The 72,089-nt window shown below is 39.4% G+C and overlaps 3 protein-coding genes, 1 long non-coding RNA gene and 1 pseudogene across 4 annotated transcripts; 3 read left to right on the top strand and 2 right to left on the bottom strand.

Moving 5' to 3' along the window:
* The first annotated feature begins 26,942 nt into the window (after positions 1 to 26,942).
* LOC145819281 (putative serine/threonine-protein kinase At1g01540) lies at positions 26,943 to 32,126 on the top strand. The gene is made up of 7 exons (XM_082913254.1): positions 26,943 to 27,034; positions 29,556 to 29,978; positions 30,925 to 31,026; positions 31,153 to 31,275; positions 31,396 to 31,569; positions 31,660 to 31,792; positions 31,878 to 32,126. Exons 1-7 carry the CDS (start codon positions 26,943 to 26,945, stop codon positions 32,124 to 32,126), a joined length of 1,296 nt encoding a protein of 431 aa, XP_082769380.1.
* A 788-nt stretch (positions 32,127 to 32,914) lies between these two features.
* Positions 32,915 to 39,576, bottom strand: LOC145796912 (uncharacterized). Its single transcript, XR_014337635.1, has 2 exons — positions 39,306 to 39,576; positions 32,915 to 33,730 (listed from the first exon to the last, which is right to left on the bottom strand). It is a non-coding gene; the product is annotated as an uncharacterized LOC145796912 (long non-coding RNA).
* A 35-nt stretch (positions 39,577 to 39,611) lies between these two features.
* Positions 39,612 to 46,080, bottom strand: LOC114274643 (putative polygalacturonase). The gene is made up of 6 exons (XM_028216613.2): positions 45,988 to 46,080; positions 41,707 to 42,039; positions 40,833 to 40,953; positions 40,557 to 40,731; positions 40,391 to 40,461; positions 39,612 to 40,312 (listed from the first exon to the last, which is right to left on the bottom strand). The coding sequence occupies exons 1-6, from the start codon at positions 46,078 to 46,080 to the stop codon at positions 39,612 to 39,614; spliced, it is 1,494 nt and encodes a 497-aa protein (XP_028072414.2).
* A 19,917-nt stretch (positions 46,081 to 65,997) lies between these two features.
* Positions 65,998 to 67,587, top strand: LOC114261506 (uncharacterized). Its single transcript, XM_082913245.1, has 3 exons — positions 65,998 to 66,377; positions 66,519 to 66,727; positions 67,022 to 67,587. Exons 1-3 carry the CDS (start codon positions 65,998 to 66,000, stop codon positions 67,585 to 67,587), a joined length of 1,155 nt encoding a protein of 384 aa, XP_082769371.1.
* Positions 67,588 to 67,726: 139 nt separating this feature from the next.
* LOC145819270 (putative mitochondrial protein AtMg00860 pseudogene) lies at positions 67,727 to 68,305 on the top strand (annotated as a pseudogene).
* The last annotated feature ends 3,784 nt before the right edge of the window (positions 68,306 to 72,089 follow it).

The raw sequence follows: 72,089 nt of genomic DNA, 5'->3' as shown, positions 1-72,089 counted from the left end.
CTCCTTCCCCAACATTAAATATAAGGGCATAAGAGTCTAAGAAAATAATGTAACTCAAGAAAAAGGACTTCATGGAATAAAAGTATAAATACAAGGGACTAAGTGGGATAAAAAATTCCTTCATGGACTTTTTGGGTTAGAACATTTCTAAATAAGATTTATCAACAAAAAGCCCTTTAAAATCATAGGCCATTACGACTTTAAGACATTTTACAAAATTAGAAAGTATTTATATTGACTAACAATTAAATATGTTGATAGTTAAATTTAAAAGAAAAACAAATTTAAAAGCACATATTAGCTAGCAGTTCATTTTTTTTTTTTTTTAAGAGGGGTGAGAGAAAACTAACTAATTTTATTACTTTTATAAAACAAAAAAAAAAAAATCATGTCACACTAAAATCATAATTTTTCATAATATATACAACTCACAAATTTACAATTGATTTTTTATTTTACTGTATTTTATTTTTTTTGAATGGAAAAAGTAAGTGATTACTATTAAATTAACATGTGGGAGAATTAAACTCACATTCTTTCCATACAATTAGTCCACAAGGAGTTGGGCAATTGATTTTTGAAAAAAATTTTGCTCTTAAGATTACTATTGAATCCTATCAAGTTTAATATGGATAACAAAATCCTATTTATCATAAGATATTCTTAAAAAGTTCATTACTCCAAAATGGATATCTTATTCTAATTTTATTTTTTCTCATTTAATATGAACAGCAATTTTAACTTAATTAAAATTTAAAATTTTAATTGTAAAAATTATTAATATTATATTAAAAATCATAAATAATATATTCAAAACAAAATAAAACTTATTCATAATTTTTTCATTGTGGTTTATGATTTTTTGTAATACAATATAATAAATTTTATAATTAAAAAATATAATTTTACATAGATTAAAAATATTTATGAAATTGTAGTACATATTAAATGATGAGTAAAATTAGGATAACTTACACCATTATAGGGAATTGGGGTTCATATTGTGAGGTCCATTGAGGGCCTATCCTGAGTTTTTTTCGATGATCCGAATCGTTCATATTGTAAAATTCGCCGAGTAAATCATCTATGTATAAAATCAAGTTAATTGAATATTTGTAATCCTATAACAAAAGCACATTAAAAAAATAATAATAAGCGATTAACATGATTTTAATATATTTTTAAAAAAAATAATTAAGACTTGATCATAGGGTTACGTATGTTTGTTTAACTTGATTTTTTTTATATGAATGATATATTCGACAAATCTTACAATTTAAACAGTTTGGATCGTTAAAATAGGTCTGGGAAAAACCCCAAAAGCGCATCATAGCAGGGCTGTTGTGCCTTGTGGCACAACAATAGCCCTTAGTCCCTATTATAGAGTAATGAATTTTTTTAAAAAATATTTTATGAAAAATAGAGTATAGTTGCTGAAATATACACATTTAAGCCCCCATTAAAGTATACTTGTTAGGTCCTTTAATCATTGTTACTTGATGATTTTAATACGTCTGTGTATGTGCAGGTCATTCAAACTTATGAGTAGAAATTGGACTTAATTTCATATTTGAAACCGAGACCAAGCTCCAATTCAACTCTGAAGGCCTAGAATAATATAAATAATTTTAATCAAGAAAAGCCTAACCCATGAAATTTGAAGAAATAAAAGTTAGACTTGATGCAATCTCGCTAGGAGAGTCACTTTGCACAACATTCGGTATTTTGGGCATATCTTTCTCATTTGATATCGGATTAAGGTGAATCAAGTAGCGTTGGAAAGCTGACTTAAAGGGCTACATTTTTATGTGAAATAAGAATTCTCCAATTATGATATTTACTATATCAAAATGGGTCTATAAGATGAGTCAAAAAAAGTTGGGAATAATTCTATCCGAATTTCTTTTTATTTTGAAGAATTCTACCCTCTTGGGTGTTATTTAGATTTGTCATATGTCTATAAATACATAAGCCTATTGATCATTAGGGTTATTGAGAATTCTAGGAAAAAGTGGAGAGAGACAAAGAGAAGAGATTTTTCACCTTAACCATTAGCGGCTAATCTTCTTCTTTGGGATTAAGATCAAACCTTAATAAAGTAACTTGTATAATTGTATTGTGATTTTAGTTTTGATTTTGTTTGGATAATCATTGTATAACTTTCAAAAACTATTTATTCAAGTAAAGTTTCCATCTAATAAATTGAGAATATATTGTTATACAATATTATTTTATTCGTTTGTATATACACACCGTGAGACTAGTCATGCTTAGGGAAGACGAGTTGTGCCGCAACCCCAGTTTAGTGGGGATGATTCATGCTAACCGAAGATGATTTGTGCCTGCAATGTGAATATATACTTCATCTTGACGATGATATTGGGGCTTGTAGCCAATATACATCACTATTATCCGAATCATTGATTTACTGGAAGTCAACATATGGATTACTTGTTATGAGATTAGAGGTGGATTTGAAACCGCAAACTATTTTTTACTTAAATTCCATCTCAATCTTTCTTTTTGTTTAATAACTATTTTTAGTTAATTTTCAATCAAAATCAAAATATTCATCTGATTCCAAATAATCAAGAATTTATTTATTTTTAATATTTAAACAACTTAGCCTTTTAGTCCATGTGGATCGATATCCAAACTAAACCACTTCTATTGAATTAAGGTTTTAGTAAGGATTTATTTTTAGCGTGCAAAATGACCCACCAGTAGAATTTAGTTATCCATATTGAAACTTGATAAAATTTAATAGTAATCTTAAAGATAAAGTAGGACTTATTGATAATTTTTTCCTTGATTTTTTATTTACGAGAGTCAATGTAACAAAAAAACTTAGTGTAAATATTATAATTTTTTATTTAAAAATGTGGGGATGTGGTTTGGAAATACTCTTCAGATCCTGGGGGATGCTCGTGATCTTCAGCTATTCACCTGAAAAGGAATAAACACTCCGGTCGGGGGTGCCAGAATTAGCACTCCAACGGATAAGTCAGTATATACTCTCATGATTACTTGTATCTTAAGTTAAGTTTTCTAGTTCTCACATACCTTTCTTTGACTGAAGATCCTGTATTTATAGTATTATCTTTGGGCCTTAGGGCTTGGCCCATCCCTGATCCTTTACATTTACTTCTACTCAGCCTTTGTTCTACTGGTTGGAATGCTGGCCATTTTATTCGGCTCTTCAATTGACTAGGATCAATGCCGAATAGAGGTTATGTTCTGGACCAGACTGGTCCATTCGTCTCTATTGATCCAAGTAAATTCGGCTCCCACAATTGCCCCCCAAACACCCCACTAGCATCAGTTAGTCGGCGTGTTTGGCTTCTAGCTAGGGAAGTCAAAAATTTGGCGGTTAATACTCTTCCCAATGCGTGTCAGAACGCGTACACGCTTTTTGGTCATCGTAACGATTTTCTGCCCCTTCGTACACTGCCTCTATTTAAGGTGATTTGAAATTGTCTCTTCGAATGTATGTTCTGAATACCCAAAGATATCTGGCTTGCCTTCTAGTGCAACTCCTTCACTTCGCGGCCTCTGTAACTCCTTGTTTCTCGTTTTTCCCCTTGTCTCCTGTAAGTTTTCTTCTCCTTCATTTTTGATCCCGTTTCCTTGTTTGCTTTTAGTTTTCCATAATCCTTGGGTTGGCCAAAATGGCAAAACATCTGAAGGAGCTCCTTTCAGCGGATCGAATCTTCAACTTTCGATGCCATTTTTCCATCCCCGATGACGATCATTTGTCACTTTTGGCAGACAGCACCACTGATATGGAGAGGGATGATGAGAGCACAATTGTCTTTCCTCTCCTATCAATTGCTGAGGGCGGAGTCCGCTTTCCTCTTCACCCATTTTTGAGGGTCGTTCTTTGATACTGGGGTCTAATCCCTTTCCAGCCCAACATGAATTTCTTTCGCATCATAATGGGAATTGTAGAGCTAAATCGGTGTCTTAGGATTAATTTAGGTATACCCGCCATTCGGCATTGTTATGTCCTAGCCAAATCTGCTGGCCAGCTAGGACGCTACTTTCTTAGAGCCAAGGATACTGATCATCACTTAGTGACTATGCTTGCCAGCTCTGGCAAGCGTGTCGATGATGTGATGGTCGTTGTCCGCGGCAATTGGGAATTTGGCGAAGGTGAAGATCGCCTAGACCCTGTGCCAAGGCGAAAAGGCGAACCAAGTGGCCGATTATATCACTTTTGTTTCTTTTATTTCCATATAGGTATTCGGAACTATATACATCTAATCATTTTGTTTATGCAGGAAGCGACTTGAAGAGAATGTTAGTTTCAGACGATGACGTTGTGCTTGCAGAAATTAAAATCGCGTTACAGTTCGTCGGCCGTCCAAACCTTCAAAAACAAGGGAGGGCGGCCCACATTCTCTTGCGGTACGAGCCGACTTACACGACATTCTTGGCGGCAGACAACATTCCGATCCTACGAGGCGACAACCATTTTACAGCCCTCATCTCCCCAGCTTCAAAAACTTGAGACAGATTGGTTTAGCGACATCCGATTTTGAACACGTAGAAGAACAAGCGGCCGAACCAATCGCCGAGGACTGAGACCAGTTGGCAGTGAAAGTTGACGAAGCTATTAACTAGGCCTTTGAGGAAGCCGGACTGAACTCGTCTGACCCTCCGTCCACATCAGGCCGAGGGGACGCCTTCGAAGATATTTTTACAAATTTGGGAGACCTTCCCGATGCTTATTCTGAGGGTATGGCTGGGGAAAGTCTTACGTAGTTGGTGCGAAAGAAAAATGCCGAACGCATGGCCGCTCGACGAAAAGCAGAGGTCACCCGTTCTGGACCTACCCCGAGTGAATCTTCCGAACCCATTATTGTAGAAGAAACGGCTCAAGTTCATGTGGCCGAGACGGAGAAGCATGTCGAGCGTCCGATTACAGAAGAACGACCGATTTCAGAAGATCAGGGAGAAAAATGTACCGCCGAGAGCGAGGCCGGCTCCGAGGAGGGCCCCATTGATAAACGGCCACGCTTAGAGGAGTCGGGTGTGGTTGCTCCTTTTGTTGTTGAACCAAAGATAAAAAAAACATGTCGATCTCCTCTAAAGTGTCGGCTTTGAAAGACCCAGCTGTGGCGCTGAGCTTGGCTGCCTCGGTCTCCTTGCCGGCTGACAAGGCAACCTTTCTTGCCGAGCCGAATTTGGTAGCAATAGCATTAGCTGCCCAGTCGGCCCTTCTGGTATGTGACTTGATCTTAACTCCTTATTTGGTTTGGTTTGCATACGGTATTTCCTGGTATGTCACGATCCCAACTTGTTTTGCGGACGGTTGGAAGGATAGCCGAACTAGGCCGCCGCTAGCATGATGCCATTGAAAGAATTGGTCGTTTGAAGTCGGAAGTCGGAAGTCGAAGGTGAGAGAAATAGGGCCGAGCTCGAGGTGGTGAGAACTACAATGGAAAATGCACGAGCCGAAGCTGACAAGGAGAGGGCTCGGATTGCCGATCAGCTCAGATCCGACGCCGATGAGAGGGCAAATGTGAGCGAGGAATCGCTCAAGTTAGCCAAGGAGGCGCTTGCCAAGCTAAAGGCCGAATTGGAAAAGTTGAAGAAGGCTAAGGAAAAAATTGACTCCGAGGCTTCCGCGACGTTCGAGGCTAGGAAGAGCGCTGCCCTTGAAGACTATGTAGAAGAAGTCCTCAAATTCAAGAATCGGGGATTCAAACACTGCTGGCTCAAAGCCCTTGCTGCCGCTGGAGTTACATTGGCCATGCCAATTCTATACGAGCAAGTGGACGTTGAGCCGCTTGAGTCTGATCCCGAGGCTTGATTTGGGAGACATTTTAGTTTGGTTAGGTATTTTCTATTTCAATGTATGTTTTTGTAAACATGTTTTGTTTTCTTAGTAGATTACTATTTGCTTGGGGTAATCTTCATGTATAAAATGATGACAATGTTGTATTCAATTTATGAATGAATATTTCCCTTACCTTGCATTATTTCCTGTATTGGTTATCAATGAAGATTACTGTCTTGTTTTTGGTATTTTGGGTAAAACTATTGCTGTCTGTCGCGCGGTAGACAAACGTTCGTGTTCACTTGCTGATTAGATAACTAAAGGTTAATAAATGTGATCAGATTAATAATTGTGATCTTGTCGAATATCATTAGTTTGTGGGGCATAGGTATTCGGCCGATCAAATTAATAAATCTGCCCTTGCCCCAGCCAATGTATGAACTCCAAAAGTCGAATATCATTAGTTCATGGAGTGGCTGCGGCACAAATCGGTTGGCATTAGGCTTAGACATTTGGCCGATCAGATTAATAGATCTGCCCTTACCCCAGCCAATGTATGGACTCTAAAAGCCGAATATCATTAGTTCATGGAGTGGTTGCGGCACAAATCGGTCGGCATTAGGCTTAAGTATTTGGCCGATCAGATTAATAAATCTACCCTTGCCCCAGCCAATGTATGATCTCCGAAAGCCGAATATCATTAGTTCATGGAGTGGCTACGGCACAAATCGGTTGGCATTAGGCTTAAGTATTTGGCCGATCAGATTAATAAATCTGCCCTTGCCCCAGCCAATGTATGAACTCCGAAAGCCAAATATCATTAGTTCATGGAGTGGCTACGGCACAAATCGATCGGCATTAGGCTTAAGTATTTGGCCGATCAGATTAATAAATCTGCCCTTGCCCCAGCCAATGTATGAACTCCAAAAGTCGAATAGCATTTCTAGATCAGAATGAATCAATAATGTTGAATATTGGTGGTTACTGGAGTGCGCGCATTGATGATGTCGCCACGGGAGTGGGGTGTACTCCTGAGTGATTAAAAAGGGGTTGAGAGATTCCATCTGGGTTTCATAAAGCGACTCGATTCTGCTCGTCTTTTGTGGCCAGAAAAGTGTGAATGTCAACCAAAATTTTCTTTAATAGTAAGGGAGAAGGCAGGACTTTGGCGGAGCTAGATTCATCAATGGATCGAGGTGGCGAGCCTCCCCGTATGGGAGGTAGGGCATCTGCAGAGCACGAGAGGCGCCACTCTCCGTGTCGACGAAGCAGGTCACCAAGGAAGGAGAAGCGCCAGCGGGGGAGCTCCCCTCGTTCGTGAAGTGAGGCCAGCGGACCACCACGCCCATTGAGCTTTTATGTTTTTGTTGGGAATAGACCGATGATAGAGGCGGATTCCATCATCCGGGACTTGAACGTGGCGGTCGAATTTGCATGACAAATTTTTCCGCCAGAAGTATAGCAGTCGATGGTTAGTCGACCTGACTTCGAGGTGTTTTGAGAGGGCGTTCATGGGGCAGTGAAAGGGCTGTACACCGCCTATGAAATCGGTATGCGCCTTCGTGCTGCACGACGAGAAATATAGAAGAAGGATGAACACATTCGATGCTTGGAAGCTCGCGCGGAAGCGGCTGAGCGTGAGCTAAGGAAGGTCAAGGCTGCTCAGACACAACTAGCTGGACAGGCTAACCCAATCGTGGAAGAAAGGGTGACCCAACGGCTTATTAGTACTGCACTTGCCGATCGTGATACGGCGAGCATGTTTGCAAGAGAGTCCGCGAAGGGGAGGGCCTATGAAAAAGGCTTCCATGAAGGCCGAAAAGTAGGGATACAGAAGACCAAGGAAAAGCTCGCTGAGGAAGTTTGCCGATGTGAAAATCGTGGATTTAAGCACGGTTGGATCAAGGCACTTCAAGCCGAGGAAGCTCTTCGAGCAGCGAGCGTTGATTCGGCGTTGCCGCTATACCAACGTGATCACTTCCCCTTTTCCGCCTTCGAAGTCGAGAAGAGTGACGATGAGGGAGACGCTGGACAAAAATAGACATTGTAATGCTCAAATGCAGATTGCGTGCAAGATTATGTAATTATTGTCTAATTGAATAAAATGTTTTATTTTAAATGTTTGTATTTCATTTTGAATTTTTACATGCTTAATTAGGCATCTCATTTCGAATGTTGGCATGTTTTGTTTTGTTCATGCGGTTGGGCCGGCCCAAGTTAACTAAGCATTTCATTTTGAAAGTTTATATGCTTTGATGTGTAAATGGTTTTTGCCGGCTCAACTTAACGGAGCATCCCACTTTGATGTGTAAATGTTTTGTTTTGTATGTTTTAACCTTCGTCGAGAAGGGCGCTCCAAATTCAGAATATTATTCGGCCCATGAGCGTCATGCACCGTTGGGGCTCTAAATCTGGAGACTGTATTTTGCTAGTCGAATCTGGAGGGTTAACCGGCCGAAAGGCGTCATGCGCTGATGGCGCGCTGAATTCGGAGTCTTATTCGGCTCAAAGGCGTCATGCTCCAATCGTGATATCCAAGAAGGGCGCTCCGAATTCGGAGGCTTTATCGGCCCAAAGGTGTCATGCGCCGATGGGGCTCTGAATCCGGAGACTGGCCAATCATGATATCCACGAAGGGCGCTCTGAATCCGGAGGCTTTACCGGCCGAAAGGCGTCATGCGCCGATGGCGCTCTGAATTTGGAGTCTTATTGGGCTCAAAGGCGTCATGCGCCAATCGTGATATCCAGGAAGGGCGCTCCGAATTCGGAGGCTTTATCGGCCCAAAGGCGTCATGCGCCGATGGGGCTCCGAATCCGGAGACTTTATTTGGCCAATCGTGATATCCACGAAGGGCGCTCCGAATCCGGAGGCTTTATTGGCCCAAAGGCGTCATGCGCCAATAGGGCTCCGAATCCGAAGACTGGCCAATCGTGATATCCATGAAGGGCGTTCCGAATCCGGAGGCTTTATCGGCCCAAAGGCATCATGCGCCGATGGGGCTCCGAATCCAGAGACTTTATTTGGCCAATCGTGATATCTACGAAGGGCGCTCCGAATCCGGAGGCTTTATCGGCCCAAAGGCGTCATGCGCCGATGGGGCTCCGAATCCAAAAACTGGCTAATCGTGATGTCTAGGAAGGGCGTTCCGAATCCGGAGGCTTTATCGGCCCAGAGGCGTCATGCGCCGATGGGGCTCCGAATCCGGAGACTTTATTTGGCCAATCGTGATATCCACGAAGGGCGCTCCGAATCCGTAGGCTTTATTAGCCCAGAGGCGTCATGCGCCGATGGGGCTCCGAATCTGGAGACTTTATTTGGCCAATCGTGATATCCACGAAGGGCACTTCGAATCCAGAGGCTTTATCGGCCCGAAGGCGTCATGTGCCGATGGGGCTCCGAATCCGGAGACTGGCCAATCGTGATATCCACGAAGGGCGCTTCGAATCCGGAGGCTTTATCGGGCCAGAGGCGTCATGTGCCGATGGGGCTCCGAATCCGAAGACTTTATTTGGCCAATCGTGATATCCACGATGGGCACCCTGAATCCGGAGACTTTATCGGCGTAGAGGCGTCATGCACCAATGGGGTTCCGAATCCGGAGAATTTATTTGGCCAATCGTGATATCCACGAAGGGCACTCCGAATTCGGAGGCTTTAATTGGAACACTTTTGAACTGGATTTTGCAATGAGTAAATAGGAATCTTTGCATTACAAAACTGGAATGTGTACATCGTGAGCCATTCAAAACTAGTATCATTCTCCATAGGTCGGGTTTAATGATAGAATTTACGCAAGTGCGTTGAATTCCAAGGTCATGGCAGACTCCTTCTAGACATGTCTTTAAGCCGATATGCCCCTACTCCTGCGATCGAATCGACCTGATAGGGGCCGTCCCAGTTAGGACCCAATTTTCCATTAGCCGGTTTCCTGGCAGCTGGGAGTACTTTCTTCAGAACCAACTCTCCTGGTGTGTAGCGGCGCAGCTGAACACGTTGGTTATATGACTTAACAAGCTGCTGCTGATACCGCACCATGGATGCAAGGGCACGGTCTCTTTGTTCTTCAATCAGAATCAAATCCAAGGCCAGTATCATGTCGTTTTGGCCCATATCAAAAACTTTCGATTTCAAGGTTGGGAGGCCGATCTCCAAGGGTATGATTGCCTGGGTTTCAAAGCACAAAGCAAACGGCGTTTCCCCAGTAGATCGCCTCGGCGTAGTTCGATGAGCCCACAACACACTTGGCAATTCTTCGACCCATCTGCCTTTAGCTTTCTCCAGCTTTTTCTTGATGCCGTCTAAGATGGATTTATTAGAGGCTTCAACTTGACCATTGCTTTGTGGATAAGCCGGCGTAGAAAAGTAAGGCCGGATACCATACTTGTTGCACAACTCTCGGTAGACGCCACAATCAAACTGGGTGCTGTTGCCTGAAATGAGTGCTCTTGGAATGCCGAATCGTGTTATGATGTTTCTCCAAATGAAATGCTTCACGTCGGTATCTCGGATGTGCGTTAGTGCCTCCGCTTCTACCCATTTTGTAAAATAATCTGCCGCGACAATCAAAAATCACTTGTTACTCGGGGCACGAGGCAGTAGTTCGACGATGTCAAGTCCCCATTAGGCGAACGGCCAAGGACTGGTTATGGAGTTTAACTTTTCAGCAGGCAGGTGGGTCAAAGGAGAGAACTTCTAGCACTGTTCACACTTTTTCATGTAACATTCTGCATCGGCTCTCATTGTCGGCCAGTAATACCCCTGTGTCACGGCTCGATGAGCCAAAGAGTGCCCGCCAGAATGGGCGCCACAACTGCCTTCATGTATTTCAGTTAGAAGCTCTTCGACTTTGTCCGGGTGCACGCATTCCAAGTATGGACTAGAAATGGATTTTTTGTAAAATTTTCCTTGCGGATCCAAGTAGTATCGCAGGGCTTTGTTTCGTAGCTTGTGCGCTTCTTTCTTGTCCTCTGGGAGCTGTTCGGAAGATAGGAATGCGGTAATGGGATCCATCCAACTCGGTCCAAATTCTATAACACTGACCTGGACTTCCTCCGAAGGGCCAATGCTCGGCTCTGGGATGAAACCTACTTCGATGGTCCGTTTAATTTTTGGGTTAATGGAGGAGGCTAGGCAAGCCAGGGCATCTGCATGTGTGTTCTGATCATGTGTTATCTGATTCAATTCATGATGGTCAAATTTTGCCAGCAAGGAGTTAGTCGTTTTCATGTAAGCCGCCATACGGTCATTTCTGGCCGCGTACCCCTCCTTTAGCTGATTGATCACTAGTTTTGAATCGCAACATACAAGCAAACGCCAAGCACCCAGAAGATGTGCATTACGCAAACCGGTTAGAAGGGAGCCATGATTACTGTGCCATGCCGAGCTTGATGCCCTACTCAATTATGGTGCCATCGGGAGCCATGATTACTACTCCGGCTCCACTGCCCCGTTGATTGGATGATCCATCATAGTACAACTGCCAAATGTTCCCAACATAAATTCTCCAGTTGGGCTTAGGTTGAATTTCATCAGACTTGAAGTCGGTAAGACCCCCTGTGAATTCGGCAACAAAGTCGGCAAGCACCTGTCCCTTGATTGAGGTTCTAGGTAGAAACTGAATATCGTACTGGCTGAGTTCAAGAGCCCACTTTGAAACACGTCCTGATGCTTCTGCACTTTGTAGTACTGATCGGATGGGGTAATCTGTTAGCACCCCGATGCTATGCCCCTGGAAGTAATGCATCAGTTTTCTTGCTGCCATGACAAGGGCCAGAATGAGTTTTTCCAACGGAAGGTAGCGTGTTTCAGCGTCAACCATTGCCTTGCTCACATAATACACTGGCCGCTGCTCTCCCAGTTCTTCCTTTATCAGTATGGCACTGATGGCCCAGTCGGAAACTGCCAGATACAAAATGAGCGGATCACCGGCCGAAGGTGTTGTCAAGAGTGGAACTGATCGGAGGTAGGTCTTGAGGCCGTTGAAAGCAGCTTCGCACTCGGCAGACCATTCAAAAGCCTTGCCTTGCAGTAGTATATGAAAGAATTATCGACAACGGTCCGTGGAACGACTGATGAACCTGTTGAGTGCGGCGGCCATCCCATTAACATCTAAACTTCCTTAACCGATCGAGGGGAGCCGAGTTCTAGGATTGCTGTGATTTGCCTTGGGTTGGCTTCGATTCCTCGGTGGTTGACAATGTAACCAAAGAATTTGCCAGAGCCGATCCCAAACGCACATTTGGAAGCGTTCAGCTTTATTCTATATTTACATAGAATGCCAAATGTCTTTTCTAGATCGGCTATATGATTATGCTCTTCCTTAGACTTGACCACTATATCGTCAATGTACACTTCCATAGTGTGGCCGAGTTGCTCCTTGAACATGGCAGTGACCAGTATTTGGTAAGTTGCCCCTGCATTCTTCAGCCCAAAAAGCATAACCTTGTAGCAGTAGGTTCCTCTTGGGGTGAGGAATGCAGTTTTGTCTTGGTCCTCCAGATGCACGGCAATTTGATGGTAACCTCTGTAAGCATCGACGAAGCTCATACGTTGATGGCGTGCCGTCGCATCTACAAGTTGGTCAATTCTGGGTAGGGGAAAACAATCCTTGGGGTAGGCTTTGTTTAGGTCCGTAAAATTGACGCACACTCGCCAAGTCCCATTTTTCTTCTTCACAACCACTGTATTAGAGAGCCATGTAGGGTAGGTCACTTCCCTGATTGCCCTGGTGTCAAGCAACCTGTCAACCTCCTTGACAACGGCGGCAGTGTGCTCTGCGGCTGACCGCCGGCTTTTCTGAATGATCGGCTTGCATTTCGGGTCAACATTCAAACGGTGCTGTGAAACGAACGGATCTATACCCGGCATCTCGTATGGAGCCCACGCAAAGACATCAAGGTTGCTGATCAGGAAAGAAATTAGCTGCTATCTGTCGACTTGATTCAGGGAGGCGCCGACCATGAAGAACATGTCTGGGCTTTCGTCGATTTCAACTCGATCTAGGGCTTCCGTGGCCTTTTCACTTGGGAGCCGCCCAACATCGTCGAGGCTCTCCCGATCCGGCACCTCAATGGAATTCACTTGCAACTCTTTTGGCGTCTTTCCAGCGAGGAGATAACATGCTTGTGCTGATTTCTAGGAGCCACGGATTTGCTCAATGCCGCATTCTGTCGGAAAGCGTAGCAGCTGGTGATACGTACTCGGCACAGCCTGCATGGTGTGTAACCAAGTTCACCCCATAATGAGATTATATGGCGACGACAGCTTGACGACCAAGAATTCCACTTCCATTGTTCGAGAGCCTGCTCGAACGGGTAGTGTCATTTTTCCCAATGGGTATTTTGGATTGGCGTTGAAGCCAAATAGTGGATAAGGTGCCAGAGAGAGATCTGATTCAGAGAAGCCGAGTTTGGTGAATGTCTTGTAATACATAACTTCCGATGTGCTCCCCGGATCAATGAGCACGCGCTCAACGGTGAATTGGTTTATGCGTAACTCGATTACCAAGGGATCGACGTGGAGGAGTGTCACTCCGGCCAAATCTAAATCATCAAAAGCAATGCACGCAGCTTCATGGGGCCGTTTAGCTGGAGTGAGTTGATTTTGAGGGTCGGGATTCGATTGAATCGTGTGCACTGCGGATGACATTGGTAGGCTGTATATCATGTGAATCATGCCGAGTTGAGGAGAATCCTGTCTTAAGGCTATTGCTTTGGTTAAACTGCCTTTTCAAATGTACTGTTGTAGCCGACCATCTTGTACCAATTCCTCCAAGTGATCCTTCAGCGTAACAACTCTCAGTATCATGGTCATGATCTTTGTGATACTCGTACTGCCTATCCCGTCTTCTAGTTTCGGGAGGTCCCACCATTTTGGACGGCCATTTGAAGAACGAAAGATGTTGGATTTTGGACATAACTGCGCTGATCGGCTCTGACAACTCTGTGTATTTCTTGTTGGTGGGCCTTGTGCGCCTGCCATCGACTTGCAGTTGTTCATTTGCTCAGTGGGGGCATTGGTCGTTCGATCGGCGAGAATCTTGTCTCTTGTCTCGTTTAGCTCGATGCCGCGGTTCAGGGCTCTGAGGTGGTAGAGAGTCTAACGGCTCAACAATTGCAGAAGGAGCCGTCTTGTTGGTCACGTTCCCAGCTTTAACCCGCAAGGCGTCATCTTCTACTTTACAGTATTCCTCGGCTTTCTTCATCAACGACCAGACTGTTTTGGGGGGCCATCTGGTCAAAGAGCTGCGGAGGGCACTGTCGGGTTGTAATCCCATCTTGAAGGCGGTAATGGCCATGGAGTCATTGCAAGCATCATTTACCAGATTAAAACACTGCCAATACCACGCCGAATACGCACGAAGGGTTTCCCTCGGTTGAATCTGCATTGCCCAGAGGAAGTCGGCTTGCTTTGGCTGGACCTCATTAGTGATAAACCTTATCCTGAAGGATTTTTAGAGTTGATAGAAGCTCTTGATCGAAGCCGGCTCCAGTTTATAATACCACTTGACAGCCAATGGTCCCAAATTACTCAAAAATACATGAGAGCCTCGTCGTCTGCAAGCAGCGTCATGGCTTGCTTGTAATGACGGATGTGATCGGTGGGGTCTGATTTACCGTCGTACAAGGTGAATGACGGTGCTTTGAATTTCTTGGGTAGCACTGCCCTGGCAATCCGTCGTACAAAGGGATCGTGCTGGTCTTCTCTGTCTGAACTGTTTCTTCTTGGCTTATGCCTTATACGTGGACTTTCTTCAGAGAAACTGGTAGTTTCGGGTAATCCCTTCTTCTTGTGCTCCGAGGATAATGAGTCGGAGTTGCTATCAGTGTCTTGTTGTCGGGCTCGAGGCCGTCGACCACCTGCCCTCAAAGGTCGTTCCAGATCTTGGCGTATAGTTTGTTTGGACTTTGCCACTTCCAAGGCCAAATCCTAACGGAGACGTTTGTTCTTAGGGATCATATTCTCCAACCTCTGTTCGTTTTGCTTTGCTTGTTCCATGATCTCTTTCATTGTCTCATGAGCTAAAGTCGAGGGTAAGGCGAAGTTCATGGCGCGCCGTGTGGCGATCGTCTCAGGTCCAAGCATGTTTGTTGGAGTGAGGTCGTCTCTCTGTGTGGTTTCGTCAGTGACTATCGGAGGGTCTTCCGTTACGCCCGCCATGGATGTATTTGAGTATTTCCACAGACGGCGCCAATTGCGGGGATGTGGTTTGGAAATACTCTTTCGATCCTGGGGGACGCTCGTAATCTTCAGCTAGTCACCTGAAAAGGAATAAACACTCCAGTCGGGAGAGCCAGAATTAGCACTCCGACGGATAAGTTAGTATATACTCTCTTGATTACTTGTAACTTAAGTTAAGTTTTCTAGTTCTCACATATCTTTCTCTGACTGAAGATTCTGTATTTATAGTATTATCTTTGGGCCTTAAGGCCTGGCCCATCCCTGATCCTTTACATGTACTTCTACTCGGCCTTTGTTCTATTGGTTGGAATGCCGGCCATTTTATTTGGCTCTTCAACTGACTAGGATCAATGCTGAATAGAGGTTATGTTCTGGACTGGACTGGTCCATTCGTCTCTATTGATCCAAAATTTGGCTCCCACAAAAAATAATATATTATTTTATCACGTGCATAACACGGATTATATGCTAGTGGCATTTTAAAAATATATAACAATATCTTGTGTATGTGTTACATAAATTGAGATAAATATTATTTTTAATACCATATATTAAACTAGATTCAATTTGATGTACAGATGTGTGAAGCGTTTGATTTTGTTTATATATCTATATTATTATATAAACGGAACACCATAGTTGGTGTCCATCAAAGTGTCTAGTTTTTTGTCCATCCCTCTCAAGTTTCTATTTTTTCATTGAAAATACAATCTTTAATGCCAAGTGTCTATTTTCTTATTCAAAATAAAAAAAAAAAAGAAAAAAGAAAAAGAAGGGCTTGAGGCTTGAACTTTAGACCTTTAGTTTATTAAAGATGACTCTTACTACTAGACTAGCATACAATTCACAATAAGTATTTTATTTTATTATCACTTATTTGTGATCAAACACAAAATCTGTTCAGTTCTAAATATAAAATTCTCTTAAGTAGGAACAACACATTATGAGCTTATAAGGAGAGAGGGAGACGATGATAGTTCCCTCACTTTTTCGATCTACCTCTCCTCTCCTTCTAATCCTCTTCTAAAATTAGTCCTAAATGTAGATTTGATGCTTGCCAGACTAGTTTCGATTTACCTCTCCTCTCCATCTAATCCTCTTCTAAAATTAGTCCTAAATGTAGATTTGATGCTTGCCTGACTAGTTCGCCTATCACCGCCTTACCTTCTTCACCTTTGAGCCCAAAACTTAAAGATCTGGTTTTAGATTTTCTCATAATCTGAAGGCCAACATTGGATAACACATTTTTTCCATGCTAGGTGACCATTTCAATTTCAATGTTTTATCATGACTAGCAGAGGGGGGCCTTTAAATTGCAAGTTGAAGGTTGCGGAGTAGTGGAGTTTTGGATGAGTTTGGTAGCAATTTGGATTTGTTTTTGTTTTTTTTTTCTTCTATTTTGTTAAATTAAGAATGTTGATGTAATAATCATTCTTGTATGGAGGTTTGTTTCCCTCCCTTGTGGGGACCTTTTCTTCTCCTTAATGGAGGCTTAGATCCTTCCTTCTAAGAAGATTATTTATCTCTTTTTGAGATCTTCTGATACCTTTGTACCAAATTGATCCAATCTTTTATTAGTTTTGCAATGAAGATTTTTTTTTCCGATAAAAAAAAGTATCTATACTTTTATACTATTATAAATTGCAAAACATTATCAGGTAATTGAAGTTGAAAGTTTCAAATTTTTCCCTTAAGTTTTTAGATTTTTTAAATTGTAAAATTACACATGTTAAGATATCACTGGTTCTTTCAATTTTTTTCTTTTATTTAATATTTAATATTGACTAATAAGAAAATATTTTTTATTGTCAGGACATATTTTTGGGTTGTCCACGTAGCCTAGGTGGTTAGCCGCGGTGCCATGTGGGTGGTCTTGGATTGCTGAGGTGTGATGCGATCATATTGGAATTTGAGATATTCGGATTAGGACTAAGAGTTCTAGATGATATCAAGCTACCTGTTTGGGTAATGATGGACTCTTAAGAGAGTTTGCTCTCATCTAAATAGAAGGAGTCATGGATAGGTGATTTCCTTTTAAGGAATAGAAACCTATGAAGTAAGACTTTCACGGGATGAGGCACCCTTGTGGGTCTAATGTATGTTTTACTTTGTACGCTTTGTGATTGAGTTATTATATTTGAGAGATAAGTTGATTGACTTGATCGTTGGAGTGCCCTTGGGTAGATGAGCCACTATGGTTTGTTGTCTTCTTCGGTGCAAGTGTTGGGTTTCTCTATCTTGCCACGTGCTCTTCGGCTTTGTTCCCGAAATCTTAGATTCGAGAATCAATTGGTTGTGTGGTCATATTTCAATACCCACAATTTGGCACCGTCTGTGGAAACTTAGTCGAAATAGATGGCCAACACTGCACACAATGGATAAAATCCGCAAGTCAAGGACAACTTGTATAGTGAGAATGAAGAACACATCAATCCTGGCATAAGAGTTGGCTAGAATGGTGGAGAAAGCCAAGAAGAAGATCCACAAGCAAATGATGTGACCAATGGCCGAAATCCAAGCAGAGAGAACGACTTGAGGAGGGGTAATGGAAGGACACAAGATCAGGGCCAAGACAAGTACTACAATGAGAGCGATATCCAAGTTTGGAAGGACTGATGTTTACACCGTGATGCGAAGTTAAAAGATCTATTCAACAAAGTAGCAGAGTTACAAACCATGTTGAAGTTCGTGGTACAGACTCAGGTTTTGCATCTAACACCTCCATCCCTACTTGTGGTCATTGATGCTGGTGCCCAGAATGGAGAGCAGGTATCAGCACGACATAATGGGAGGCAGCCAAGGGGTTCACCATGACGATCAGTAAACGTCGGCAGAGCTGAATCCCGAAGGGAAGTATAGTCATAGATCAGAGGATCAAAGCAAGTCAACGGGCGTGAACAGAACCTCGAGAAGACGTTGGATCTTATCAGATCCAAGAGGTTGAATCCCAGCATGGGGAGTAGTATGCCGAAAAGGCTAAAATCACTTAACAGCAAAGCACTAGGGAAATCTAAGGAGGATCTTCGAAACCACCTTCAGAAGAAGAAAAATGCAGCCAATTTAACCTCACCTCACATGCCGAGGTCACCATTCTCTGCCGAGCTAGAGGCGTTTAAAGCACCTAATAGATTCACCACTCCAAAGTTCCACATGTATAATGGTAAGTCTGACCCTAATATCCACATAGGACTTTATCTTTATGTGATGTCGTTATGGAATGGAAATGATATGCTCTTATGTAAAGTGTTCCCGGAAACATTGGGGGTCATAGCATATGGTTGGTTTCTAAAGTTACCAAAGGGATCAGTGAAGAGTTGGGATGACTTGGCTAAGATGTTTGTGGCCTGCTTTATCACCAACATTATTCAGCCATTGAGGATTGACTCTTTGCTTGCTTTAAAGATAGACAATGGCAAAAGTCTAAGGGCTTATGCCCAGAGATATTACAAGGTTTACAACCAGATTCCGGGGTGTAACCAGGAGCTTCTTGTTGTTTCATTTAAGAACGACTTGGAGAACGATTGTCCACTTCAGCAATCCTTGGTAAAGACCCTCTTGAAATTAGTGGGGGATCTGATGGTAAGGATTGAGAAGTTTGCAAGGGCAAAAGAAGATAAACCTTAGTGAGGAAGTTTGTCTAAGCATGAGAAGAGGAATAGCTCACCTAGGTAGAATCAGTTATTGAGAAGAAATGTAGTCGGTAATATCAATGAAGAGTCAAGTCTGAAGTCGATGTACGTAGTTAGCAACAACATCTGGAAGATCTTGTAAGGTAAGGATATTTGAAAGATTTAGTTGATAAAGAAATGATGAGAGCAGAACAGGCCAAGTTGGACCAAGCCTTAACCAGGGCACCAACACCACCTGTGGCACCTCGGGTTGAGGAACCTTGGGTCATTAATGTGATCCATTCCTAGGTGAACACTAATGAAATTCAAGGGAAGACCCAAAGGGTGAAGCACTCGCAGCATGTCTATCAAGTGCAGCAGAAGAAGCCTTGGCCTGAAGAACATCGGGGGCCAATGGTATTATTTACTGAAGATGACCTAGCTATTGTTCAGCAACCACACAATTATGCACTGGTGGTTACATTGTTTGTGAAAGGGTTCAAAGTTAAAAGGATATTGATTGACCATGGCAGTTCATGTGACATCCTTTATGTCGAGTGTTTCCGAGAACTAGGCCTTAAAAATGAGAAGTTAGAACCATATAATAGCCCAGTGGTTGGGTTCAATGGAATGCCGACGTGGCCTTTGGGGGCTGTAAACTTAGATGTATAGGTAGGAACGAAGGTGATGAAGACAGAATTCATTGTGATCGATAACCCATCACCTTACAACGTGAACATGCATATCATAATTATATTAGTTTAGTTATTTGTCATTTATTAATTGTGACATGTGCCTTATGATTAATTTGTGCATATTTGTCTGATTTGTAAATTATCTGTTATGATTTCTGCTTTGAATTTGAAATTGATAGCCTAAACAATTTTAGAAACTGAAATTGAGTACATGGATAGACTAATTGGAATTTTTAGAACCACCTGAGAAGTTTTGTTAAAAATTGATTCAGTTTGGTAAAATCACATGTGATTAAATTGAGCCTTGATTGGAATTGTTTTGGGTTACTGAGTTTTGTGCTAACCTTGATTAATTAAGGCTACTTTTGTTTAATTAAGATGATACATGATTTATGCCTAATGTAATCCTATTTATGATCTAAGATTTGATTAAGTGCAGTATGTGCTAAGGCATTTTATGATGTTGAGTGTAGGGGATTATAACCCTTGAGTGTGTGTGTTGAGAAATCTGGGTGGGTGTATTGAGAAATTTGTGCATATGAGTGATGTGCTGGAAGCCTTGGATAGTTGTGTGTGTGTGCACGTGTCTTGTGTTCAAGAGAAATGAGAGTGTGTGTATTGTGTATAATCTGAAGATGAAGAGAATGTTGTATCATTCTTTTTGTTTCCCTCTGTCTTGTACTGAGAGTTCTAGAGAGAGAAAGAGAGAGTTTGTCTTTAGAGAGAGAGAGAGAGAGAGAAAGCTCAAAGTTTGAAGAAGAAGAAGAGAACTAGGAAAATTCATCTCTTATAATTTGGAAACAAGTTTTAGGTAAGGATTGTGTGTCTAATTTCTGTAGCTACTCCTCCATGCATCATGATTTCATCAAGTTTTGAGCTACTTTCATGAGAGTGCAAGAAAATGGGTCTTTGAACATGTAGATGGCTTGCATGCACATTCATGGTAGATCATCGTTGATTTTATCATTTTGAGTTTGAGTTTTGAAGCCTTTGCATGCATGGGAGTTCATATCTAGCATAATGTTTTGGAAATTCATGGATTTATAACCCGCCATTTACATGTTCTGAAGAAATCATGAAAAGAGTTGAAAATATTGCATGAATGGATTTTGGTTCAAATCTTTGATTAATTGATGAGGTTTTGAATACAAGATGGTTTAAGGATCTTGTGTTGGAATTTTCTAAAGCTATTTTATGTATTTGAACAAACCATGCAAGATCCCAAGCTTTAAAAAGTTATTTGGAAGCCATATATGTTGAGCTTGTTGCCTAGAATTTCACAGACTACTCCAGTGACCAAGTGGTGGGTCAAGCTAACATTGCGAGCTCCCAATATTTTTTCACTCTACAAAAGTTGGCTCAAGCGACCAAATGGTGGCTTGAGCAAACTCAGTTTATGTCTTCAAATGGCTCTAGCGAGCAAAAGTTGGCTCTAGCCATCAGCTCATTTTCAGCATGTTTTCAAAAGATGTTTTGAGTTTATATCTTTGTTCCCATCTCTTTCTGGACATTCTTATGCGTGAATTATGACCTATTAAGGATTAATAAGCTAAGAAACAACATAAGTAAATGATTAGAAATGAGAAGAAAGATTCATTTGGTTTGAACGTTGAGTTTCAATATATGTATTATTATACGTAATGTGTAGGTTCGAACATTGAAGAGGACCATTAGATTTATAGCGATCCCGGTTGTCCCTTTACTGTTCTGTTGTATTCCGGACTCGGTTCCGTGAAGTTGGTAGTTGTATCTATCTTGTTGTCATCCTTAAATTTCGTTTGTTTGAGTTATAGGATGTGTTGGGCTTGTTTCGAACAGGTGGGTTGAACCTTGGTCTGAAATCTTGTTGCCGGGTTATTGGTCGTTCCGCTCGAGCGGGTCCTTTTGCGCTTGAGCGGATATTGCACACTCCCAGTTTTTCGTGTCCCTGCAAGACTTCTGCAGGTGTGATTTTTACGCTCGAGCGGGTTTCCTTACGCTCGAGCGGTGGCGCTCGAGCAGGTACTTGAGCGCTCGAGCGGGTAGTACCTTTGGATGTAAGTTCTGAGAGAGGGAAATCTACGCTCAAGCGGACTGGTTTTCGCGCTCGAGCGGATTTACTTTATTCTTGTGTCTTGGCGCTCGAGCGGGCCTTTTTGCGCTCGAGCGGACCTAGTTTTTGTTCTTGACGCTCGAGCGTTGTGTTTTCCGCTCGAGCGGGAATGTCGTATATCAGTTGGCTGTGGGGCAGTTTTAAATCACTTTTTCTCATTCTTTCTCTCTCTTACTTTTCCGAAAAGGCCATTTGAGAGCTTCTTTCTCTAGAACCTTGCCTTCTCTCTAGGTATTGATCTAGTAGGAGTTGTTTCCTCACCTTTGGCCCTTACAAAAAGGTTGTTGATCGTCGAGGGCTATCTTTTGATCCGAGAAACTCGTGGTTTGGAGCAATTTCGTTTTCACCATCTTCTTCGTTGGGTGTCATCTTTTGAGGTAGGGGTTCCTACTCACTCTCATGGTCTTTGACCTATATTTTTAGTTGTTTTGATAGAGTGTTGAATTTGGGAAATTTTGAGACTTAGGATTTCAAAATGTGTTAAAAAGGGTTTTGCGATTTTGGGCTCATAATATGTATTTTGGATTTCAAAATGATGTTATAGTTGTTGGTTGTTAATATTGGGACCTTTGAGTTAATATTGGGAGTTGGGGGTAAAAGCCCTGATTTGTTGTTTAAAATTAATTGGTGTAATTAATTTGGGAAAATTGTAGCTATATGGAATTGAGTTGGAAATAATGAAATTGACCCATTATATGGTTGAATAGTGGAGTTAGATTTATTAATCGCTCACTTTTGAAAACATTGATATTTTATCTGTTGGAGCTTTTATTATCTGTTTAGAAATAATTCCTTGGGCTACCGGTGGAGGGTAGTTTTGATTGTTGTAGACAATGCATGATGATTAGGCAAACTAAAACTAATCAATTGGACATGTCATAGAGTATGGCGGTTGAAAGAATACATTAACGTTATGTATTGATTGATTGCGTATATGACCTTTGTGTATATATGTCGTGTGTGTGGGAGGAGATATGGGATGTACTCTACGGTTTAGGGGAAGATAGGGGATGGACCTCTAAACCGGATGTTGTTTGGGAGGAGATAGGGGATGGACTCCACTGATACAGCTCATATGCTTGTCAGATAAAGTGTTGATACAACTCATATGCTTATCTTTGGAAGTGTTGATATAGCTAATATGCATATCCTTTGAAATGTGGATACAGCTTATATGCTCATCTGTTGAGATGTTGATACAACTAATATGTTTATCTATTGTAAAATGGGAAGTGTTTAATATGAGTGATTGTCTCATATAAGTGGTTGGCCAGGTTCTGAGCCATTGATGTAAATTGTGAAATTGATAAGAAATGAAAATTGAAATGAAACATGAACATAGTGGTCATGAAATGGAAATGGATTATGAATTGGTTTATGAAAATTGAACATTTATCAATTGCTAATGTCTTAGTCATTGCTCATACTGTGTTTAGCATATCTCTACTGGGCGTTGGCTCACCCTTTATGGGACATTATTTTCAGGTACAGGTAATATGCCACCTCCAAGGACATAGCTTGGATGATGATGAGAGTTGAAGACTCTTTCTTTTGTTCATTTTGATGTATTACATGTAAATTCAAGCCAAGGGCTTAATATGTATTGAGTTAGTACTCTTCTTTTTGTAACCAAGTGTTAACTTGGAAAGCTGTAAGCCCATAGGGCATTTGCTTTTGTTGTTAACATGTAATACAGTTGTAAGAATTACTCTGATGAATAGAAATGGTTGATTTCTTTTGTATCAATGCATGTCTAAAATGTTGGTTTAATGTTATATTTTTGAGGGCGTTACAAGATTAATCAAGGTGAGTAATGTCTTTGTAATGGTATTTTAGTATGAATTACTTTGAAAGTAGTTTTACTATTGAATGAATTATGAAACCTACACTTTATATAAGTAATAAGGTACGATTCAAGATTTTCGAACAAGTACTTTGAGACACTAAGCTATGCTCTGAAACTCCGAATTGTGAAAAATGAGTTAAGCTTTCTGAAAATGTGATTTGCTAAGAATGAATGAGTTTCCTTTTGAACAATGACAATAAAATGTGCTTTGACCATTTGATAACTACTGTTTTGTCTATGGTCCGTAAGTTACGTTCTATAAAAGTTAATGAACCGTTGCAAACGTTCTATATGATGTCGATCTTGATGATTGTTCTATATGACTTCGATGATAATTGTTCTGTATGGAATCTACATGTATAAGACGTTCTGTATGAGTTTATCAAGTATAAGTCATCAATGTGATGTTTTGTATAATCCATCAAGTATGATGTTCTGCATTCTGTATAAGCCATCAAGTATGATGTTCTGTATTCTGTATAAGTCATCAATGTGATGTACTGTATAAACCATCAAGTATGATGTTCTGCATTCTGTATAAGCCATTAGATATGATGTTTTGTATGAGCCATCAAATGTGATGTTTTGTATAAGCTATCAATGTGATGTTCTGTGTAAGTCGTCTGATTGATGTTCAACCACTACAACATTTTCTTAGTTTAGTGACATTTGAAAGTGCCACAAAACTATTCTTCTAATGACATTTTTTAGTCTTGTGACATTTTGAACAAGTGTCACTTCTATCGGTGCCACGGTAGATACGAGTGCCACGGTAGTTACTTGCAAGTGCCATTGCACCATCATGGCTGAAAACTTTCAATGACATTTTAATGTCATGGTAGATTTTGTTTGTGGCACTATCAAGCGCCATTAAAAAAAGAGTTAGTGACACTTGTAAGTGTTATTACACCATCAAGACTAAAACCTTTCAGTGACACTTTAATGTCATGGTAGGCACTATTCGTGACGCTGTCAAGTGCCATTCATGACGATAATTCGTTATAGAACAATTTGATCCGCTCTTGTGGAGACTCGAACCGCCAACCTTCCGCACCATAAACCTTATACACCACACTCTTCCCACTACACCTCTATACCACCACATGATTATATATGCAACATATATTATTTATATAGTACATACATCCATATTAATATAAAAGTATATGTATAAACATAATTATTTTATTGAACATAATTTATGTAAAATAAACTATTTACTACCAAAATAAAAAAAGACCACTTTTGGCGACTAAAAATATTTTTTAGTCGCCAATTCTATACTTTTGGCTACTAATTGTTTTATAGTTGCTAAAAAACTTAACTTTTGTCGACCAAAATCGGATTTGGTCGCCGAAGATGCACTTTCAGCTACCAAAATTTTGGTCACCAAAAAATTTTATTCCCGCCTTAGGATTTTAGTTCTCCCGCGCTAAAAATGACCACTTTTGGCGACTAAACTTATTTTTTAGTCGCCAATTGTAGACTTTTGGCTACTAAATTTTTTTAGTCGCCAAAAAGTTTTACTTTGGGCTACTAAAAATTTTTTAGTCACTAAAACCCATATAATCATCGACCAAACTTAGTTTTAGTCGCCAATTGTAGACTTTTGGCTACTAAAATTGTTTAGTCGCCAAAAAGCTTTACTTTTGGCAACTAATGCTGTTTTGGTCAGAAAATTTAGTCGCCGAATATGCTTTTTCCTGTAGTGTATATTGAGTTTAATTCATTTATTTTTAATCATTTACTGCATTTTAAAAATTTTAAAAATATATTGGCATTTTTTGTTTTTTCAAAAATGTCATTATAAGCTTGGAAAGTTTTTGGCTTAGTGGCATTTCTCAAAATGTTATAAAATATTTGTTTATGACACTTTTCACCTAAGTGCCATAAAAAGTAATTTACACCTATCTAGTGTCCTGACATTTTTTTAAAAATGCCATTGCAACTAAAGTTTAGTGGCATCTGTTGATAAATGTCACGAACATAATTTTTTGTGTCATTATTTTATAAAATGTCATAAAATTGATGTGACATTTCTTTATTGAAATGCCACTAGAGCCTTATATGTTTTGTGGCTCTATGGCATTTTTCTAAAACATTTAATGCCAATTTTTATTTTTGTGGCATTTTCTAAAAACATGCTACTAGTGTAGTGTAACTAAAACATAAATTTGTTGTAGTGACATTTTTGTTGTAGTGAAGTGACACTTTTTTTAATTGAAATGCCACTAGAGCCTTGTATGTTTGTGGCTCTATGACATTTTTTCTAAAAAATGCCACCAAATATTCTTTTTGTGACATTTTTTAAGAACATGCCATTAGTATGGTGTCACTAAAATATGTTTTTGTTGTAGTGTTGTGACAATTGTTCATTGAAATGTCACTAGAGCCTTTTATGTTTGTCGTTTTGTGGCATTTTTCAAAAACGTGCCACTAAATATCATTTTTGTGGGATTTTCTAAAAATATGCACTAGTGTTGTGCCACTAAAGTATGTTTTTGTTGTAATTTTGTGACACTTGTTCATTGAAATGTCACTAGAGCCTTTTATGTTTGTCGTTTTGTGGCATTTTTCAAAAACGTGCCACTAAATATCATTTTTGTGGCATTTTATAAAAATATGCCACTAGTGTAGTGCCACTAAAGTATGTTTTTGTTGTAGTTTTGTGACACTTGTTCATTGAAATGTCACTAGAGCCTTTTATGTTTGTCGTTTTGTGGCATTTTTCAAAAACATGCCACTAAATATCATTTTTTGTGGCATTTTCTAAAAATATGCCACTAGTGTAGTGCCACTAAAGTATGTTTTTGTTGTAGTGAACATAAGTCATCAAATGTGATGTTTCGCACAAGTCACCAATATGTGCATTTCAAATGAACTCATTCAATATGAATGTTTCGTATGGTATTTTGATAAGTAGCATAAGGCCTTCGGATACTTCGCAATGTGATAATTTATGAAAGGTTGGTAATCGTATTTGTTATTACAAGTTTTCGCAACAAGTGTCAATTATGACAAGAATCTTTTGAATTGCTCTGATAAATTATGAGACTCATTCATTTAACCCTTTTACATTGAGGTTACTTATTGGGCTTCCAACTCACTCCATTTATATATATGTATGCAGGTGAGCATTAGGAAGTTCTGCATTATAGACTGCTTTGGAGTCAGCCTTTTGTGTAGCCGCTTGTGTTATGCCTTCGCGTCAAGGCCGTTAGTTTTTATTTTGGCCAAGCTCGAGAAGCTTTGGTTTTGTGCAGTCTGTTATGTTTAAGTTTTTGAACTGGGGTTTTGTATCTATAAGATGATTGTTGTAAATATTATGGTATGTTATGAGATATAACATGTATGTCTTGATCATGGCATGTATGCACAGCTCAATAGACAAATTTTTTTATTTTAAATTCTGCTTCTGCTTGTGGCCCTGTATATTTTATTATAAATTCTATTAACACTACGCCAAAACAGGGCATTAATGGCGGTTTTTTTAACGGCGGTAACGAAAACCGCCGTTAAAGGTACTATTAACGGCGGTAATGAAAACCGTCGTTAATACCGCCGTTAATGTATCATTAACGGTGGTTTTGTTACCACCGTTAAAAAAACCGCCACTAAAAGTGTCTTTAACGACGGTAATGAAACCCACTTTTAATGGCGGTAACGAAACCGCCGTTAATGCCCACTTTTAACGGCGGTAACAAAACCGCCGCTAATGCCCAATCATTACCGCCGTTAATGACGGCGGTCTTTGCCGGCGGAGCTCCGGCGAAACTCCGACGTGCTCCGGCGAAACTCCAGCGAGCTCCGGCAAAACCATCTACAATAAAGTAAAAGTAATGTTTAAATATTTATTTAGGGAATATATTTCATGAAGAGTGGCTATGGCAGAGTGGTTGGTGTTGGTGGATGAGAGGTCTTGGGTTCAAAACTTGGGGAGTGCAAGAAGAAAGAATTATTTTTTGAAAAATTTGAACCTATTTACGGCGGTAAAAAACCGCCGTTTTTGGTCAACTTTTAACGACGGTAATTTGCCTTTTTACGACGGTTTCACTTTTTCCAACACACGCATAAACGGCGGTAACGAAACCACCGTTAATACTGTCGTTAAAGGCTTTAACGGCGGTTTTACAGCCTTTAACGGCGGTAAAAAACCGCCGCTAAAGCCCAATTTTGGCGTAGTGTAATTCTGTTTTGAGGTCGGGTAATCTAGGATTACTAGCCGGTTACAGTCCTAAACCTATAGGGGCAGGTTTGGGTCATGATACATTCTGAGTGGGTTTGACCGATACTCCAACCTTGACCAATATTATCACGCCACGTGGCATCTCAACCCAAAATAGCCAAGATCTTGGACTCATGTGTTCCTAGAAAAGATTGCGTCCCCACACAACTCTAGCAAAGGGGTTGAACATTACATGATTGAGTTTGTGATGAATTAAAAATTGACACATAAATTAAAACTTAAGATACGAAAATAACAAGGAACACATATTGTTCCCCTTGTCAATGTAGATGGATGCTAGAGTTAGGATAAAATTGACCCAAATTAACAATTTTAAAGACCAAAATAACAAAATTAAAACTTCAGTAATTAAAATGACAATAAATGCATACTTTAGAGAGTAAAAATATCTTTTATTCTTTTCCGTGTTAGTTCTATAATGAAATACCTGATCTAAATTGGAACTCATATTATTCTTCTCTAGGTATCAACATTTCTAGTTTTTAAGTAATAATTATAAAATATTAAGGGTGAAATATCAATAAATCTCAAACAATGATATTATGAATTATTTAGTCCTCATTTTTTCTTACGGACCCAAATGTCCCATTCTAGTGTGAATTACATAAAGGACCAAGTATAAAAATGCGTGTCTTGTGTGTTGAAGGACAAATATGAATTTTCTCATAATGTTGAAATTACTAAACGTAACATTTCAAAAAGAAACTCTTTAGTGTACTTTTTCCAAACATAACACTCTAATATAATATTTTAAAAATGCAAAACTCTAATGTAATGTACTAAAAAAACTCCTTAGTATACTTTTTTTTTTTTTTTTTTAAACGTAACAATGTAAGATTTTATAAAACTCCTTAGTGTACTTTTTTCAAACATAACACTCCAATCAATGTAACACTAAAAACTACTTAGTGTACTTTTCCAAATGTAAAACTCTAATGTAACACACTAAAAAATTCCTCAGTATATTTTTCTTAAACGTAACAATGTAATATTTCAAAAAAACTCCTTAGTGTACTTTTATCAAATGTAACACTTTAATCAATGTAACACACACAAACTCCTTAGTGTACTTTTCTCAAATGTAATAACATAACATTTAAAAAAAAACTCCTTAATATATTTTTTTTCAAACGTAACACTCCAATTAATATAACATCTACAAATTTCTTAGTGTACTTTTTCCAAACGTAGTAATCTATTGTAACACTCTAATGTAACACTAGAAAACCACACTAACAGAAATGTAGATTTCACGCTCGAAAAAAATATTCCACAACCTCACATTTTCATTCGCATCCCAAAAACAAATCAGGAAATTAAAAAAATGAATCACAAAAAGGACATTCACCTAATATTAAATGGCACCAAATTAAAAATAAATATAACTTTCCAAAATAAAAAGAACTAATTGGTTCATAAGAAAACTCTTAAAATTAAATGGATAAAAATTCCCCATATGAGATTTATGGGTAAATTTTCTAAATATTAAACCTTGTAGAGGAAAATTGCAAAGTTAAATATAAATAGAAATATATTTGGGGTCACAATATTAATGTATTAAAGATTTTTTAATTTATGATTTGAAAATTAGTTTTTAAGATTTTGCATGATCCTCTCAACAAAACATTCAACTTTTATTTTTCAAATGTGACCTATCGTAATTGGTTAAAATGAAATTTAAACTTTTTCTAAGAATCTATTGGTTGACCATCAGGATTCAGGAGAGAGTGGTAGCTTGAAGGCCTTATCAAGAGTCTATGCTTAGCCTACACTGGAATTTGAAAATAAGAACTCTTGTAAGACTAGAACTCATCCCCAGCTTCTCATAGGTCTCTCTATCTCTTAGCTATCTCCAACTATAAACAGTCTTCCATTTCCAAGCAGCTGGAAAACTCCAATTTTCAAATCTCTTTTATTTATTTATTTTTCTCTCTGGTCTGATCATTCATCCCTTATTCAATCATGTTGCTTGTAGGCCTGTCATCTCTTGATCACAAGCTCACAAAAGATACCTCGTTCTTCGGCCTCAAATTATGGATTGTCATCCTCATATGCATTGTAGTAATCATTCTTCTGATTCTTGTTTTTCTCTGTTTTTACTGTAGCTCTCGGCGTCGTCCAAAACCCAGTACTAGTAACACTAGTAGTAGTAGTAATAGTAGGGCTCATTTAACCACATTCAGGTCCCCCATACGTTCCAACAATTTTCATACTAGTACTTCTTTTAGTTCTTCTTCTACACTGGATGGTAGATTGTTGTCATCACGTAATAATAATGGTTTGGGGATTGAAATGAGAATTGCCACTCCCGAGAAAGATTTAGAGTCGGTGGGGAGTAGGTACCCTCCACACATGGTTTCGGAGGATATGAAGCGGAGGAACCATTGCTATACGCTGAGGGAGATTGAATCGGCCACCAATGGTTTTGCTGACCAGAATGTGATTGGCAGTGGATATTCTGGGATTGTTTATCGTGGTGTCCTGTTCGATGGCAGTCGAGTGGCCGTGAAGAAATTGTTATACGACAGGTATATGTATCTGTCTCTATTATCCATTTTAATGTTCTTGCTTTTTGTAGTATAATTCATAAATTAAATGATCACATCAAATATGGATGATGGTCATTGTCCAAATGTGTTTGATTTTCTCCTAGAACTGGCATGTTAATTTTTCACCATGTTCATGTGTGGAGAGAGTTTTAGTTGATCTCTATCAGCAATGCTAGGAGTAAAACCAGAGAAAAAAAGAAAAAAGAAAAAAAAGTTACACATAAAAATCAATGCCATATAATTTTATCTATTTTTAAAGTGTCACTCAAGTTTCATGCTTATAGACCCTCTTCATTTATTGCCAATTAATTATAAATTATATGCATCCAAAATTCTATGCCGATAGAGTTAGTTAATCTCTACATTAAATTTGTGGCCATGGCTTCCTTCGTTGTGTACCACCTAGGATACAGTAAGGATTCAATACCCCAAATTTTCACATTTCTAATGAGGTGTATTCATTCTCAGCAATGTTAGGTATCATGAAAAACCTTTCATGAAAATAATAATGAAAGCTCCCTTGGATTACACTTAAAATAAAACACCACACACTAATAAGTAATCCAAGGATCATAAATCTTTTATGATCGTTTTCAATAAAAAATTTTCATGATCCCTACCTTTTCTCATTCTCTAAATAGGTGAAATGTCTTAAAAAAAGAAGAAGTGAAACCCTTGAATAACACTTCGATTGTAAGCACGCAGGAGCAAAAATGGTGTAGTGATGTTGAACCTCTGAACCATTACTTGAAAGACAGATGCCATTTTTTTGGATTTGAACTAGCATGGATTTCAAATGGAATGGAACAAATACATCTTTCAAAAATATCATCAAATTCAACCTGAAGCAAATTTAGGCAGCGAATTTAAGGTTATTTCAGATTTATATTTCATGAAACTGATGAATCAATCAATAAGTATTCAGTGGTAAAGCCGAAAACTTCATAGCACAAGTGGAAGCAATTGGGTGGGCAAGACACAAGAATCTGGTGAAGTTACTTGGATTCTGTACTGAAGGAACTTTCAGGTACCATTTCTTTTGTTTATAAATATATATACATATATATATAATATTATTTAGGTGGGAGAATCTCCTACCATTCATTTTCTGTCCTCATTTTTTTTTGGGTGTCTTTGTGGATGACTATTGTAGGATGCTTGTGTATGAGTATCTGGACAATGGTAATCTTTACCAGTGGCTTCATGGATGCACGAGACAAGTTAGCCCTCTTTCTTGGAATATTCGGATCAACATTATCCAAGCAGCTGCAAAAGGGTGTGCCATTCTAGATTTATCCAACACCAGATTCGTATTACTTTTATTGCTATTTTTGTTGTTCTCCGCTTGGGGGGATGAAAATGACTTGGAAGAGGATTGATATTTTTTTTTCTACAGCTTGGCATACCTGCATGAGGATGTCGAACCCAAGATTGTCCATCAACACATAAAATCAACCAACATTCTACTTGATCAACAATGGAATCCTAAAATATCCGATCTTGGGGTTGCTCAAGTTTTAGGTCCAGATAGGACTAGTCATGCTACAACTTGTTCCATGGGAATGTCTGGGTGGGTCAGTCTGTATGCATAACATTTCTGTTTGTGAATCAATTTCCGTTTACTAATTCCATCTTTGCAATGACTTTTTTTTTTAACTAGTTATATAGCACCAGAATATGCTTCCACTGGTGTTTTCAATGAGAAAAGTGATGTTTATAGCTTTGGTATACTTCTCATGGAGATTATAACCGGGAAGACCCCTCTAGAGTACTCAACCGAAACTGAAGCAGAGGTTGCTAGTCTTTAAAATGCTTCATTTTCTATCTCTGCTTTATAATTATATACTAATGCAGTGCAAAATGAATCTCCAATTGCAGGTATACTTGATAGACTGGTTAAAGTCTATGGTTGCCAAGCAAAACTTTGATCATCTTGTGGATCCTAAGATGCCTGAGATGATTTCATTGAAGGAACTTAAACGAACCATTTTGATTGCTCTTAGATGTGTTGATCCGAATGTCGAAAATAGGCCTAGGATGGGAGATGTGATCCATATGTTCGAGCCGTGTGACTTGCTACTCAGTGATGTAATAGCCCAAATTTCATGTTCCAACTTATTATTTTAACTGCAGCTCATTCAATATTATTCTTTGTTCTTAATATGCAGGAATTTTGTGTTAGGCATAAAACTTGTCGTTCTAATTCGCTGAAAGACAATGAGGCTGTTGCCAAACAGGGCGAGAGTGCTTAAGGTGCAAATCCTTGGAAGGGAAACAGAAGCAAGTACTATAAGATCTTTAATCTCTCTTACGCATGGACAGTGTTGATTGTTGACAAAGTCAGATTATCTTTAACTAATAATTTTTATAAGTAAAAGAGAAACGATTTTTTTTTTTTTTCATTTTAGTTATACCTTGTCTGGTATCATATTAGTTTTTCCCATTATTCATTATTTTAATTTATATTCATTCATCATTTGAAAACTATGATATAAAAAGCTTTTATTATTATCTGCATGATCTGCTTGGCCAATCTCTCAATTGAGTGTTGAAACTTCTTTTCTCTTGATCAAAGAAACCAATAAAAAATCTTTAAATCTTTTCGGTCTTTTGCTGCTGAGCTTTAATTTACCAGCTATTCATTTTCAAAGCATACATAGGGTGAAAAGTACTCCCATCAGGTGGATTTCTATCCTTATATAGTCCATTGATTCTGAGCTCATTTTACTTGGGAAGCACAATCTACATCCCTCTGGGCCGATAAAATAGTTCGATCCAATGCTTTCACATTCTGGTTTACTCAACTTCCAATGTTTAATGAATCTATCCACATTTTTTGTGCATTTATTTACCTCAGAAATTAAGTTGAAATTTTAAAATAAGTCCAATAAATAGAAGAATTTACGAATGTTATAGGGGAAGAAAGCAGAGCCTCTCTCTCTAGAATCTAGAGAGAGAAAGCTCCCCCGGGGGTAACCATTGGTCCTCCTCCGGGTTCTCTCCATTTTCTTAGAGAATCCATTACTCCTCCACCGTACTTCATTGATCATCTGTTGGGAGGTATTGATTTTGTGTTTACCCATATTAATTTAGATAATATCTTTTTGGGTTTTGTTTTCTTGTGATCCCCTCTCTTGGATCTTCATGGCTGATTAAGAGTGTAGAGTTCCTAGAGATTTGTTTGCTGGGGAGAGTCAGTAATCCCACCTCTACCTTCATAATTTTTCCTGATCTATGGTGTTGAGACTATGTAAAGTAGTGTGTCATGCGTGACACCACCATAGTTTAGTGTGGTGCTTGGATGAGATGGAAAGTGGGTGGTTATTCTGATTCCAACCTCTCCGATCAAATTTCCGGTATTCCTAGTGCTCTGTTTATGGTTTTTTGTGTAAGGAGAGGAATCTTTTTGGTTGTGTGTTGTTGGAGTTGTGCCGGAGAAGAAGACAACGATGCATTTTGCCGGAGCTCCGAAAGCTGTGTGTTGAGCTGCTGCGCCGGAGTTTGGCCGCCAATCTGTATCTTCGCGGGTCCGGCATGAGGTGAGGATGAAGCTTGTGCCGTGTCTTCTGGTGCTGGTATGGCTTTTGCTCTTCCGGTGCCGTGCGTTGAGGATGATGAAGGTGGGTCGCTCTGGCGTGGTTTTCATGCTCCCTTTGTGTGTAGCGTGCGGTCCACCTCATGCGTGTGTTTCAAAGTCCTTGCTGCTGCAGTGCCTTTTGCTGCTTTACGGCCTCTTGTTAGGATCAAACACACCCAGAAAAATATCTCACACACACAGAGAACACAATATTTACGTGGTTCGGCCCAATGCTTACATCCACGGACAGAAAAGAGAATTTTCACTAAAATGGAGCAAAAATACAAATACAGAGGAGGAGATGAAACTCACTCAACTCACAGCTCTCACTCTCAATTTCTGATGATACAAACCCCTCCTCACTCATCTCAATTTATAACCAAGAGAGGAGGAGTAGGTGAAGTGCTAGCCATAATTGGCCAAGGTGGTGCCACCCCCACTATCTTCCATTAGTGAGTTAGTGTTGCCCTCCACCACCTTCTTTTACCACCTGGTGCCATCCACACTATGTGGATGGTGGGCTCCTTACCATGTGGGTAGTGGATGGATCCAACAATTCTCCCCCTCCATGCCCACATGGACAACTGACTTCTCACTTGAAGTCCATCCCGATCAGATGCTTGCAAACTTCCAGTTTGTCTCTGGTGACACCCTTGGTCATCATGTCAGAAGGATTCTTATCTGTGTGGATCTTGATCAGTTCCAATAACTGTTTGTCCATCACTTCGCATATCCAATGATACCGAACATCAATGTGCTTTGTGCGAGAATGGTACATCGAATTCTTGCTCAGGTCTATGGCACTCTGACTATCACAATGTACCGTAAACTTTTCTTGCTTTAATCCCAACTCTTGGAGAAACCGCTTCAACCACAACATCTCTTTCCCAGCTTCCGCTGCGGCAATATACTTTGCCTCTGTTGTGGATAAAGCAACACATTTCTGCAGCTTGGACTGCCAAGACACAGCTCCCCTTGCGAAAGTGAACAGAAATCCTGATGTAGATTTCCTTCCATCAAGATCGCCTGCCATATCTGAATCAGTATAGCCTTCCAAGACTGGTTTAGCATCTCTAAAGCACAAACACATTTTTGTTGTACCCTTGAGGTACCTCAGAATCCACTTGACTGCTTCCCAATGCTCTTTTCCTGGATTGGAAAGGAATCTGCTTACAACTCCAACCACATGAGCAATATCTGGTCGGGTGGACACCATTGCATACATCAAACTCCCTACAGCGGATGAGTAGGGAATCGCCTCCATCTCTTGTCTTTCCTTCGTAGAGGAGGGACAAGAAATCTTGCTCAGCTTGAAATGATTAGCCAGCGGAGTACTGACTGGCTTGGCATCTTTCATGTTGAACTTCTCAATCACTCGTTCAACGTACTTCTCCTGTGACAGCCATAACTTCTTGGCTTTCCTGTCACGCACAATATTCATGCCCAAAATTTGCTGTGCAGGGCCTAGGTCCTTCATGGCAAAGGACTGTAATAACTCCTTCTTCAGTGATCTGATTGTTGTGGCATCTTGTCCAACGATCAACATGTCATCAACATAGAGCAGAAGTATGATAAAGTTTCCACCGGGAAATGTCCTGACATAAACACACTGGTCTGCAGCAGTTCTCTTGTACTCATGACCTACCATGAATGAGTCAAACTTCTTGTACCACTGTCTCGGCGCTTGTTTGAGGCCGTAGAGACTCTTCTTCAATCTTCAGACTAAGTTTTCTTTCCCTTTGACTTCAAAATCTTCTGGCTGCTCCATGTAAATTTCTTCCTTCAGATCACCATGGAGAAATGCTGTCTTCACATCCATTTGTTCAAGTTCCAAATTCAAACTAGCTGCTAGTCCCAAAACTACTCGAATGGATGTCATTTTCACAACTGGCGAGAAGATTTCATCAAAATCAATACATTTCTTCTGCCCAAAACCTTTGACAACCAATCGAGCCTTATACTTGACTAACTTTCCGCTGCCATCTTTCTTCAACTTGAACACCCATTTGTTCTGCAATGCTTTTCGACCCTGGGGAAGTTTCACCAAATCATAAGTTTGATTCTTCTGCAAGGATTGCATCTCTTCTTGCATAGCTTGCTGCCAACTACTCTTCTCCTTATGGTTTTGAGCTTCTTGAAAACTTTCTGGCTCCCCCTCATCGGTAAGCAAAATATACTCAGAAGGAGGGTATTTGGTTGACGGCTTAAATTCTCTTGTTGATCTTCGTAACTGTGGACCAACAGTCTCTGGTAGAGGGGGTTGTGGCTCCCCCTGCTCAACACCCTCTGCTTCTGGATCTTCTTCTTCTAGAAATCCATCCTGCAACTCTACATCATTGACTGCATGCTGCGGTAACTCTTCTTCATCAGTGGCATGCTGTGATGGTGCAGAGTTTGGAATAATTTCTGAAACATCATCAACTTTGGGTTTGGCTGGTTGCCCAAAGTCTTCAAAGGTCTGGCCTTCTTGAAACACCACATCTCGGCTTCGAATGACCTTTTTGTGTTTCGGATCCCACAATCTGTATCCAAATTCTTCATCTCCATAGCCAATAAAGATGCATGGAGTGGCTTTGTCATCCAGCTTCTGTCTGTGCTCCTTGGATACATGTGCAAATGCTTTGCACCCAAACACTCTCAAGTGAGAGTAAGAGATCTCCCTTCCAGACCATACTTCTTCTGGAATCTGAAAATTCAGTGGAACTGATGGCGATCTGTTGATCAAATAGCAAGCAACACGAACAGCTTCTCCCCAAAATGGCTTTGGTAGCTTTGCCATTTTGAGCATACATCTGACCTTCTCCACAATGGTTCGGTTCATTCTCTCGGCTATACCATTGTGTTGTGGGGTTCCAGGAACAGTCTTCTCATGCCGGATGCCGTGAGTAGCACAGTAGGCTTTAAATTCCTTTGACGTGTACTCGCCTCCATTGTCTGTTCGGAGACATTTCAGCTTCTTTCCAGTCTCCCTTTCCACCATAGCATGGAATGTCTGAAAATGCTGGAACACCTCAGCTTTGGTCTTTAAGACATAAACCCATACCTTCCGTGATGCATCATCAATGAACGTCAGAAAGTATTTTCTACCACCCAAAGATTCCACTTCAATGGGACCGCAAACATCAGAGTATACTCTGCTCAACAACTCTGATTGTCTTCTGGATGATGAATGGAAAGCGACTCTATGATGCTTCCCAAACAAGCAGTTGTCACAAGGATTTAATTTTGCATCTTTGGCACAGGGAATAAGTGACTTCTTTGCCAAAATCTGTAACCCTTTCTCACTCATGTGACCCAGCCTTTTGTGCCACAAATTTGGTGACGTCTCATCTTCTGCTGCGTTGAAGCTATTTGAATTCACCTCCACATGAGTCTTGTATAGTGTGCCAATTGCCTGTCCTTTGGCTACCACGAGAGATCCCTTTTTCAACTTCCATATGCCTTTGCCAAAATAGTTCTCATAGCCTTGTCGATCTAAGGCTATCCCTGAAATAAGATTCAGGCGTAAATCGGGAACATGCCTGACATCTTTCAACACCATCGTGCACCCAACTTTGGTTTGGATATGAACATCACCAATTCCCACAATTTTTGAAAAACTGGAGTTACCCATTTTTACTGTACCAAAATCTCCAGCTTGGTACGTACTGAAGAACTCCTTCTGGGATGTAGCGTGGTAGGAAGCTGCTGTATCTACCACCCACTCGGTGTCGTTGTCTGACATATGGAGGCATTCTTCTTCTTCAACAGAGAATAATGCAATATTCTCTGAGACAGAAACTGCAGTGGTCCCATCTTCGGTCTTTGGCTGTCTATTGCCTTGTTGTTGTTCTCCCTTCAAGGCATAGCAATACTTCTTTATGTGACCCTCCTGGCCACAATGGTAGCATTTGAACTTTGGCCGGCTCGTACCTTCTCTGGATTTCCCTCTGTCTTGAGATCTTCCTCGGCTGTGTCCTCTACTTTTGCTTCTTCCCCTGCCCCTGCCTCTACCTCTACCTCTGCTTTTATTTTCTGTGACGAGGGCATGGGATTGATCTCCACCCATTTCTTTCTTTCTTGCCTCTTCACTAAATAAAGCATCTATAACCATGCTCATGGTCAGTTTCCCTTCTGGGGCAGAGTTGCTGAGAGACACCACCAATGTCTCCCAACTGTCTGGCAAAGAACTGAGGAGCAATAGGGCCTGCATCTCATCATCTAACTCCATTTTGACAGTAGTTAGTTGGTTCACCAAATTTTGAAACTCACTGGTGTGTTCAGCAACAGAGATACCGCCTTTCAACTTCAAATTCACAAGTCTTCTCATCAGGAGGGCTTTGTTCCGAGCAGTCTTCGACTGGTACATGCCTTCTAACTTTGTCCAGAGAGCATAGGCATCAGTCTCCTGGGCGACATGGTGGAAGACACTGTGATCAATCCATTGTCTGATCTGGCCAATGGTCTTTCGGTTCTTCCGCTTCCAGTCTTCGTCTTTTTCCGTTGGTGGTTTAACTCCATTAAGCTCAATGGGGTCAAACAAATCTCGGCAATACAAGACATCTTCCATTCTGGGCTTCTAAATGGCATAATTGGAAGCATTTAACTTTATCATGGAACCTGAAGTCGACGTTGGATCCTCCATCATACAAAAACAAGATCTCTGTTTGAAAAACAGGCTTTGCTGTGAAGTCCGGACTGCTCAAATTAGCCGGAAAAGCACTTCGGATTACCAAAATAAAAACTGCAAATTGTTGAAAAACTTATTTGCAAAATCTGACCGTACGGATGTGTCCGGAATACTCCAAATAGTCGGAAACCACTATTGGATCACCAAAATCGGATCTCAAATGGCTTAGATCAAGCCAAAACAGATTAAATGGTTCAGATCGGCAGAATCTAGTGCGCCTACGAAGCACCAGATTATTTCTCCGGTTCTGCTGACGTCAGGATGACGTCAGCGGCTCAGTCAGCGGCTTGGTCAACTCGGCTCCGGCTCGGCTTGGTGCGCGCGCGTGTTGATGGCGCGTGTATGGCACGCGCTGTTCCCTCAGTCGTCATCCTCCTTGCGCCGCGCGTGGGGCGCGTGGGTGAGAGTGGGATTACGCGCCGGTTGCCTGAACGGCGCGTGAGGGCGCGTGGCGAGACTGGGACTCACGCGCCAACTTCCAGGGGCGCGTGAGGGCGCGTCCGGCCTCCGTTGGGTGTCTGCTTTATGTTTCTGGACTCCTCTCATCGAGCCCTTGCTCTTAGTATGCTCAAAATCTGATTTCGAGCAATACGATTTCTGGGCAGTTTCGAAACAACACTCTGTTTTTCCGAAAAACGTACAACTTGGCTCTGATACCACTTTGTTAGGATCAAACACACCCAGAAAAATATCTCACACACACAGAGAACACAATATTTACGTGGTTCGGCCCAATGCTTACATCCACGGACAGAAAAGAGAATTTTCACTAAAATGGAGCAAAAATACAAATACAGAGGAGGAGATGAAACTCACTCAACTCACAGCTCTCACTCTCAATTTCTGATGATACAAACCCCTCCTCACTCATCTCAATTTATAACCAAGAGAGGAGGAGTAGGTGAAGTGCTAGCCATAATTGGCCAAGGTGGTGCCACCCCCACTATCTTCCATTAGTGAGTTAGTGTTGCCCTCCACCACCTTCTTTTACCACCTGGTGCCATCCACACTATGTGGATGGTGGGCTCCTTACCATGTGGGTAGTGGATGGAGCCAACACCTCTCACGGGGAAGATAAATTTGCTGTTGCAAGGGTTTTGATGTATTGGACTCAAATTATTTACTATTAACTTGTCCAATGTGTTATATTGTGGTAGCCTAGCTCCGGACTTTAATTTTGATCTATTGTGTGTAGCAGCTAGGTGTGTTTTCTCTTTTGTAGGGTGTGTTGTCTTTAGGCGTGGTATGAACCTCATTGTAATATTTATTTTTTTTGGTTATATATGACTTACCTACCAAAATAAAAATAAAAATAGAAGAACTTGCTAAAATTTTCATATCATTCACTTTTCTTATCAAAGATAGTTTAAATGTAGGTGCCACTACCACTACAATTCTTCAACATTACATTATCAATAGGCAATGTATCAGGAGGAAAGCCACAGGACATCGGCTCCTTATTGGGCAACAGATTGCAAGGTTGAGGACTGACTTTGCTTGAAACACCCGCAATGTTACTGCAATTCCACAGGACTTTCTTTGGATTAGCGGACAAATTGATGCTTGCATTTGAAATGCAAATGCCAGTAAAGGGGTGATCCTGTATTCCTTCAAGGTTAGCTGGCATCGAAACATTCTGAGCAGTTATGTCTCTGTAATTTATGTTTTGGATGACAGGAAATGCTTTTGGGTTGAACCCATTATCTGGATGTGACCCATAATTTCCTGTCATCCAAAACACATACTTCATGGTGTACAATTTCATTCCTTTAACATAGATGTCCTTCACATAAGCCCCTCTCCCCACAGCGGTTTTGATTCTGACACCTGATTGGGAACTGATGCCTGTGATGTCTTCGGCTCTGACATCTTGGATGCCACCCGACATCTCACTGCCGAGAGCGATGACAGCACTGTCAGGGGAGATGCAGGTGAGCCTCCTGATGATGAGGTGCTGAGTTGGCACTCCAAATGATATTCCATATTCGTCCCACCCGCTTTTCACTGCAATGCAGTCGTCCCCAGAGACGATGTAACAGTCTTCAATGCGGATATTTGAGCAGGAATCTGTAGAAACAAGACGGGCATTTTCATATGAAATAACTATAAACTGAAAGTTAAAAAAAGACAAATTAATTTACCCACCTGGGTTTATTCCATCTGTGTTGGGAGAATCAATTGGGGCAAGGATTGTGAGCCCTTGGATTATTATATCCCTAAATGGTTTTGATTAATATGAGATAAAAATGGGCTGTTATGATTTACAAGAAATATATTAAGAGGAAAACAAAGACATGGGAGACTGTTGAACCTGCTGTAAACGGGATGGACATTCCAGGTAGGAGCGTTGATCAAAGTAAGGTTAGAAATCTGAACTTCTTGTGAAAACATTATCTCAATCAGATAGGGCCTTGAGTTTTTCAGTTGTTTGTTTTTGAACTTGCCCCACCAGTATGCACCTTGTCCATCGATCGTGCCATTACCACCTGATCATCATCAAAATCAAAATGATGCAAAGTTGAGAGATGTGATTAGAGGATTCAGTTTCCATTAATTGATAAGCACCTATATAAAGAAGTATAATTACCGGTAATAACGACATCAGTGAGATTTGTCCCAAAAATTAGACTGATGAACCTTGCACCAGGGGCATCTGTTCCTCTTCCATAGGAAGGCAACGGACTAATAACAGGCCATTCTGACTCATCCTGCCCAAAAATAATCATCAAATTCTTTTCAGTTGTGAGGTGTGGTAGCAGCTTGCCAACACCAAACGAAAGACAAAAGTTTTTTAGGCATTTTTCTGTAATTTTTTTGAAGCCTACTAACTTCTAACCAAGTCAAAAGGCATAAGGTTCGATATTAATATGTGACATCGAAGTATCTTTTAATGAGCAGGTCACTCAAATTTCATTTGTTAACGGGTCTCGGAAATAACACCATGATTTGCAGATGGATCATAGTGGAAAAATGTGGATTAGACTCAAGGATTCAATCTCAAAATATGAGGGTAGAGCAAAATGGCAAAAATGGGGCACGTATATCTCTGTTGTCAATTTTTTTTTGCATTTTTCCCAATGTATATATTTTGAACTCTATGTGCCTCAAATTCCCGTATCTTGAAATTCTTTTTCATATCATGCGGTCGATAGTGTATTAGAGAAAAAGGGACAAATAGACAAAAATTTTAAAGACAAAATAATTTATTTGAAAAAATGTGTACAAATTCAATACCAAAGTGATACTACCTTACTCTATGTAATATAAAAATTTTACTTCTATAAAATGTGGGTCCACTATATAAAAAAATGAAAATCTAATTTCTTACTCATTGCAACATAAAACTAATAGGTGGACCTCTTTGATTTGACCATTTCATAGTTCTGTATCTTATGATCTTAAATGACACATTTAATTGTTGTAAGTCTTCAATTTCTTAAAGGATCTCAAACTTATCATACCTGAGATGCAAGAATGACGGCCTCCTTGTGGATGTAAAGAGTGAAATGGCTGGTTAGATTGAAGCTTCCAGTGAGCCATTGACCGGGCGGCACAATTAGCTGTGCTCCTCCGTCCGGTGCCAGCTGGCTTAGTTGACTGATTGCAGATTGAAATGCCTTTGTGTTTGATGTTTTTCCATCTCCTTTGCCTCCAAAATCTGTCAAAACTGCACTGTGTTTGCGACAATTTATTGCCTGGAAATCCAACAGTTTTGTGTATCCATCTCTTCCACATTCTACTTCTGTTGAACTTAGTAGTGCCAATGTTAAAAAGGCTAAGGCAATCTGGATAACCTGTAGACATTTTTGAGATTAAGTTGAATAAGAAAATCAATCGAATAAAAAAAACCAACAATTTTCCAAATTTAAATTCTTTCTGCCAAAAAATAATTATGAAAACAGGAAACCCAACCATTGGGTTAGTTTAGTGGTGACCAGTGTCCGTGTACCTCACTAAAGAGTTACAGGTCGACTTTCTCTTATACTAATTAATATTATTATTTTATGACAAGATTAATATTATTATTTTTCAATAGGTAAAAAGAGAAGCGATAACATTTGAATTTAGACATCAAGTCATGTAAGAAGCGTCTCGTCTATCATATGAACTCTGGGCCACTTTTGACAAGATTGAACCCAAATCAATATAGGCAAAAGAAAAGTAAGATGATGATGAAAGAGAAGACTTACATGGGATTTTTTGGTTTTCTGAAATAAACCCATTGTTTGAAATGTAAATTTTGAGTTCTTTTTTTTTTTTTTCTTTTGGGCTGGTGAGTTTTGAGTTGATTTTTCAGTCTTGCAGATGAGATATATATAGGGAGACAGAGGAGGAATACAATTAAGACATAATTATTATTAGATTAATGCTAGATTTTTAAAATTTAGTGATATGGTAATGTATTAAAGCAAAGATCTAATTGGTGCCAAATCTTTAAAATTATGTCATATCATTTATTAGTACACTAATGAAAATGAGTGAGAGCAATAATTAGTGCTATCACTAATGATGTAGTAGTGAGCCCCACTAGGAATGATTTGATGTTTTGGCCTTGGTGTTGTATTTTTTTTCTTTTTTTATTGAGTGTCATGTCATTAGTGGTCTTTTTAGAGTTTCAAAATTTATAATTTCTACCATTATTGGTACACTAATTAATATATCAATGAATGCATATTGTTTTTATTTTAAAACATGTAAGGAAAACACAATCATCTCATTTAAGATACAGAGATGTTTGAAGTTGATGAGTATTGATTAGATTAACATAATCTCCATGAAAGTTTTTATTTTGATTTTTTTTATATATAAATATTTTTGAACTGGTACGTTTTGAACTATTAGATTAATGCTAGATTTTTTAAATTTAATGATACGATAATGTATTAAAGCAAAGATCTTATTGGTGCTAAACCTTTAAAATTATGTCACATCATTTATTAGTAGATGTGGGTGTTGATTTTTGATTACACAACCAAACGTGGAACTCAGCTGGGGAGCACCGACGAGAATAGATTAAGCCCAACAATCTGGACAAGAAGATGAGAATCCGGCAGTAGTTTGTCCCCCGGGAGCACTCCGACGATCAAGTCAATAATCAATATCTCTCACAGATAGCAAATAGTAATTAAACTCAAAATTCAGAACCTACCTTTGACCCACGAGGGGGCCTTGCTTTTATAACCAGCCGTAACCTGATCCCTTTGGAAGCCTTACTTTAATGGACTTAGGCTTAGTACTCATCCTGGACCCTTAGCTAGATAGAGATAAACTCTTCTTGAGCCTTATCTTTATCCAGACTGAGATCCTCCTATGTTCTAGGACTCTTGTCTCTTATCTGCTTAACTCAGATTCTGGAATCTCCGCAGATAACCTCGACCTAACCGAGATCATCTCGATAGTGTGATCAGGCCACGTGGCACCTCTGCTGACACTTCGGTGTCACCTTTGCCACATGCTGTCATTCACAAAATACTTCCCCACAACTGTCCCTAGATTCTATTACCTCAGCAATCTAAGGTGATGGAACCTACATCGTTTGTCTAATCAACATGTCGACTCAAAACTGAGGTACTATTCCGACCGAGATCATGACTCGTCGGCTTCATGTAACTTGGATCAAGAATCAAGAACCAATCCTCATGTTCTTTATACATCTTGACCGAGATCGCATTCCTGGCCTAGATCATGGTCTTATTACTCCAAGAATTGTAAGTGTTTCTACTGCGCATGAGCTGTCACACACTATCTTTTCAACTGTTTCCTCCACGCGTTCTTGTTCCATTAGCTCGTACCTGACACACGCTATCAAATCGTGTTGCTTTTACCCACGTCGCTTAACAAGTACGTTGTCCAAGGCATTTCATTATTTTTTGTTGCCTTTTCATATATTTTTGATAAAACTCCTCTCTCTCGTCCTATCTCTTTACTTTTGCAAATTCAATTTTCCTCTCTTGCTCAAGATTCTCTTTCTCTTCACTTCCTAGCCTCTATCATCATCTCTTCGAGTTTTCTGCAACTGTCATGTTCTTCACTTCCGGCGAGCTCGTTGTCATTTTGTTCCGACTGTCTCTGTCGTCTCACCCTGGCATCCACTTCTTTGGCTTTATTTGGTAAGTTCTCTATTTCCTTTATTTATTTATTTATTTCTGTCTTTATTGTTTTTCAATATGCTTTTTTGCCGCATGTTTACATTGTATCTGCTGCCATTGAATCTGTATTCATAGCTATACTCTATTTTTCTTCATTCATTCCCTCATTTTGGTTGCCATTTTTCATTTTGCAAATCAATTTTCGTTCTTGAATTTGTTCTGCGCTTCGGTGTTCGTCACTGTGTTTCTGGAACGTCAATTGTCTTGCTTGTGATTTTCATACATTTGCACACACCTACTCATTGTTTATGAATTTCTAACTTTCCACGTTTCTTGAATGTTGCTTTCTTGATTCTGAATCATGTTCCTTTCTATTTTCTTGGCTTGTTTTCTAGATTCTTGCCCTTGCACCTTTGTTTGTGTGCTTAGTTTTAGGCTTGGGATTTGCCTAGAAACCCTATACATAGGAAAAACTAAAACAAATTCCCCTTAGATCTTCAAAATCATTTCCCTAGTGCCTGTTTAGGGTCTAGTCGAGGTTCTCAAACCTTTTCTAGTGTATTTTTTTTCTGAAATCTAGCACAAAAAACTTTAAGCCAACACCATGGGAATGTTCAGGTGGAGGGTAGATACCCTGGCCAAACTAGAGTACTTCTGTCAAGAGTTCTCTATCCCAACTGACGTTCAAATCAGGTTGGCTAGAAAGGAGGACTCTATCATGTCTGATGGAGATTTCATGCCCTTCCCGTAATTGCGTTCATTGAATGTGGACTTCGATATCCTTAGACATTCTTTTTCAAGAAGTCCTCCCCTACTACAAACTTAACCCCATGCAACTAGCCATAAACTCATATAGGGTTATCAATGGCATAATCGAACTAGCATGCCGAGAAAAAGCTAGGACTACACTAGCCAACATCTAATTTTGTTACACCATGTGTGGCTTGAAGTCTGACAAAGGTCACATATACTACCTCAAGCCCAGATCTACCAACTTCAAACTTATAGGCGACCTTCTTGACTCAAACAAGGTGCTGTAGATGACTACCTAATTATCTCGGGCAATTGGGAGTTCACGCCTGATGATGATCTTTATCTCTTTCCTCTGCGTCGAGTGGTTTTTATAGAGGATGAGGGTAAGAACTGAGTACAAGTGTAGCTTTCATGTTTTTGTTAAGTCTTGTCAATTTATTTCTCTTGTCTGTGCTAATGTTAGCTATTTTCTTTTGTAGTTCTTCTTTAGCCAGCGAAGGGATTTTGGTAGTCGTATGTTCCTAGCCGAGATCTAAAGAAGCTCTTGGATCTCCCGATTTAAAGATGCAAGGCCTCACTGTTGCTCAACTATTTATCGACGTACAAGTCTTCCTTGCCTAACATTCCAAAACGAAGCAAGACTCCTCATTTTGCCACAACTCTACCGGTTACTTCATCACCACGGCCAGATCAGGCCTCCACATTGGATCCAGCAGACCAGTTGTCCATTTTTATCCCCCAGTTGATTCCACCTTCTCAGCGCCATCACCGTCGCTAACGTCGAGGAAATCCAAACGTTCTTACCGGCAGAACTCGCAGCCGCAAACGTCGAGAATCTGAGGCATCGACTTATGATCTAGTTAACCCTCCCATAGTCCTTTCTGCAATCCATTTCGGTACCAAGGTTACTGTCGCTGCAACAACCGACAAGATGGGCTGCAAACCAACTGTTATTGAAGACCTCCTTGCCAATATTCCTGGGGTTGTGACCATCCAGTCCTTCTCCTCTACATTCTAATCCAAACTAAAGCCAAAAAGACTAAAGAAGGCCAAGGCCACAGTGACTCAAGTTCCTTCTGAATTTAAGAAGGATCTTAAGGACTTTGTGTCGATATCAAAGCCGGCCTAGTCCCAGAAGAGGCTAGCCGAGGTTGTAGCATCCAACGTCCTAACACCAAAGAAGCTGAGGTCTAATCGCCTAGAGGGTAGTAGCAGCTTCCCCCGTGATCAGATCTGGGCTATCGAGTTCATGGTTGGGGATTGACCTTTGACAGCCGGTGACAGTGTGATCGAGAAACTAGAGGTCGGTGTGGCCTTGTCAACGTCTGTGCTCCTTCCAGTTGACATGAATCATATGGCCGATCTTTATAAGTACGAGAACTTTGGCCTTATGATGCAGCACTCCATCTTGGTAAGTTTCCTACTTTATCCTTTAAAGCTTTCCAACACTTAGCCAAATTTTACTAATTTGTTTCATTCCTTGTAGGCCATCCAACATGAACATTCGTATGCAGTCAAGACCGAGATGACAAGGAATGAGTTGGTGAAGAAAACTCAGGAAGCTGACAAGCTCTTTTCCTTACTGAACAACGCCAAGACCAGCAATCGAAATCTGCTGGATCAGGTCAAGACTACGCAAAACCAAGCTAAGGCTAAAGCTGAAGCTGCTGAGGCCTCTACCGATGCCACCAAGGCCGATGCTGAGGCTGCCAATGCCAGGGTAGCAGAGTCCGAGGCCAAGCTCAAGAAGGCCATTGAATCAAAGGAGGCTGTGGTTAAGGCGGTTGACGAGAAGGCCTTTGAAGAAGGCCAAGTTGCTGTCCATGATCAGTACAAGGAGCAAGTCAACTTAGCCTGCAATAGAGGCTACTACTTGGGCTGGGTGGCTACTCTTGACAAGCTGGTGGTGACCCTGGACTCACCAAGCCGAGATATTACCTAGCTGCAAGTTTCTTTCCCCTCTTCTCTGGATACTTCCGATGACAAGGCCGAAGAAGAGGATGAGGTCGAGGGCGAGATTGAAACTGCCACCCACGCCAAGGTTGATGCAGTGCAAAGTCCCCAACCCTTAACGATCAAGTCCTGGACTTGACCAGAGAGGATGAGGACGAGGTCCCCAAAGACACCTCTACTGGGAAAGCTACATCTAAGGTCGAGATTGCCTCCGCTGAGAAGAGTCTTCACTAGACCTTACTCGAAATCGACGCCGAGATTCAAGCCAAAAAATTTTCCCAGCTAACTGCCGAGGTTGAAACAACGCCAATTGTCGAGGCAGGGCAATCTGAGGAAAATATTGGAGACTCATGTATTTAGCATTTTTTCCTCTTTTCTTTGAACTTTTCTCTTTTCAATACTTGTAATCCTTTTTCTTGTGAACCATGCTTGCTCTTGTTTGGCTGATGTTCTTTTGTATCTGAACAAGTTGTCCTTTTGAATGTAAGTCCACTTTTTGACTAAGTGTTGAATGCTTATATCTATCTTTACTGTCTTGTATGTTTCCATACTTAAAATATTTTTGTATTTCTCCTAAGTATACTTTAACTGTGTAATCACTTCGGGTTCGAACACATCTGATATGTATCACCTTAGATCCATTTCATCTCGGGTGCACCCTTAGTTGGTCACCTCGGACCAACTTACCTCGGAGTTTACCTTTTACTGTGATCTCGTCCAACGGGCGCTTTATAAATTTTTTTTGAATAACATTCAACAAGTATTCCTTCCTTACTTGTACTTGTTGTCTTTTATCAAGACTTCACCCTTCCAACATTTCCAGGTTTGATTACTTGGTTGGTGATCTCGGGTAACAAACAACTCGAGTGTCCCCTCATTTGGATACCTCGGCTGACTTGAACTTGTAAATTTTTTTAAAAATTTCAACAAGTGTCAAGCCTATTCTGTATTCCTGCTTCCTGCCCCCTAATGTGAACCTAAGTACCACTTATGTTCATATTAAGCATGTATCTCCAATTTTTTCTGAAGTCTGATTCAAATGCATTTTAGTTGATGTTTTTTGTACCTCGGTGTCTCCGTTAATCTGACTAGATCAAACTTAGTCTGACTTTGCTGTCACGGCAAGTCTAAGTTACTTATCATGTTTCATTTTGAAATATCGCTAACTTAGTTCAACTCTACCATATGGCAAGTCTAAGTCAATGGTCAAGTTTTATGCCAAAACATAACAAACTTAGTTCAACTCTACCATATGGCAAGCTTTAATTCAACTTTACCATATGGCAAGTCTAAGTTATTCATCATGTTTTATGCAAAAAATATCACAAACTTAGTTCAACTTTACCATATGACAAGTTTTAATTCAACTTTACCATATGGCAAGTCTAAGTTATTTGTCAAGTTCACCATGAGAACACTGTCATATGACTGTTTAGTCCTATCGCACAAGTTTTTCAATAATAATAAAAACAGAATCAAGCTAGCATTTTATTAAGACTTCGGCTATCATTACATAAATCAAAAAACAAAAACTAATGGTAAAAAAACTTTAAATTGCTGGTGTTCCATGGTCTTGGCAACTCCTTGCCATCAGTGTCTTTCAGCTGATATGCACCATTGCTGGTGACTGAGATGATGAGATATGGTCCTTTCTAGTTTGGGCCGAGCTTGCCCTCCCTGGGATCCTTCTTATTGCCGAAGACTTTTCTAAGGACGAGGTCCCAACCTTGAACTCCCTTGAGTTGACCTTCTTATGATAAGCCCTAGTAAGCTGCTGCTGGTATGCCCCCTGCCGAATTATTGCTCTCTCTTTTCTTTCTTCCAACATATCCAGATCTCGGGCAAGGAATGCCTCATTGGTTCCATTCTTCACTCCTTGGGTTTTGATTCCAGGGATATTAACTTCCAGTGGGATGATTGCTTCAGTGCCATATGCTATGGCAAAAAGAGACTCCCCAGTTGATTTTCTCGGCGTAGTCTGATATGCCCACACCACATTGGGCAATTCTTCTACCCACTTTTCCTTGGCTGCTTCCAACCTCTTCTTGATCCCATCCAGGATGGTCTTGTTGGATGCTTCTGCCTGGCCATTACTCTGGGGAAAACTAGGAGTAGAGTAATAGTTCTTAATCTTGTACTTTGCACAAAAGTTCTTGATCAATTTACTATCAAACTGGGTGCCATTATCTGCTATAATAGCACTTGGGATCCCAAACCTGGTGATTATGTTCTTCCAGATGAAGTTCTTCACATCAATATCTCAAATCTTCGTAAGGGGTTCAACCTCTACCCCCTTTGTAAAGTAGTCTATGGCCACGAGCAGAAACATTCTCTGTCAAGTTACCTGGGGCAATTGTCTTACTAGGTCCATGCCCCACTAGGAAAATGGTTAAGGACTGGACATTGGGTTCAAATCTGTTACTCACTGATGTGTCAAAGCCAGTATCCTTGGGATATGGCTCTATGGGTAAGTGACCTGCCCCCTGCATGGCTTCCACAAACTCCTTCGCGGATCTCATATAAAAAGTCCTCTACCTGAGAGGGGTGCACACATCGCAGCAAAGGTCCAGTGAAGGATCTCTTGTATAGATAGCCTTTTGCTGATAGGCAAAACTTGGCCGACTTCAACCTGGTTTTGTGTGCCTTTTTTCAGTCATTTGGCAGTCTACCCTCTCTAAGGAGCATAACTATGGCATCCATCCAGCTGGGACTCATTTCCATGCACATTGCTTTGTACTCTGTTATCAGAGGCTTTACACTTAGTCATGTCAAATAATCAACCATGATTATTCTTGGTTCCTCTTACTTTATTGCACTAGCCAGGTTTGCCAGGGCGTCGGCTTGACTATTATCATCTCGGCTAACTTGTTGTAGTCGACAATTTTCAAACAATGTTAGTAGCCTGAAAACCTCATTGACATAGACTATCATCCTCTCATCTTGGACTGCATATTCGCCAGTTTCTTGATTCACAATAAGTTGGGAGTCATAGAAGACTACTACCTCATCGACTTCTATGGCTGTTACTAGTTTTAGCCCTGTAATCAGTGCTTCATACTCTACTTCGTTATTTAAGGCCTTAAACCCCAAACAAATAGATTGTTCTATCATTCACCCATCTAGCGATACTAACACTACTCCTGCCTCTGCTCCCTGCCGACTTGAGCTTCCGTCGACAAAGAGCTGGAAGGAGTTTCCAATGTAGATATCGCAGGGCTTTGGCTTCTTTTCTTCCTTCTGTGCTACTGGTGTGGGGTTCTTTGGCCCCAATTGGGTTTCCTTCTGTTCTCCTGGACATCCTAAGCTGCGGCTCATTGGAATCCGCCTTAGGATGGCACCTGGAGTGAACTTGACCATGAAGTCGACCAGAACCTGGCCCTTGATTGTTGTTCTAGGCCTGAATTCCAAGTCGTATTGGCCCAGTACCATTGCCCATTTGGCTACTCTGCCTCTCAGATCTCTATGCCGCAATAGGAACTTCAGGGGATGCTTAGTTAGCACTACAATCTTGTGGGGTTGGAAGTAATGATTCAACTTTTTCAAGGCCATTATAAAGGCCAATGTTAATTTTTCCAGGGGCAAGTACCTGGTTTCTACACTTGTTAGGGTTTTACTCACATAGTATACTGCCTTTTCCTCTTCCTTCTATTCTCAGATTACTACTGCACTTACTACGTGGTCTGAAATTGCCAAGTATAAGAACATTTCTTCTCCACGTATTGAATTTAACAGAATTAGAGCTGTCGTCAAGTACCTTTTCAAGTGGCCAAGGTGACTTCGCACTCTTCTGTCCACAAAAAATCTGTGGCCTTCTTTAACAATTGAAAAAATGGCTTACATTTATTAGAACTTTGGCTGATAAATCTATTCAAGGCTGCTGCCTTGTCGGTCAAAATTTGGACCTGTTTGGTTGATGTCGGGCATTTCAAGTCAAGGATGGCTTTGATTTGATTTGGGCTTGCGTCAAGGCCCCTCCTGGTGACCAAGTATCCCAGAAACTTACTAGATCTAACTCTAAATACACATTTCGAAGCATTGAGTCACAATCGATATGTTCTTAGGATGTCAAACACTGCCTTCAAGTCAGCCAAATGGTTCCTAGGTTCTTTGGTCTTCATGACCATGTCATCAATGTAGACTTCTACTGTCCTCCCAATTAGATGCTTGAACATCTTGGTCACCAACCTCTGGTAGGTTGCTCCTGCATTCTTCAACCCAAAATGCATTACCCGGTAGCAGTACAGGCCTTTTGGAGTGATGAATGCTGTCTTCTCTTCATCATGGGAATACATCGCTATTTGGTGGTATCCCCTGCAGGCATATAAGAAGTTTATCCTTCCATGCCCTGATATGGTATCCACCAGTTGATCAATCTTAGGCAAAAGGAAGCTATCCTTGGGGGCAAGCCTTATTTAGGCTGGTGAAATCCACACAGATCCTCCACTTGCCATTTTTCTTTTTCACAACTACTGTGTTGGACAGACAGGAAGGATAGTTCACCTCTCGGATGGCCTGGGCTTCCAGCAGCTTGTCCACTTCCTCCTTGATTGCCGCCATATGTATCAATGTCAGCCTTCTTGCTTACTGGATGACAGGCTTGGCTGACCTATCCATATTGAGCCTATGACAAGTGACCTCGGGGTCAATGACAAGCATCTGATAGGGCGTCCAAGAAAACACTTCCATGTTTGCTCGCAGAAAAGTCTCTAACTCATTTTCCTCCTCCATGGCTAAGTTCAATCGAGAAGGAAGAAGTGCTCTTCATCACCTTCTTAGACCAGAATCTTTTTCAAAGCTTCCTCACTCTTGTCAATTGGTTCTTTGCCAACATCATTTAGGACTTCCATGTCCTCATCTTCGATTTCCACTGTCTTTGCTTCCCATATGTTGTAGGTGGACTTCATTGCTGCTATAGAGCAATTTTTTGCTTGCTCCTGATCCCCTCTAACCTACTCAATCCCTGTTTGGTTGGGAATTACAATAGCTAGTAAAACGTTGAGGGAACAACCCTCATTGCCTGCAACCAGAGTTTTTCCAAAATAACATCGTAATGGGAGGGGGTGTCAATTACTATAAATTCCATGCTTACCGTCTTGGTGCCAGCCTGCAACTCCAAATTCGTGGCTCCTAGAGGCCATGTTGGCGTCTCGCTGAATCCAACCATCGGGCAGTCAGATTGTTCTAGATCATCTGGGTAAAGGCCAAGCTCCTTGTAACATCTAACATACAAGATGTCATAAAAGCTACCTTGATCAACCAGTATGCGCCTCACCTGGCATTCTCCAATCTTTAGGGTTATCACCAGGGCATCGTTGTGTGGATGTTACACCATATCCAGGACTGCCTCAGTAAAAGAAACCATAGGTCCCTGGTACTCAATTGTCCTAGGCTTCTTTTGCTGGACCTGATATACGTGCTGAAGGTGCCTCTCTTTCTAGGTCACTCCTTGTACATTATTCTTATTGACCTTTGAGTAAATCACATTGATCACCCGAGGTCCATCTGCTTGCTGTGGTGGCGATGGTGGAGGTGCTGCTGGTGTTGGGGGAAGTCTTGCATGGTCTTTCTTCATCCTGGCCTTATCTAGTAGGTCTCTCAGGTGACCCTGTCTGACCAGATTCTCCAAGTGCATCTTCAGAGCTCTGTACCCCTAAGTCAAGTGCCCATCCTCATTATGGTAAGCATAGTGCTTCCCAATGCTCCTTCCCATAAACTCACCAGGGATCTTCTCTGGTGCTCTGTAATATGGTCAGTTTCTGATCCTTTCCAGAACTTTGTAGATCAGGATCCTGAACACAATGGTGACTGTCTGTGTAGCCCTCAACCTTGTCTTCTACTTATTTACACCAGAATTATCTTGTGTGATTTTGAAAGTGGGTTTGTCTCTTATTCTTTTAAAATGATCTTATGGGTCTTGATCTTCGTTGATTGAAAAAAAGATGACTTTGGAAAGTTTTGTTTTAAAAGATTTGTGTTGTATAGTTTTGGTGAGAAAACCTAGAAATTGGAGATTTTTAAAAGAGATTGAAAATCTATGAATGATATTGTTATATTTATTTTGTGTGCCAAAAGAAATGGATGTTTGGAAAATTTCTTATTTATATTTATATAAATGATGAATTTCATGGAATATGAGAATTGTTGTTCATTTTGGAAATTATTATTCAAAACGTTGAAATAGTTTTGAAATGACTAATTGTTGATGATACTTGAGAAGAGGAAATTGTGTTATTCCTTGGATGATGAATTGGAATAAAAATATTTATATTCATCTTGTGGAATTGACATATCAATTCATTTGATTACATTAAACCTTGAAAGTTGATTTGAAAACTTGCATTGAGAAAAGAATGCTGAGAAAGAAGTTTTCATGAAATGGTTTTAGGGTAAATACGTTGGTAAGTCTTGATAGATGGTGTAGATGATATTGAATAAGTTGGCCTGAGAGTCCGAGGTGAAAGATCGAAAACTCGCGCGGATAGGTGTTGAGCCTTCCGATTAATACCGGGAAAAATGGCAATTTGGTAGTACTTGTATAGTCTACTTGCAGACACCGACCTAGGGATTACCAAAGTCATATTTACCGCCCTTGAAATAAATTGTTAAGTTTTGAACAATTGAAATTGCATGACATCATTGAGCATGATGGTTTTCAAAAGATGAAAATGTGATTTATCTTCAAAAAGGGCATAGCATGGCATGTGCATTTCATCTCTTGACATTTGTATAAAATGTATATACTTTGTTAAGAATTCCTATTGGGCTTTATGCTCACCCTACGAAATTTTTGTGTAGGAAAAGATGTGGTGATCCCACCCAACTAGGGGCGTGGAAGTATGTGTGTTAATTTTGCGTAACTCTGTTTTGTAATCCAAGGGCTGTATTTGTGTGCGTTTGAATAACCGTTTTGTGTAACCGGGCCTAAGCCGTGGAAACTTGTAAACCCTTGGGGGTAACTAGTTGTTTATTTATTTGGTTTTGGATTAAACGTATAATTGCATTGAGGAATTAATTGTATCATGTAATGCAAGTGTGGAGCATTATTTATGTTTTCCTTCAAGGAGCCATGATGGTTGTGTTATCATTTGGGCATAGGAAATTGGGGCGTTACAGTTGAACACCTCATAATATCAATTGATGGAATTGGGATATACTTCTTTTCCAATCTTAACGAAAGTTGTGCTGCTCTACCTCAATTTTATTTTATTTTTTATTTTTTAATATGTGATGCTCTACCTTAATATCAATTGATGGAATTGGGATATACTTCTTTTTGTACTCTTCTGCTTTACATAAATAAAATCTTTATTTTAACTTTAATATTTGTCAAAAGTCTTGGAAGATTATTTTTTGGTTTGATAGACTTGCATTGAATAATAATGCACTATTTCTGTTCAATTTTGGTGGGTTAAATGTTTGCCAAATTTTAGAATGATGTTTATAATTCTTTGTTATATTTTAAAAGGATGGAAGACAGAGTAACAAGTGATTATAGCAACACAGAATGTAAAGAAGAGGATATTGAGAATGAAATTGTAACGCCCCAATTTCCTATGCCCAAATGATAACACAACCACCATGGCTCCTTAAAGAAAAACAGAAATAATTCTCCACACTTGCATTACATGATACAATTAATTCCTCAATGAGATTATACGTTTAATCCAAAACCAAATAAATAAACAAATAGATACCCCCAAGGGTTTACAAGTTTCTAAGGCTTAGGCCGGGTTACACAAAACAGTTATTCAAACCCACACAACTACAGCTCTTGGCTTACAAAACAGAGTCACACAAAATGAGAGCATTGTACTCCCAACACACATACTTCCATGCCCCTAGTTTGGTGGCATCACCACATCTTTTTCTGCACAAAAATCCCGTAGGGTGAGCATAAAGCCCAATAGGAAATTCTTAACAAAGTACATACATTTTATACAAGTCTCAAGAGATGAAATGCACATGCCATGCTATGCCATTTTTAAAGATAAACCACATTTTCATCTATTGAAAACTATTATGCTCAATGATGTCATGCAATTTCAATTGTTCAAAACTTAACAATTTATTTCAAGGGCGGTAAATGCGACTCTGGTAAGTAATCTCTAGGTCGGTGTCTGCAAGTAAACCATACAAGTATTACCAAATTATTATTTTTACTGGTATTAACCGAAAGGCTCGACACCTATCCTCGTGGGTTTTCGGTCTTTCACCCTGGACTCTCAGGCCAACTTATTCAATATCATCTACACCACCTATCAAGACTTACCAAAGTATTTACCCCAAAGCCATTCCATGAAAACTTGTTTCTCAACATTATTATCTCATTGTAAGTTTTCAAATCAACTTTCAAAGTTTAATGTAATCAAATGAATTGATATGCCAATTTCACAAGATGAATATGAACACTTTCATTCCAATTCATTATCCAAGGAATAACACAATTCCCTATTCTCAAGTATCCTCAACAATTAGTCATTTCAAGACTATTTCAACGTTTTGAACAAAAATTTCCAAAATGAACAACAATTCTCATATTCCATGAAATTCATCATTCATATAAATATAAATAAGAAATTTTCCAAACAGCCATTTATTTTGACACACAAAATAAACGTAACAATATCATTCATGGATTTTCAATCTCTTTTAAAAATTCCCAATTTCTAGGTTTTCTCACCAAAACTATACAACCCAAATCTTTTGAAAGAAAACTTTCCAAAATCATCTTTTTTCAATCAACGAAGATCAAGACCCATAAGATCATTTTAAAAGAACAAGAGACAAACCCACTTTCAAAATCGCTTAACTTTTTTAATCAACAATCAATTTTCAAAAGCTATCAAAGAATGATTTCGAAAATCATCTAAATCTTGCAAATATATATATATATATAAAACTCAAGTTTGAAGAAGAATAGAGGTGAAACCCCAAAATCAACGATGCTTAAACTCGATCTTCACCGCACACAATGAAGCCCTCGAGATGATAACCCACTTTGATGAAGAAGCAATGGCAAAACTCAAATGGATCTTGAGAAATCAAGGTTTTTGATCTAGTTTGTGTAGAGAATTAAAGAGAGAAAGGAGAGGAAATGTTTTTAGAGAGAGATATACAAAAGTGATCTGAAATATCAAATTCACGAACTGATATAACATGGTCCGCTCGAGCGTGGAAAGCCCCACTCGAGCGTCGAATACACTTTCCCAGTACTTTTATAGATAGATTAAACTTCTGGAACCAAACATTCTCCGCTCGAGCACATAAATGGCTGCTCGAGTGGACAAGCAACTTTGAATGCATTTTGCATTTTTGCTTCAGAGCCCCGCCATAGTCAGCGAAGTGGCAAATCATGAAAGATACGCTACAACCCGATACAAACATGAGACATTACCTGTTCCAAACACACTACTACCATCCGATAACCAAAATAAGGAGAATACAGGGAACTAAGGTACGTAACACCATTCAAAACCATACCAACCCGAGCCCGAAACACCACAAAGAGACGGGTCAAAACCGGGATCGCTATAGAAATGGAGAAAGCAAGTGCAGAAATGATTGACGATAATATTGATAATCAAATAGATGAAACAAGAAATGCAGAAGAACATTTAGAGGATCATAAGCCGGGGATGGTATTTGACTCCATAGATGAGGTTATGAAATTTTACACAAGATACGCAAAAGAAAAAGGTTTTGCTGTGTACAAAAAAACTTCTTGTAGAGGAAATGATAGGGAGATGAGATATGCGACAATTATTTGTAATCACGGTGGAAAGCAAAAGATCTGATCAAGCAACCTTGCTAAGTTGCAACCACAATTGAAGACAAATTGCAAGGCAAGGGTCACGACAAATCTATGCACTAGTGGAAAGTGGAGGTTGAACTTCATTAAGCTTGACCATAACCACGGACTAAGTCCAGGGAAAACTCGATTCTTTAAATGCAATCGGATACTTCAACCACATGTCAAACGAAGGCTTGAATTGAATGATATAACTTGCATCAAAATGAATCAAAATTTTAATTCATTTGTAGTTGAGGAAGGTGGACATGAGAAGCTAACAATTTTGGAGAAGGACGCGAGAAACCATCTTAATGGAATAAGGCGTTTACAGCTCAAGGGAGGAGATGTTGTTGCAATGCAAAATTACTTTCTAAAATGCAATCCGACAATTCTAACTTCTTTTCCATGATTGATTTGAGTGAAGAAGCCTAATTGAGGAATGTGTTTTGGGCATACGTAAGGAGTAGAGCGGCTTGGCATGAGTTTGGTGATGTAGTAACATTTGATACGACATATTTGGTTAATAAATGTGACATGCCATTTGCTCATTTTGTCAGAGTGAATCACCATGGACAATCAATATTACTAGGATGTGGGCTAATCTCAAGTGAAGACACATAGTCATTTACATGGCTATTTCAATCTTGGCTCACATGCATGTTTGAAAGCCCTCCAATGCAATAATCACATATCAAGATAAAGCTATGCAAAAGGCTATTGTGAAGGTTTTTCCTAATGCACGACATAGGTGGTGCTTGTGGCACATCATGAAAAAGGTGCTCGAAAAATTGAGAAAGTACAAAGTGTTAGAAATGGGCACCCATGTGGCATGACCCTTTTTGTATCTTTTGAACCTTATCCAAATGGGTTTTAATGGCATGACCCTTTGAATCTTTTGAACCTTATCCAAATGGGTTTTGAATTCAAATTCAAACCTATTTGGATAACCACTCAGGATATATATATCTATCATATAATTGATATGGATAGATGATATATCACATATTATCTTATATAACTGATATGGATAAATGATATAAACAGATTATATATCTGATAATATGGGATATGGGTGATTAAGAGAAAAATAATGTATGTTTGAGTTTTTCCCATATACTGACTCTCTCCCAAAAACCAACGATCAAAAGCCATTTGCACTGTGATTTGTGTGGGTGATATTCACTATTGTAATATCACTCCATTGTTGGGTTGACTAATCGGATTCAGGAAGCACGTGATTTACCCACGAGATCCTTCAATTCGGACTTTGTTTTAAAGGTATGACCATAATTTTTATTCCGCTGCGTTATACTTTATTTAACACAAAGAATATGAACCAATCAAATTTGAAATACAAAATGTTCTTTATGATTCATTGACCAAAGAAGAATTTAAAAAAAGATGGGATAGGTTCATTGAGATGTTTGAACTTCAAAGTAATGAGTGGTTACTTGGGTTGTATGAAGAGAGACATTGTCGGGTGCCAGCTTTTGTCAAAGATATATTTTGGGCAGGAATGTCAACAACTCAGTGTGGTGAAAGCATGCATGCCTTTTTTGATGGCTATATCAATTCGAAAACCACTCTGAAATAGTTTGTTGAACAGTATGAGAATGCATTGGCAAAAAAGGTGGAAAATGAAAATCATGAAGAATTCAATTCTTTTAGTTCATGCATCCCATGTATAAGTCATTATGAGATAGAGAAGCAATTTCAAAGTGCTTATACGAGAGCAAAATTCAAAGAGTTCCAGCGAGAGATATTAGGAAAGATTTATTGTGATTTGACTATATGTAAAGAAGGTGGTGGCATTTTAGAATATACAATTGATGAATATGTCGAAGTTGGAGAAAGCCATCAATGTGCAACTTTCATTGTTGTTTTTAAGGATGATACAAAAGAAGTTAATTGCAATTGTCGGGGAATATTGTGCAAGCATCAGATCACAGTCTTCATGCATAGAAAGATTAACCAAGTACCGGATAAGTACATCTTGAGGAGATGGGATAAAAATGTTAAAAGGAGCCATATGAAAGTTCGGATTAGTTATGCCATTTGTCCTAGCAAACCTGAAGCACTTCGATTTAATAAAATTTGCAAATGCCTTTTCTGAGGTTGCCGATTTAGGGGCTGAAACTGACGATAGGTGTGACAAGATGATTGAACGGATACAAGAATTGAAATGGGAGTGCACCGAAGTTGGAGATGTTTATGGTAGCAATAAGCCAAGATCTACAAGTATTCATAATGGTTTTCTCTCATGTGGTGATGGTATAATAATTCCAAAAGAGAGTAGAGCCATTCTTGATCCATTGGCTCTTCATCAAAAGGGGCGATCTCCATTGAAAAGAAAGCAATCAATCGTTGAAAAAGCTATTAAGAAAAAGAAGGAAAGAAATAAGAAGCAAAAGATCACCACTTCTAATGAGGGAAATGTAGTGAAGGTAATCAATAGCATACATTTTTTTACTTCTTTCATTGATTATTTTTTTGTTACTAATTTTTTATTTTTAATGCTTAAATAGGACTTTGAAGATATTGAAAATGTTCATGTTACAACCTCTACTACGGGTTTTGGTGTGAGTAGAACACAAGAGGGTTTTACCTTAAATATAAGACATTTATTTATTTTAAATACAATGATGTCAATAGGATTAAAGTATAATGGATGCAATATTTTTAACAATGTAGGAGACTAAAATGCAACGATCACAATATATTGGTGGAGAGAGTTTTTCCTTTAATAGGGGATCATTAATGTGGCCGAACATGTCTGCCCATCCAAATTTTACTGGGATACATCCTTATCATGGTCATCCAAATATGCTATTAGTTGGAAGATATCCATTTCAATCAAGTACATGAGGACAAGGCCGTGGCACGAACTCGATTTTCTTCATTAGTAGTGAATCCCAGGTACATAACATGCTCTCCATTTTATTTTATTTATTTTTATATTGATTATTAGGTACAATTTCTTAAAATATGCATCTTATAATTTCTATTATTTTTATTGTAGAATGATCTGCATCCATCTTGGAGAGGATGTTATGATTTAGCTCCTACTTCCATTCCTTCACTAAAAGAAGAGAAAGTTGAAGAGGGGCCAAAGATTTGAGGTCAAAACTGAATGATGAAGAAGGACCAAAGATTTGAGGTCAAAATTGAATGATGAAGAAGGACCAAAGATTTGAAGCATGCTGTGATTTTGTATGGATGTTTCTTTTTGTTGCTACATTTTTTTTGAATGGATATGTTGTATGATGAATGTACATGGTGGATATACTTTTCCAACTTTTGTTTTTAATTTGACTCTTGGAACAATCACATTTAGAATCTTGAATGAAGCTTCAGAATTTGACAAATTATAATAGTCTTAATTCATAATCTGAAATAGATTCATTAATTTGGTGAGTGTTACTACAGAAATTTCTTTAAGTTTTAAGATTGTTTAACTATAAGTGTTGAACTTTTTTCAATGTTAAAATATAAATTTTTTCAACTTTTTTGCAATGCTAAACTTTTCAATCAATCACCATCAGCCACAAATAATAAACCAAGTAGCAACACAAACAAATTAACCACAAAAAATAACACTAGAATTACACAACTTCATTACAAAATGATACATAATCATTTGATCTTGTTTTACATTCGTAAGTTCATAGACACTGCTAATAAATAAAAAAAACAATTGTGTGCACTTTCATATAATGCCAAGCAATATTGAAAAAAATATTTGGTTCATATCCTAGAGTGAAGGCTCTGAACCATCATTCTCACTTCATTCATCATCTTTAGCATCTACTAGACCAACACCTCTTTTAGAAACACCCAAATTAAAATGTCGAAAAATTGCATCTTGCATCAGCGCATGTCAAGTACAATCTATCAAGACCTGCTGCAAAATCCGACATTTAAACTAGTGCTCGTCACCCGCATTTTTCATTGTCTATTCCGAAACTTTAAGGCACCGACATTGTTTGATCTTATGCTACAGGATGAAATTTTTTCCTGTTATGAAAAAAAATAAAAAAATAAAGTTGATGTGCCATTTAATAAACAAAGTTACTATTTCTCGAAGGACTTTCAGCAAATACCTTGAAGCTGCACTTTGAAGGTGCCACTTTAAAGTGCCACTAAATAAACAAAGTTACTATTTTCCAGTTGATTTTCAACAAACAACTAGAATGCCGCAAAATAGGAAGAAAAAAAAAAGAAAAAAAAAGGGCACAAATCAAACAAGATCCACAAATATTCAACTACAAATGAGAGGTTGAATTGTAAAAATAAAAAGTCCTAAGATAAATTCTCACTAAAGGATGGAAATGCAGATGTATAGTTCAAATTAATAGTTGAGATGTTGATTTTTGTTGCTCTGTAGAATTTTTTTTTGAGAAGCTCCTGATATATTAAGGCAGAGCATCACTTATTAAAATAATAATAATAATAATAATTTTGAGGTAGAGCAGCACAACTTTCATTAAGATTGGAAAAGATAGCACAACACAATAATCCAATTCACTGTTTCAACCTTTTCTTTTCTTTTAAGGCTTTTAACAAACATTTAGGCTTGTTTGGTTTATGGATTTGTGTAAAAATTTAAAAAATAAAATAAAAAAATAGATGAAATATAAATACATTTCATTTATGTTTTACCTACCTATTCATTTTCTTTTCTAAATCTTTATTCAAATTTATGAACCAACGAGATCAATAGGGATTTGAAAATGAAAAATAAAAAGGTGGCACACATTTTCTTTTTTCAAATCTGACTCAAATCTATGAACCAAAGACAATGTTAGAGTATGAATTTCTCAATAAATAAAAAAAAATCATTGTTCAATCAAAAATTAATAAACCTGAAAAAAATATAATTCCTTGCAAAAATTAAAAGAAAAAAAGCTTTCCAAAAATTTAAAAATAAATTAAAATTTATAATTTTCACAAGTTAGACCATACAAAAAACTAGATCTCACAAATTAAAATTTTACTTCATCAATCCTCTTCTTTCCACGCACTCCACATTCTTCGGTGGCTAATTTTTCTTTTCTTTGGTGCTTTCATGGACTGAAAGAAGCTGAGGGGTTTTGGCGGCTCTTTTATTATTATTTTTCTTTTGTGTTTCTTATCTTTCTTCCACGTGAGAGGAAAATGAGAGTTGTTTAGTGGTGAATCCCACTAATCTTAGGTGGCAGTCCAATTAGATGTTTGGTCATTTATTTGGTCATCTCTTTGGGACCTATATCATTACTATTCTAAAATATATAAGTCAAATACAATCATCTCATTTAATAGATAGGGATGTTTGAAGTTGATGAGTATTGATTGGATTAACATAATCTCGATGAAATCCCCAAGAGAAATGATGAAACAATGTATGGTATGGTAAGGGTATTAATTAAGGAACGTGGTTTCAAACCTTTTGAGATTTTTTCATTATGTTATAGTTCATGAGAGTAAATAAATGGTGTCCAAGTCAAGTATACGTTCGCCTCATTGGTGAAGTTGATTATTTTTAGGAATGCCAACGGGGTGGGATGGGGCTAGGGATCACACTTCTTGTCCCTGATCCCTGAGGGTAAAATTTTTCCCGTCCCCGGCCTTGATCCCCGACGGGGAACCTATCACCGCCCCCATCCTCGCCCCCTAACAGGGATCGGGTTTCCCCGAGCCCAAAATTTCCCGACCAAAAAAAAAAAAAAACAAACAGAGAGGGAGAGAGATCAACAACATCATCAACATCACAAACAACATTATCAACAACATCAACAACATCAGAAGGAGAGATCTGAGTAGAGAGAGAGAGAGAGAGATTTGCTCGGTCGTTGAAGGTGGTGTCGATTCAGACCGTCGTGGCGTCGATTCAGATCTCATGGCATCGATTCAGACTGTCGTCCTTACATCTCTCTGCTCGTTGTTGGAGGAGGTGGTGTTTGTCGTTGTCTTCGTAGTCGGAGGTGGCGTCGTCAGAGACAGACCGTTGTCGTAGTCGGAGGTGGCGTCTCAGATGGTAAGGAAGAGAGAGAGAGAGAGAGAGAGAGTAGATGGAAGAGAGAGAGAGTAGCTATGAAATGAAACAAAAAGATGAAATGAGAGAGATGGAAATAAAACAGATAATAAAAAAAATATTATATATATATCAGTTTAGGGGACATACGGGGCGGGGCGAGGCTGGGGCCGGGGTCGGGGCTTAGGCACTTATCACCGTCCCCGACCCGAAATTGATCGGGGATTAATCTTTGAATACCATCCCCGTCCTGTCGGGGGTATTTTTCAGGAAAAACCCGTTCAAATCGGGATCGGGGGATCGGGTCCCGTAATAACCCGACCCTCATATGTGATTCTGATATATTCTCAGTCCCTTACTCTGTGCTTTCAAATGCTTACTATGAAATTTTATGAGGAATTAAGATTAATTAAGTGAATCCTATGACTATGGATACATATCTATTTAATAAGAAAAGTATCTGTCACGATTAGAATGTTGAATCAGAAATTGAGGGCCTTAGAGACTTGATAATCCGAAATTGATTTTATATTTGAAATCAGCATGATTTTTAAGTAATAATAAGCATTTTTGTAAGAATTTGATTTGGAATGATTAAATTGATTGAATTTTGTCCTCGTTCACTTATATATATATATATATATATTAGATGCCCTAGGCTTTTGACTTAGGACCTTGGACTCAAAATACTTCTGAGAGGGTTAGGGAAGGAGAATTAGAGAGGAAGGAATTGAAAAGAAAATTGAGAGGGCTATAGACATTTTGAAGATCAAGGTATGTGTATTTCATCTTGGTAAACTCCTCTCTTGAATATGGTTGGGAATTTCTTGGGTGTTCATGTAACTTAGGGTTTGTGTTGTGTGTGTATATGCTACTTGTAGAAGTCATAGTGTTTACCTTATTTAGTTGTTGTGTTAATTTGAGCCATATAAAGGGGATTGCATCTATTTTTGATTTTATGTTTATAGTCAAATATGTGTGAAATGAATGTGTATATATTTGGATTTTGAAGGAAAGGACTTGAGATGGTGAGTGGAAATAGTGAAGATCTAATCTACACCTAAAGTGTTGTATGTTGTATCTTCAATCTACATGATTTTTAAACTATATTTTGATAATTAATGAGTCCATTATCAGCCTTGTTCATACTCACCAAAAATTGAACCATGCTTGAATTTCGGACTGCAAGATTGAACAAATCACTGCATGTGCGGAGGACATGGCCGCACGTGCAGGAACCCCAGCCACACGTGCGGGAGTCATGGCCGCACGTGCGGGAAATGAAGGATTTTGGCACTTTGGGTACTGTCTAAAAAGCACGTGCGGGGCTCACAAATGCACGTGCGCCCCATGCTGAGAAAAACGGTTTGCTCCATTTTGCGTGCTTGACCCTCGGATATTTTTAGAATTTGTATTTTATGCCTACTGATGTTTGTAAAATTCATTTGAAGTGAAATGACTCAGGAAATAATTCAACAAAGAGAAATGAACTAAATTGCAAGTTATGAATGTGTGCAGGACACACTTTGGGAGGAACTAGCACGTCATCACAATACTGTGAGTAGTAGTACTACCATAGTACACTTTACTTATAGCTAATAATTGCCATTAGCATTCCGTTATCGCATGTTAATTTTGTAACTATGTGAATGATTCAAGGAATGTAAACAAATGATGGAAAGAATGTGGATACTTTCATATGACTCTGAAATTCTGTAGGACTCTGAGACTAGCCTACTCTGATGATATCTGGGCCTACGGCCAATCTGTATTTTCTGATATGAAACAAAGTGCTGTACGGAACTAAGTGCCATAATATGAGCCACCTCTAGAATCCGTGCGAGACACCTCCTGAGTTCACACATGCATGAAAAGGGCTTAATGTCGTTCTATTCAAGGGCTTAATGCCATTTTGTTTAAGGGCTTAATGCCAATCTGTTTAAGGGCTTAATGCCACTTCGTTCAAAGACTTAATGCCATTATGTTTAAAAGCTGGGCCTACGGCGAGAACGTACCGAATCAGATTAACCACATGATCTCGGTATTTATACACGCATTGATATGTATTATGTTTTAAGTTGAGCATCGAATTATTTAAGTACTATTATTCATTGAGCCTGGCTCACTCTCTATTATGTCTGCTTCTGTAGGTAACCAACCGGGAGGTCAGTCCTAACCCATGACGCCCGTTCTCTTTTGTCAACCTTTGTATGTCCAGGCACTAGATGAAGCCGCTTATTTTTGTGATGTTTTGTTAAGATGTTGGCTCGTACTTTAATTTTCTGTCTAAGGTTGAAAGTATATAACTTCCTAAACCCAATGTTTTTGTTATATGCCCAATCGCAAGTCTGGGTCTGTATATGTGTATGTATATAACCAATACTCAGGTTTATGTTTCTTTATATTATTTATCGTTATGATGTTTTTGATCCTAGCATAGTAGTGGTAGCTCAATGGGGATTGTTTTCTATTATTTTATGATATTTAATGCTTCCGTTCAGGCCCCGTATGTTATATATATCAGGTTAAATGTCCGTTTCTGAATAGGTCATGCCCAAACTTTTAGGGGCGAGTTTGGGGTGTGACAAGTGGTATCAGAGCATGAGTTGCTATCTCACACATGGATCCATTGAGCTTTAGGGTGTCTAGAAAAGACTTAGGCATTGTGCATGACATCCTGAAAGTATATGAAAAGATCGATGGCAACGTTAAATGTACTCTGCTAATGCTAACAATTTTGAACTCTATCCATTGTATATAATTGATTGTTATGTAGTTTATGGTGAGAATAAGAACAGAAGACCCAGAAGATGCTACTTCTGCACGGTTGGATAGGATGGAGAGAATGATTATGGAAATGGCGGAGACCCTACGGCAACAACAGCAACAGCCACAACAGCAACCGCCACCGCCACCGCCACCGGTACCTCCACTCGTAGTACAAGATTTGCATGCTGAAGACCGGACCATTACCCTTACCAAGGAGTTTAAAAAGATGAAACTGCCATCGTTTAAAGAAGGGATAGAATCGATGAAAGCTGAAGCATGGGTGTTGGGCATAGAAAAGTTGTTTGAAGTATTTCCTTGTATCGAAGCCTAGAAAGTACAACTTGCTGCCTTCACTCTTGAAGATGAAGCACGGAGGTGGTGGATGCTTATGAGAACTACCCACCCGGGGTTAACATGGGACAGATTCTTGGAGTTGTTTTATGATAAGTACTTTCCTCAAAGTATACAAGATAAGAAGGTGATCGAATTTGAAACTCTTAGACAAGGGAACAAGACCGTTGCAGAATATGAAGCCCAATTTGCAGAATTAGCCCGGTTTGCACCTCACATGGTAGATACGGATTATAAGAAGGCACATAAATTTGAAGGGGGATTACAGAGCGCCATCCTGGACAAGGTCAACATGTTGAAGTTACCGACCTGTGTTGATGTGTTGGAGAGTGCTGTTATAGCAGAAGGAAACCTTGCTACTCAGAATCGAATTTCTGAATGGAAAGGAAAGAGGCAAAACAACCAATGGCTAAAAGGGTAAGCTACTCCACCAAATAAGAAACAAAACTCTGGGACTTCTAGTGCTTCCACCTTTATATCAGACTTAATCCCTGTTTGTTCAGAATGTGGAAAGAAACATTGGGGAACATGTTATCGGAAGTTTGGAGCCTGTTTTAGGTGTGGCAAAATAGGTCATTTGATAAGGGATTGCCTTCAGTGGAATCAACAAGATGGCAATAAGGCTACTACCAGTTCAGCGGGGTCTACACCGACTCCCAATACCAAGCCAGCTGCCAAATCTGCTAAAAAAAAAGACGCTACAAGACAAGGCAGGGTGTTTGCATTGGTTCCGGGAGATGTGCAAAATGCTGCAATAGTGGTGTCAGGTACATTTATTGTTCACGGTCATTCTGCTTATGTATTGTTTGATTCTGGCCCTACCCACTCCTTTGTGTGAAAACTATTTGCTCCCAATTTAGATAAATCTGAAGAAGTATTATCTTATATGTTATGTGTGTCCTCACCCTTGGGGGATTCTATGATCTGTACCTCTGTATATTACGCTTGTGAACTCCTAATTAGGGATATCCGGGTATATGCGAATCTGTTACCTCTTGATATGACCTATTTTGATATTATTCTAGGTATGGACTGATTGAGTGAATATGGTGCAACTATAGACTGTTTGACTAAGCAGATCAGCTTCCACCCTTCGGGACAATTGGGATCTACTTTTCAGGGACATGGGGTGACTTCTCCACCGTATTTGATTTTTGCAGCAAGGGCCTGTAAACAAATCCAGAAAGGGTGTCGGGGGTATTTATGCAGTATTTTGGAAGGGCGGGTAATGGGTGGAAGTACCGATATGATTCTAGTTGTCTGTGAATTTCCGGATGTTTTTCTAGAAGAATTACCAGGGGAGTTAGTGGACCGTGAAATTGAATTTACCATTGAAGTGATACCGGGAACCCAACCTATTTCTAAGACTCCATATAGAATGTCACCAGCTGAAATGAAGGAATTAAAGACTCAGTTGCAGGATTTACTTGATAAGGGGTTCATTCGCCCAAGTGTGTCGCCTTGGGGTGCACCAGTTCTGTTTGTGAAAAAGAAAGACAGAACACTCCGATTATGTATAGACTATAGGGAGCTTAATAAAGTGACAATCAAGAATAAGTACTCATTGCCATGGATCGATGATTTATTTGGCCAGCTACAAGGGGCACAAAGTCTTTTTGAAAATTGATTTACGATCTGGATACCACCAATTGAAGGTTAAAGCTGATGATGTTGAGAAAACAGATTTTCGAACCTGATGCAGCCATTATGAATTTCTGGTTATACCCTTTGGAGTTACTAATGCACAAACAACATTTATGGATTAGATGAACCGCGTCTTTAAGCCCTATTTGGATGAGTTTGTGGTGGTCTTTATTGATGATATTCTCATTTACTTGAAGAATACAGAAGCTCACGAGAATCACCTTCGTTTGATCCTTCAAACCGTCCGGGAAAAGAAACTGTATGTGAAGCTGAAGAAATGTGAACTCTGGCTACAAGAGGTGGCATTTCTGGGGCATGTTATAACAAAGGAAGGAATTTCTGTTGATCCACACAAAATTGAGGCGATCGTGAATTGGCCAACTCCTACCAATGTAACTGAGGTGCGTAGTTTTATGGGATTAGCCGGATATTACAAGAGGTTTGTTCAAGATTTCTCCAAAATCGCTGTGCTGCTTACACAACTGACTCGAAAAGGAGTTACATTTGAATGGTCAGAAGAGCGGGAATCTGCTTTCCAGGAATTGAAAACAAAGCTAACTACAGCTCTGATTCTTGCTTTGCCATCTGGTATGGAGGGATTCGTGATTTATAGTGATGCTTCCCATAAAGGGCTTGGTTATGTACTTACGCAAAAATGGAAGAGTTATCGCTTATGCCTCTTGACAGCTGAAACCCCATGAGAAGAATTATCATACACATGATCTTGAGCTAGCAGTAGTGGTTTTTGCTTTAAAGATATGGCGACATTATCTGTATGGCACTACTTGCGAAGTTTATACCGATCACAAAAGTCTCAAGTACCTTTTTACTCAGAAAGAATTGAATATGCGGCAACGACGGTGGTTAGAGCTGATTAAAGACTATGATTTACAGATCCGTTACCATCCTGGTAAAGCCAATACGGTTGCAGATGCACTTAGTCAGAAAAATATGGGGGATTTGGCAAACCTATTTACCGAGCAAAAGGGGTTGGTAATCGAACTGGATAAAATGAATGTGGATCTTATAGTACGTGAACAAGAGGACATAATAGCAGCGATAATGGCCCAACCGACCTTACTTGAGGAGATCAAGTTACATCAAATGGAAGATGAAACTCTAAGGAAGATATGTGATGAATTAGAGACAAAACCAAAATCGAGGTTCAGTTTAGTGGATTCGGTGCTCAAATTTCAAAACCGAATATGTGTCCCCAATGTTTTGGAACTTAAACAGAAACTGATGGAAGAAGCACATGCCTTAAGATTTTCAATGCATCCGGGAAATACTAAAATGTATCGGGATTTGGAACAAAATTTTTGGTGGCCAAGTATGAAAAAGGAGATCACAGAGTTTATCTCTAAATGTTTGCAATGTCAACAAGTAAAGGCAAAACATCAGAGACCAGCAGGATTATTGCAACCCCTTCCAATCCCGGAATGGAAATGGGAACATCTTACCATGGATTTCGTTGTAGGATTACCACGGACTCCTCGGCGTATGAATTCTATATGGGTCATTGTGGACTGATTGACTAAGTCCGCTCATTTTCTACCTGTGAAGACTCAATATAATGCAGATAAACTTCCTGTGATCTATGTGAATGAAATTGTAAGGCTTCATGGTGTTCCGGTCTCAATTATGTCGGACAGGGACCCAAAATTTGTTTCGAGATTCTGGCAAAGTCTGCAGGAAGCAATGGGTACAGAATTAAAGTTCAGCACAGCTTTCCACCCTCAGACCGACGGTCAATCCGAGCGGACGATACAGACTCTAGAGGATATACTCCGAATGTGCGTGCTGGATTTTCAAGACAGTTGGGAAACCCATCTACCGTTAGTAGAGTTTGCATACAATAATAGTTACCATTCGAGTATTGAAATGGCACCCTATGAAGCTCTGTATGGCAGACCGTGTCGTTCCCCCGTGTGTTTGGCTGAAGTTGGAGATAGATCGTTGCTGGGGCCTGAAATTGTTCAGTTGACAACTGAAAAAGTTAAAATTATTTGGGAAAGATTGAAAACTGCTCAAAGTAGACATAAGAGTTATGAGGATAACCAACGAAGAAATTTGGAATTTGATGTGGATAGTCATGTGTTTGTGAAAGTCACCCCACTGAACGGACATCTGAGATTCGGAAAAAGGGATAAGTTAACACCCTGATATGTTGGTCCCTTTTAAATTTTGGAACGAGTATGTCCGGTAGCTTACCGAGTTGCCCTTCCACATAGTATGAGCCGAGTGCATAACGTGTTTCATGTCTCCATGCTTCGGGGATATCTTCTGGATCCGTCTCATATCAGTGATTATCACCAGATCATTCTAGATGATAAGTTAACATACGAAGAAAAGCCAATTCGAATTCCGGACCGACAAGTGAAACAGTTACGAAATCAGGAAATTCCAATGGTGAAAGTTGAATGGCAAGAACATTACGGAACCGAGGTAACTTGGAAAAAAGAAGAGGAAATGCAATACCAATATCCGCATCTGTTTTCGTCTTAAGGTAAAATAAGTTTAAGGGACCAAACTTATTTAAGGGGGGGAGAGTGTAATAACCGGACCCTCATATGTGACTCTGATATATTCTCAGTCCCTTACTCTGTGCTTTCAAATGCTTACTGTGAAATTTTATGAGGAATTAAGATTAATTAAGTGAATCCTATGACTATGGACACATATCTATTTAATAAGAAAAGTATCTATCACGATTAGAATGTTGAATCAGAAATTAAGGGCCTTAGAGACTTGATAATTCAAAATTGATTTTATATTTGAAATCAGCATGATTTTTAAGTAATAATAAGCATTTTTGTAAGAATTTGATTTGGAATGATTAAATTGATTGAATTTTGTCCTCATTCACTTATATATATATATATATATATGTATATTAGATGCCCTAGGCTTTTGACTTAGGACCTTGGACTCAAAATACTTCTGAGAGGGTTAGGGAAGGAGAATTAGAGAGGAAGGAATTGGGAAGAAAATTGAGAGGGCTATAGACATTTTGAAGATCAAGGTATGTGTATTTCATCTTGGTAAACTCCTCTCTTGAATATGGTTGGGAATTTCTTGGGTGTTCATGTAACTTAGGGTTTGTGTTGTGTGTGTATATGCTACTTGTAGAAGTCATAGTGTCTACCTTATTTAGTTGTTGTGTTAATTTGAGCCATATAAAGGGGATTGCATCTATTTTTGATTTTATGTTTACAGTCAAATATGTGTGAAATGAATGTGTATATATTTGGATTTTGAAGGAAAGGACTTGAGATGGTGAGTGGAAATAGTGAAGATCTAATCTACACCTAAAGTGTTGTATGTTGTATCTTCAATCTACATGATTTTTAAACTATATTTTGATAATTAATGAGTCCATTATCAGCCTTGTTCATACTTAACAAAAATTGAACCATGCTTGAATTTCAGACTGCAAGATTGAACAAATCGCCGCACGTGCAGAGGTCATGACCGCACGTGCAACAACCCCAGCTGCACGTGCGGGAAATGAAGGATTTTGGCACTATGGGTACTGTCTAAAAAGCACGTGCGGGGCATCACTACCATACGTGCGGGAGTCTTTGCTGCACGTGCAGGGCTCACAACCGCACGTACGGCCCATGCTGAGAAAAATGGTTTGCTTCGTTTTGCGTGCTTGACCCTCAAATATTTTTAGAATTTGCATTTTATGCCTACTGATGTTTGTAAAATTCATTTGAAGTGAAATGACTCAGGAAATAATTCAACAAAGAGAAATGAACTAAATTGCAAGTTATGAATGTGTGCAGGACACACTCCGGGAGGAACTAGCACGTCGTCATAACACTGTGAGTAGTAGTACTACCATAGTACACTTTACTTACAACTAATGATTGCCATTAGCATTCCGTTATCGCATGTTAATTTTGTAACTATGTGAATGATTCAAGGAATGTAAACAAATGATGGAAAGAACGTGGATACTTTCATATGACTCTGGAATTCTGTAGGACTCTGAGACTAGCCTACTCTGATGGTATCTGGGCCTATGGCCAATCTTTATTTTCTGATATGAAACAAAGTGTTGTATGGAACTAAGTGCTACAATATGAGCCACCTCTAGAATTCGTACGAGACACTTCTTGAGTTCACACATGCATGAAAAAGGGCTTAATGCCTTTCTGTTTAAGGGCTTAATGCCAATCTGTTTAAGAGCTTAATGCCACTCCGTTAAAAGACTTAAAGCCATTATGTTTAAAAGCTAGGCCTAAGGCGAGAACGTACAGAATCAGATTAACCACATGATCTCGGCATTTATACACGCATTGATATGTATTATGTTTTAAGTTGAGCATCGAATTATTTAAGTACCATTATTCACTGAGCCTAGCTCACTCTCTGTTATGTCTGCTTTTGTAGGTAACCAACCGATAGGTCAGTCCTAACCCATGACACCCGTTCTCTTTTGTCAACCATTGTATGTCCAGGCACTAGATGAAGTCGCTT

The sequence above is a fragment of the Camellia sinensis genome, chromosome 1 (genome assembly GCF_055761805.1).
Source record: "Camellia sinensis isolate YWXY chromosome 1, ASM5576180v1, whole genome shotgun sequence".
NCBI classification, from domain to species: domain Eukaryota; kingdom Viridiplantae; phylum Streptophyta; class Magnoliopsida; order Ericales; family Theaceae; genus Camellia; species Camellia sinensis.
This window is presented reverse-complemented; position numbering and strand designations above follow the sequence as displayed.

What these genes read in the sequence shown, in the direction of transcription:
- LOC145819281 (XM_082913254.1), top strand. Translation starts at nt 26,943, where the DNA reads ATGACGGCGGTCTTTGCCGGCGGAGCTCCGGCGAAACTCCGACGTGCT. An exon ending in GCAAAACCATCTACAATAAA is followed by an intron (nt 27,035 to 29,555) that starts GTAAAAGTAATG and finishes TTTTTACTGTAG; the next exon opens with CTCTCGGCGTCGTCCAAAAC. An exon ending in TGTACTGAAGGAACTTTCAG is followed by an intron (nt 31,027 to 31,152) that starts GTACCATTTCTT and finishes TGACTATTGTAG; the next exon opens with GATGCTTGTGTATGAGTATC.
- LOC114274643 (XM_028216613.2), bottom strand. Translation starts at nt 46,080, where the DNA reads ATGGTCACAACCCCAGGAATATTGGCAAGGAGGTCTTCAATAACAGTT. An exon ending in TTGCAGCGACAGTAACCTTG is followed by an intron (nt 42,040 to 45,987) that starts GTACCGAAATGG and finishes AAATGTCTACAG; the next exon opens with GTTATCCAGATTGCCTTAGC. An exon ending in CACAGATGGAATAAACCCAG is followed by an intron (nt 40,313 to 40,390) that starts GTGGGTAAATTA and finishes TTGTTTCTACAG; the next exon opens with ATTCCTGCTCAAATATCCGC.
- LOC114261506 (XM_082913245.1), top strand. Translation starts at nt 65,998, where the DNA reads ATGAGAACTACCCACCCGGGGTTAACATGGGACAGATTCTTGGAGTTG. An exon ending in AACAACCAATGGCTAAAAGG is followed by an intron (nt 66,378 to 66,518) that starts GTAAGCTACTCC and finishes AGCCTGTTTTAG; the next exon opens with GTGTGGCAAAATAGGTCATT. An exon ending in TGCTGCAATAGTGGTGTCAG is followed by an intron (nt 66,728 to 67,021) that starts GTACATTTATTG and finishes GTGCAACTATAG; the next exon opens with ACTGTTTGACTAAGCAGATC.